The 68982-nt window shown below is 42.2% G+C and overlaps 2 protein-coding genes across 2 annotated transcripts in view; one reads left to right on the forward strand and one right to left on the reverse strand.

Moving 5' to 3' along the window:
- The first annotated feature begins 16966 nt into the window (after positions 1 to 16966).
- On the forward strand, positions 16967 to 27978 carry KCNK12 (potassium two pore domain channel subfamily K member 12). Its single transcript, XM_017730116.1, has one exon. It carries the CDS (start codon positions 16982 to 16984, stop codon positions 17903 to 17905), a length of 924 nt encoding a protein of 307 aa, XP_017585605.1. The 5' UTR covers positions 16967 to 16981; the 3' UTR covers positions 17906 to 27978.
- An 18127-nt stretch (positions 27979 to 46105) lies between these two features.
- Positions 46106 to 68982, reverse strand: part of MSH2 (mutS homolog 2) — a 43375-nt gene continuing 20498 nt past the window's right edge. The window contains exons 6-15 of the mRNA XM_017730117.1: positions 67312 to 67511; positions 62220 to 62329; positions 60071 to 60194; positions 58909 to 59059; positions 55915 to 56012; positions 54636 to 54881; positions 52912 to 53116; positions 52283 to 52530; positions 48724 to 48896; positions 46106 to 46515 (exon numbers count right to left, since the gene is read on the reverse strand). Coding sequence (XP_017585606.1) covers positions 46345 to 46515; positions 48724 to 48896; positions 52283 to 52530; positions 52912 to 53116; positions 54636 to 54881; positions 55915 to 56012; positions 58909 to 59059; positions 60071 to 60194; positions 62220 to 62329; positions 67312 to 67511 — 1726 coding nt within the window. The 3' untranslated portion in view covers positions 46106 to 46344. The remainder of the gene's footprint in view (positions 46516 to 48723; positions 48897 to 52282; positions 52531 to 52911; positions 53117 to 54635; positions 54882 to 55914; positions 56013 to 58908; positions 59060 to 60070; positions 60195 to 62219; positions 62330 to 67311; positions 67512 to 68982) is intronic.

Consider the following 68982-nt stretch of genomic DNA (forward strand, 5'->3'; position numbering starts at 1 on the left):
ACACCTGCTGTGGGAAACAGAGAAATCTTCAGGTGATGTGTAAACACACTGCTTCCCTGCCAACCCTGGCTTCTCCTCTCTGAGGTTATTGAAATGTAAAATGTTTCCTCTTCATTTGCATTTGTTTCCATCTCCACTTCATTGCCCCATCTGCAGTCATTTGTACCCGGGCAGAGGGAATGAGGAACTCAGCAGGGGGTTTTGCCAGTCTTGACAGGTGTAAATGGCAGAACCAAGAGTTGTGTTTCTCATATTCCTGTAGCAGCACTGAGAGGCAGTGCTCTCTCCTTGGAGTCAGTAATGTCACATCTCACGTGCGAGGTGGAGGCTGAAGACTGTTTTTCATGATCTGCAACAAAGGCCGGATTCTGGCAAGTGTTCCCCAAGTCGTACCTTCTCTTGGAATGCTACCTGCCTGCTACCTCCTGGATTGCTTACAGTACTTGGTGTGAGTTCAGAGAGCCTGCTGCAGAGCGAGGCTTTGCTCTGAGTGAGGAGATGCAGCAGAAGGTGGCTGGAAGTGAGGCCACGTTGTGCCTGTGGGCACAGCAAAGGCCATGGCAGAGCTGCTGGGGGTGCCAAGCTGCACAGCCTGGCAGGAGCAGTGTCTGCCGGAGTACCGGCATCCCGAGGCTGCTGCGCTCCATCCTGGCATGGCTTCTACCAGCTACGTGTACAGCTCCTGCAGATGAAGAGCAGCTGCCCCCACCTCAGTGCTTCCCTTCGTGTGCCTCTTCAAGCTGCTGCAGCTCGTAGAGAGGCAAAGCCTACGGTGAGCTCAGCTGCAGCAGGGTTTCTTCCACCACACGGTTGTATTCGGTTATTTTTGGCAGTTCCACCCAGCAAAGGCAAAAAACCCCAATGAATTAACTAGTTGTTCTGCTAAAACATGATGCTGTGCTCTTAGTCAAACGTGCACAAAGCTGTCTGGCTCGTGGTCGCAGCGTGGGAGGAACCAAATGGCAGGGCACTGAGGTGTCACCTGGGTGAGCAGTTCCACAGCCATTCTTCCAAGGTCCATTTTTTCCCTCCCAGCCAGCTCATTTATGTACGTACCCTCCTGGAGTACCTTTGATGCCACTGTCAGCTCACACACCACATTATCCTGGCTCAGAGCAATTTGATTTGCTTTCGTGTCGTGCTTAATTGACAAGAATGCTGTTTCTACCCAACCTTGCCAAGAACTACCAGACGTGCAGAGTCAAAACAGTTTGCCTTCCTCAACAGCTTCATCAGTTACGTGTGTCAAAGCAGCTTTATTACTCCAGCTAAACACACCACTATCCTAGCGACGTGTTGGAAAGCTTCCTTACTGCTTAACAAATAGCAAGTATACTCAATGTCTCTCAAGGGTAAATCACCCACAGGTTACTCAGCTTCTTACTTGTAGAGGATTCGAGCTTGCAGGAATCACGCTATGTCTTTTCAAGCCCTCACTCTGTTCTCAACAGTTTTAATAAGACTACTAAATCTTTCAGATGTAGGCACTGAAATACAGTCACCGAGGGACAGGACTGCAAGTTTTCCTGGAGTTTGTGTAAGCTGAACAGAGGGACGGAAGAGTCCAGGTTTCATCCTTCTGTGAACACAAGGATTAGGCATAGCCAGGCTGGCAGAGAACTGTTCCGTCCATGCTCCTTGAGAGCTTTGCAGAGCCAAGCAGCTCCCCGCTGTTAGGTGCCTCCTTGGCTGCAGTTCTGCACTTCCCCAATTCCTCAGGGACACAATCAAACAGTCTGGGTGAGAAACATGTTAATGGGGTCTTTAAGAAGTGAGAGTTGAAATTCTAATTTTAAAGCATTTTCCTGAATAGCCCACAAAGTGTGTGGCTTACAGTCCATAAAACACCCTCTTGATAGCACTCTGGGCATTCATTTTTTATTACTGTATTGTTTGTGCTTGAATAATGAAATGTTGAGTTTATTTTCATTAGACACATCTGGATTTTCAGAACTATGTAAGAAAACACTTCATTCTAATTTCTGTTTGCTTGCTGTCGGACCACACCATCTCTTCAGTCATTATTTTGCACTCCAAAAGGTACTGGGTTTCTAGGCAATTATTATTCTGATTTCTTTAAGGAGCAGCTAGGTGAAATTTATTCTTGATTCTTTGGTTTAACTGACAGTAGGCTTTGGTTTGCAGTTGAGTTTTTTCCTTCCCTCCCCAAGTGCAGACCACCTATAGCTCCCAGCACTTCGTTAAAGACTGACAGCAAAAGTATAACTCAGATCAGATTTCTTCCTGGTAAAATGTGACAGATACAGGCATAATCAGTCCTAGCTTTTCCCATATTCTGGTAGCAGAGACTCATTCTGCCTAGCACATCAGGCAACTCTGGAATGCCTGAAGATCTGGATTTCTGACTCAGTTCGTGAGTCTAGACTTTGTACCCAGATTTTTTTCCTATCTTAAGTGTTAGAATAAACCTTAGGTGCCTGTATAGTAAAACATTTTGAAAAATCAACCCATTAAAACTGGATTCTAAGCTTCTTATGTGTAACTACGTGTTTCAAAAATCAAGTGATAGAATTGATTTATAGAAATCCATACCAGGCATTAAAAAATGAAGTCAAGTGAAGTACTCTGATGTGTAAAAGTGATTTTTGGATATAATTTTTTTTTTATAGCAGCCTTACTGTGGGCAGATGGTTTTGGGATGGAACATATCTGGGTTATGTGTGCCTGAGAAGCACCCCTGGGAAGAAAAGATGCAGGGATCTTCTCTCTGTACAGCTGTGATAAGGTTACAGGTGTTGGGGGTACAGTGTGTAGGAGTGAGCAGGACTGTTCATACGTGCCCTGAGGAATCCTGTTAAATGACCCAATATTCCTGTGGACTGACAGCTCTACCCAAATGGATCGGGCATGCTCTGCTCTTATCTTAAGTAAGGGACACAACATTCTGGGTTTTCTGCCATCTCACAGGTTTTGGCAGCTCTTCTCTCCTTGCTTAGGATGCTTAGCTGGGTTAGACCTTCTTCTCTCTGGGTCCTCTGTAGGGACCCAGCATACCCAGCACATCATTTCTGCTTGTGCTCCACAACCTGAGCACCATAACCACTCACTTCTAAAATATCCTCTGTCTCTGTGTCATAGTCTTGTGAGAATATCTGGTGGTCCAGATGTTCTGGAGGTGATAATTTAATGGAAGTGATGTGCAAAACACACTTGGACAGCTCAGCAAGCACAGGTCAGATGCTGTACTGAGCTGCCAGGAGCCAGGGGGTGAACCTGTGAGAGCAGGCAACTACAGAGGATAATTTGGCAAGAAATCCCACAGATAACCAACATGGTCCGAAGGTTTTAAGGGGAAAAGATATTTGCCCTGTCTTCTTCATTGTTGTATTCCAGGATGTGAATTAGAACTGCAGCCATGGGAGGTTGTGGCTCTCTGCTCTCCGTGAATGCAGCCTCATTCTATGTCTATAGGGCCAACCCAACCAAAAGGTGGCAGCCAAACCGGGGTGTGCGCCTGATCAGCAGCAGTGTTGTCTCCTCAGGGCTCTGCAATTCTCTGAGGTTTGTGCAGGCAGCTTTTGCTGAGGGTTCAGATGAGGGGGGAGTTGCCTCCAGAGTTGACCTTCTTAAGAAATAATCAAACAAAACCAAATGAGAAAGCAGCTGGAAGAGCAAGCAGTATTATTAAGGTGCAGTGTCAGGTTATTTGTCTTTGCCATCCTATACACAATCTGCAGCCAGCATGAGAGTGTGTTTCAGGCAGATCTGATTCCTTTGGTGCGTGTCGTGTTTTGATCAATGTGCCAGTGGATTTCTGAGAGTCTTTTCCTCGCTCGGGTAATCTCGATAAAGAACAGAGAGCAAGAGGCTCAGAGGGCAGCAGGTCAATGGTCAGCATATTTCTGTGGAGAGTCCTGATCCTGCACTGATTTTCCTCACATGAAGAACTGTCACCATAACAATGTTTTCTGCTTGCTGTAGGTGCATGGGAGTATTAACTTCTTTGGGTGCCACTGATAGGAATTTCCTAAGTGTGTGGGCATAGGTTGAGTGCTCTGAGCAGAAAAGTAATCTAAATCACAGCTTGCTTTCTTGTGGTTGAGAGAAACAACACGAAGATTTACTTGGATTACATCCATGTAATTACACAGGTGACTTGAGGAGTCCCCCCTGAAGGGTCTCAATGAAATAATTTTGATCCTAAATTTGTTGGGATTTTATTCTAGAAAGCAGGAGGAAGGAACCCCAGTACTTAAAATAAAGCCCTTTTTTAAATTAAAAAAAATTCTGAAAAACATTATCTTAATCTCAGTACTTCTTAGGCTTTGCCTGCCCTTGTAGGGTTATGCCTGCCACAGAAAATAAAGCTTTCACTGTGCTTTGGTCATCTAAAATGAATTATTTCTACAGAGCACTTCAGCTCAGATTACTTAATCTAAGCATTTCAGAGGTTTCTTTAATATTAAACCCTAGCTAAATGTTTCAAAACACTGACATCAGTAACTGATGGAGAAGTCAAGGACAATCAAATTGGACTTCTTTTTGCCATGGCTGTGGAGTTTGAGGTGCTCAGCTGAAGCACTGAAATGTGGGGTCTCCAAATTAAATGTCAAGCACCACAGCTTCATAGAGCAGTCTTCCAAAAACCAAACTTTGCCCAGCATTACATGAGATATGGTCCAGCATCTCAGAAGTTAGGGGAAATTTTATACTGACTTACTAAGTGCTGGTTCAGGTTCAAAACAAAGACCAACTGGAGTTTGTAATCAGGGATTCTCTGTTGTAGCAGCCTTCAGGGTCCTTCTAGCTTGGGTAATTGAAGGAGCAATGTCTACTTAGTGAGCATGTACCTCCTGCTTAGGAGAACATTCCTTTTGGTCTTTGGTGATTGTCCTGCTGGACAAATACCTCCGTTTTGGTTCCCTGTGCATTTACAAGAGCTTGGAGATGTGATTGCATACCAGACACTGGTGTGCCAAAGCACCCCTTTGACACCTCTCCATCCATGTGTGGCTCCAGCCAGTCCGTCTCTATTACCAAGCAACCTCCCTGTAAACCAGCTATCGAGCCTGTGATAGCTGTGAGGGATCATAATTACTGGGCTTATCAGCTGCCCTGTTTGCTGCAGGCTCATAAAGCCAAATCCTGCTTGAAACCCTGTGGCCTGTGTTCCCATGGAGCCCTGCCAGTCCCTGGAGTCTTCCCCCCACTTGGCTCTCCTGGGGATATTCCCTCTTTCCTTCTCATACAGCTGATCCAATGCTGCCTGCTCACCTGTGTTTCCCAGGCAGTCTAAACTTCTCCAGCTTCTTCTGCCTTCCCCCAATTAGTGTGCCTTTCTCTACTGGTGATTTGCGTGCTTGATTAACTTTTGGATATTTGTTTGATGTCTTTACAGCCTTTCATGTTAATAACTACTAAAGAAGGCAGAAGTAAAGCTTTACAGTTTCTCTCTGTTCCTCATCATACTTGTCCCCTTTCCCTGTTGTTAATCCTGCTATTGACCCGCATTTCTTTTTCAGTTTAACTATTTCTTCTTTCTCCAATTGTCTTCGGTTTGACACAGATCATACACATGTCATCATTTTTTCTCACTTGTACCACAGGGTCATCTTTGCCAGCACACTGTCTTGTTTTTATGCAAGCTTTAATTGCTCTTCATTGTGGAGAGAGGAGGAAAACAATTATAGGGTAGTTCTGTTGACAATTAACTTCATGTAACATTACCTACTCCTGGTGGTGTGCTGAAAAATACAATGTCATTTCTTTCTTTAATGAATGCGGTATTACCTTATCTTTGAAGCTGTTAAGTCAAAGAGAATTTTGCCTCTTGCTGTAGTAGCATCAGGGTTAGAGCAACACAAAAACAGGTCTGAACATTTCATCTGCAACTTTTAGACTGAAACAGCTTGACATTACTGAGAACATAAGCTGTGGCCATGATCTGAATAAATCTTGCTTACCTATATCAAAAGAGACAGTTTTTGTAGTGTGTCAGCACCAAGTGCATACCTGAGGGCATTTTGGGAGAAGATGTTTAAGCACAAAAATTAGGGTTCATGCTGGTGAACATTTGAAATGTGAAAGCCCTCCTGAGCACAATAAATGTTTGAAGTGACAATAAAAACCTTTTGCGAATAGAAACACTCTAGTAACAAACAAAATTAGAATCCAAGGGGCAATTGCATTGCAATCCAGACAAATATCTCCTCAATAGCCTACTTCTGCTGAAGTCAATAGCAGACCAGCCTGCAGAGCTTTAGGAAATCCTACCTTAGGTACTTTATTGGCATGCCAGGTTTATAAAACAAATGCACTTGTTATTACCGTGTAAAATACATCCCCCCTGAGCTCAGTGGGTCTGTTGATGGCACTGGCTGCTACATCTAGACATGGGAAGGTTTCAGTGCAATCTTTCTTGAATCAAACAAGAAGTAGAATGAAAATTAAATCTAATTGCATTACACAAGGCAAAGCATTAGCAGCCTTTACAAGTGATTAAAGCTTTGGAGTGGAAGAAGATAAGAAATTGAATGGTTTGATGTTAAGATATGGGATTACTTATTGTGGGTGAGGCACTGCTATTTCTCCTGTTTAAAAATCCATAATAAGTGCATGAAAGAAGCAGTAATATCTTGATAACAGTTCTAGCCCCGCAGCAATTCCTCCCTGGGTTTTAACCTTTCTGAGCTTGTTCCACTGCAGCTTCTTCCCTTTTAGAAATTATTGGCCAAATGTTTCCCAATCATTCCCAAGTCTTACACAGGCAAATTTAATCACGGCAGAAACCACAGCTAGAAGAAATTTGCCCATGCGAGAACCGAGCGAGAAACTAATTCAGTAAATTTCAGTTAAAGCCAGATAAAATGCCTTTGGTTATTCATCATTATATATTCTGTGATCTCTTTGCTCAGCCTGAGCATTGTGCAAGCAATATATCTGTCTCCTGAGGTCAGACAAAAAGCACAGTGTCACTCATGCTCAATGTGTATGCAGTCAAGTCTACTTTAAGCCCGATGGAAATAGGAGGGAGTGATGGCAGTGTACAGATCTTAAATCCAAGTTGTGATTTTCATAAGAGAGGCAGAAAGAGGAAGAATTTGATAAGATGATTTGTTCATTTACAAAAACTGCTACTGGCGGAGCTGGGAGGACCAGGAAAATCTCAGATAAAATCAAAAGCTCAAAATTGTCTTGGTAATGTGGCAAAGTTGTTCAGTATCATTAAATTTAAAAGTAGTCAAGGGAAATGCATGCTAAGGAAGGAAGAGTTAAATGGAGAAGTAGAAAATGGGAAATAACTGGTTAGTCAGCAGTCCTGTCACCCTTTATTTATATTACAGTAACTTAAAATTGGGTCTTTGTGCCTTCATGAATGAATTGGAAGAGCTGCCCAAGCAAACAGGTACTTGAGAATTTGTTTCTTTGCTTTCAGATGGAACTTTTTAAAATAAGGGACTTGTGAAGGTATATTTAAACCATAGAGAAGTCCAGGTAGATTTATCTGAGTTTTTTCATTAAATTGTAACTGTAGGAGTTTGTACAGAGATTTGGGGGGGGAAACAAAAAAAGGCCTAACAGTAGAAAGGATGTTTTCATGTTTAGGGCCTTTTTATCCCTTGCATCCATCTTTGTAAAGCAGAATTGCTGAGACAACTATCAAGAAACAGATGTTCTCTGAACACCTACCTACACAAAACACCAGTGGCAGAAGAAAAATCTGCCACAAGTCTGTTGTTTAATCCAGTCAAAAGATAAGCCAACAATATAACCATTGAACAGCTTTTCCCATCTGTAAGGCTCAGAAAGCCCACAAGTGACATCTTCTTTTGTCAGACTTCTTATGTGGAGAAATATGACATAGACCCAAGATCACTTGTGAAATTCAGATAATGCAGTTTTAATGCTGTTTCTTAGCCTGAAAGGAGAAGTACTGTGAGATGTACTGGCACTGAAGTGACAGTACTTGTGCAAGTATTCTTTCGAAGCCAATAATGTCTCACAAAAACATAAGAAAATTTGGATACCATTATTCTTTTTAACTTGCAGTTCAGAAAAAAAAAAAAGGCTCAACCTTGGGTGTACACAGACATCTGAAATGCAAGTTTCAATAAACAGCAAAAGCAGCTAATGTTTGAAATGACAGGGCATAAGATTTTTTCTGTTAGGGTGTTGCTTAGATACACAATTATCCACACAAAAAACATTCTCAAAAAGACATAGGAAAATAAGAATGGGAGCAGCTTTAAAGGATGAAAAATTATGATTGCAACAGAAATCTACTTTTGAAACAATGTTCACCTGGAATCATCAGCTGCATGAAGACTGTAGGAAGGTCAGAGGAGGTGGCAGTATATGGCTTCAGATATTTGACACAAAAGAGAGAAGGAATTGGTGATTCTTGGGGCCCATGAGCACTACCATCATGTATACCCATGGTTACTGAGACATACTTCGTATATTTCTTGGTTATCATGCTTTTGTTTCCTGTGTATTTTTAAAACAGTTACTCTTAATGCAGGTGTGTTTCCTCTGTCTGATGGTGTTTCAGAAACCCCTGTGTTCTAGGTGATATTTGGCAGTGCAGTGAGCCAAGGCAGATGCTTCTTCATGCAACCTGGAATATGAGCAGGGGTTTAAACCCCCCCAACAGCTGTTAATGTGAGAGTGTGAAGACCCTAAGCCTGTAGTGCAAAGGGGAGGCTTTTTCACAGTATATAAATTTGTCAAACAACTGTGGAGCGTGTGGGATATATTTTTCCATTATTAACACCACCACCATTTCAGAGAAGATTGTAGCAAAATGGTTTTCCCCAGCTGTTAGGATAAGAAAAGAAGACAAGCCAGAGACAGGACCCTGCAACCATCAGGTGTGGAGGCAGCCACAGAAAGCAGCTGTGGGCTAGTTTAGATCAATGTACAAGGAGACAGGCTGCAACCAAAAGAAGGAACATTCTGTTCTCATCTCCTTTTTCTGGAAATCCTCCTTTGTGAGGTGGTTTAGGACTAATTTAGGCAACACTAACCCATATTCTTTCTGTTTTAACAAGCCATCAGAGTACCTCAGCTGTGCCAAGGGGCAGGATAACAGGAGGGCATTTACTAGCATCTTGCTGAAGATTTGTCCAAGAAAGGCAGCATAAAATGAAGAAAATAATTTCAGTCTTGATTTTTATGACTGTAAACCAGAGACTGGCCCCAAGAGTTTAGCAGAGAAGAAGATGATATTATTTAAAAGAACAATAAAACCTTAAGTATTGAAAGAAGTTTGTGAACATTATGTTAGTGGAAAAGGGAGGTTGTCATGCCACAGGACACTTCCATCCCTTTACAGCCAATTCAGCAAGAATAGTGCCAGTTTGTAGGTCCTGACTTTCATTGTCTCTATGTATTTGAATTCCTTTGAATTCAAATAGAGTTTGAATTCCTACTCCTGATTTTCATCCTTCTCTGAACTTCATTCTCCACCATCTCCTTTTAGGAGAGGCTCCCTCTCCCTCATTTGAAACCATGTTCTGTTGCAGTAGGATTAGCCAGAAAACTAAACATAAGCTTGCCAAAGATTTTGAGCCTCAAGCCTGTGACTCTCCCCACATGTTCCCTCTTCAGGGGGGGCTGCTTAGCAAGAGCTTGGGCCAGAGCTGCTGCTCAGCTGGCAACACTGATGGCCTGGCACAAGTCAGTCCCCATTTGCTTGTACAAGGTGTATGAAGAGCAGCTGGCCCCAGCCAGGGAATCATAAAAGTGATTTAGAGACACTTCTACTTCTTCCGTGGCTTGGTTCTGTGCCAAAGCAACGTCACCAGACCTCCTTCTGTATTTATTGGGTTTTGTCTTTAGGACAACGGCATGTAGTAGTGAGCAGGGGTGGACTTGTTTAATTAGTCTTTGCAGGCTGTACACAGAAAGGGCAGCATGCAGTACAGCTGAGGAAAAAAGCTTTCCTGCTTCCGCTAAGTGAAAAGAGCAAGAATACTGCTGCTGCTGGTGGTGAAGCTGAAGCCCCAGCGTTTATCTTTTTAAGGGCCATGTATCACTCAAATACACAAAAGTTAGGCCACTTGAGCTGATAAATGTGCCTGCTGAGTACCCTCTAGAGACTAAAGATCTTTCTTGGAAAGCTCAGCTAGAAGGTGTCAGCTTAGAAAAACACACTTGGGAAACCTGCTGCGAGGAGGAGAAGTTAAACATTCACGAGCAGCCGGGTTTTGAGGAGGTTATTCCTCTCTCCTTCTCTGAGGTTTCTTTGGGGTCACCCCCAGTGCCTTAGAGATGCTAACAGCTGGGGTTTCTGAGATAAAACCTCACCTTACTCCTCTCAGTCTGGCATATCCTTCACCCTAAATATACTGCCCTGGCTGTGTCATACATGATAACCTCTCCTTAGGTCATGGGGTCCCCTCCTCTCCTGCCTGACGTGGCCAGGTATCAGCCCCACATGGCAGCGCCTCTCCATGTAAGCACTCTGCGTCTGGGATTGGTCTTCACATTCCCATCTCAGGGGATTTCATGAGAAATTTCATGAGGTTTTCTTGCAGCTTCTTATCCCTCTAGTGCTAGTCCTCTGTACAGCACAAGAGGTCCTTCATCACTACCTCCCCTACAAAATTTCCTGTCTAGAGCACATGAGTACTTTGTTTAATCCCGGCATCACAGCCACCAGCACCTCTCCATCACACCACTCTCTTGCAGGAGCCTCTTGCATCATTCCCATGAGGCAGACCCTTGTGACATCCTACTGGTCGCCAGGGATGCCTGTGGGAGTTGCAAGCCCCTTGCCCACATGCAGAAATCACCAGCTACCAGAGAAGCAGGGGAGTCCCAGCACCCCTGCCCTGATGGAACTGCCCTGCTGCTTCCCAGCCCTATCTCCTGTCCTCACCTGAGTCACGGCTGGGAATAATTTTGGCTTCATCTTTGTGATTCACTTCTACAGAAATTGTTTCCTCTCAGTCTTTTATACCTTTCACATGCACCTGGTAACTTAGTAACTATTTATTAATTCACCTTTTAGTTATTTAATGTAATTGTGACAAATATAATCTTTTTTTCCTAAGGAAGCTTGGCTTATTTTAGGCTTGTATTTCTATTAATTCTTTTTAAAACCAACATACATTAAAGAGGAATGGATATGTGGCCATGACCTCTTAGCCCGTGGTTTAAAGCATGGCCAGCAGAGAAATGCCAAGGGTGATCGATTCTGGTGTTCACTGATGTTAGGCATCACAGGGCTATGGATAACCAATAACCTGATCACCATTGTGTGTAAATAGAATAAAATTGGTACTGTATAAATCCTGTAAAAATTGCCTGCAGCTCTTTGAAACTCTCTTAAAATTCAATTATTCATCTCCTGGCTCTGTTCTGCCAGCATGGCTCCTTTTGAGTAACAGTTGTCTCAAACACCTGACTAATATTTCACAGGTGGAAATGAAACAAGGAGCACCAGCAGAGACATGGATGGTTTTTAACTACATTCATTAAGCTTATTATGGTGCACTTTTCAGTCACTGAATAGAGTGGGCATCTTTTCCCAAAGTCTCTGGGTGCAGGTGTGCACTTTTTTATATATGGAACTCTCAGGGAAAACAAAAAAAAAAGAAACTGGTTTAGCTCACCTTGGTTTGCAAAGCAAATTTGCAGGAATTCTGACCATCTCTTTACTCTAGTCTCTGTTAAAGGAATGTATTTAAAAATATTTTTAGAAAGTTAGGAAATGCCAGAAATTGAAGTGGTGTGTGTATATATCTATAGATATAGATTTAGATATAGATATATTTTACCAAGGATGGATGGATGAATGGGTAGATAGAATGATTATGGAAGTCACTCCTTATCTGCATAGTCACTCAGTATTTTCTCCATGGAGTATCTGTCCCAGTACATGGGTCACCAAGGACTGCAGGTTTGTGTAGGATACAGGTTTGGCCAGCCCTAAACACTGCAGTTGTATCTCATTTATTCAGACATAGCATGGGTCCAGCTTAAAGGGTCTTAATTCACACAGTGCTGGACAGACCACTGCTGTCCAGGAGGTGTTTGCAGATAGTAATCTAAATAAGATCAAATGGGATTTTACAGCAACTTGGATATTAAAGGCTTTGCAATAGAAAAGTTCTAAAAAAATGTACTGTTTGAGCCCAAAGGGGGGTATTTTAGTAAATCAGGCTGAGAAAGATGTTAAAGTAAGTCTTTCGTTTATAGTCAGCACATGCGAGGCTGGGTGGAAGAACTGACTCGTAGTATTCCCCCTTTGGGGTAAAAGCTCTGGATGCAGCAGTTTTGTCGGCTCTGAGCTGTGACCCTGTATCCAAGGCAACCGTTTCTGGATGTTAGGTGGTAAGGAGCTAGAGAATAAATGAGAGGCAGTTGTGAAATATACAGGTATGACTCTCAGGGGAAATAATAATGAAATGCTGACAGGTGGGAAAGGGTGGGAGGAAGCACCAGAACCCAAACATGGGGTTCAGAGTAGGATGTTTTGTTCCTATGTACTTGTATAGTATGGTATGTGTGTTAGTCAATAAAGACCAGCCAGGACTATTGGAAAGCTGTGAAGTAATGCAAGTGTGGAACAGACAGGAAACAGGAAAACATGAAAATTGGTAGCTCTTTGTTTCTCTGTGTTCTGTAACCCCCATCTCTTACCCTTTATGTTGCAAGAACTTCTTTCCCTCTGGAAACAGCATTCTGCTTATAGTTGTCTCTGTTGTTGTTTATTTCTGAGGAACCATTTGTTTAAAAAGTTGCTTTCAACCATTTTAGTTGATTTTGATTTCTTTAAATATAACCACATGATGGTTATATAGTGGCATAGAGGTGATGCTGCTCTGATGATCTAAGGGCTATTTCACTCTGGGATTTCAAATGATTGCGAGTCAGGGTGCTGATCTGCTGTGTGAGTGAAGTCCTGTGAGAGGACACCTGCATAAGAAGAACTGGGGTGGCTGAAAGAGGCAGGGACACTTTCTTGTGTTCAGTTTTTGTGACTTTCTTGTGTTTTAAAGTTTTTGAAGTGACCAAAACTTTATTACATCTCTCAGTAAATACGTCTTTACTGCAAAACTGTCACCCCCTTTAATCTCAAAATATAGTAAGACAAGGTAATTGCCAAAGTAATTTGACTGAGAGGAGAGCTCACAAGTACTAAAGCTGCTGTATTTCTTTCTGTCTTCTGGCATCAACCATCTCTTACTCATAAGAAAGTGGGTAAAAGAAAAGAAAGCAAGAGCAACAGGAAGCATATGTCACAAGTTTGTCCATCTGTTCTACCTCTTGAATCCATCCCTAGCTTAAGTAATTTAAAACTCCAGATGAGCAGAATTGTAACCACAAACCTGTTATGCAAGCCAGGATGAGGGTTTCATTAAATGCCAGCATTTAACCATGAGAGGCTGCTGAAGAGGGTTTTTGTCAGCTCATCTCTACTAATTCTCTTTGTTTGGGGAGGAGAAATATCAACCAGCTGAAATTAATGCTGCCATAGAGCTTGTATCTGAAGTGATGAGGCAAAATTGGCATGAGGGAGGTTCAAATATTGCAAAGTCAACCCCAAGGCACCTGTAAAATACGTCTCAGGGCCATGAAAAATGTAAAGCCCTGTTGCGCTTTTTCCCTTGTAGCGTGTTGGAAGCGTAGGCAGTTCTGGATGAATTTGCTTCATCCAGGCATCACGATGTTCTTAGCCTTGGGTGAGGGCTGAACTCAGAGATGAGGTACAGAACATACCAGGACCAACCCCTCGTGGTCAGGGTGACACAAAGGGACAAACCCAGCTGGCAGAGGAAGACCCTGCATGGGCAGTCCACGAGTGCTCCCCTCAGCCAGCTGGTGACCTAAGAGATGTGTTTTAGTGGTGGCTTGGCAGTGCTGGGGTAATGGTTGGACTCAATGGTCTTAAAGGTCTTTGCCAACCTTCTCTGTTTGCCTGGCCTCACTTTTTGCCTGTTTTATATATTTCTTAGCACTCTCATTGCTGTGATGGGCCCTTTCACCTTGCATAGCTGCATACTGAATTTTGGTAACATTTTGCTTCAGAAGATTTTGATGAAACAAAGAGCAACAAAAATATAAAACTTCACTCTCTCTCTTGAATGATCACTAGAAAATACTGAAAAGCTCAGCACATTTACAGCTCTATCCAAACTGTCGCTATCTCTTTTTTTTTTCCTAATTAATAAATGTGTCTAGCCATATGTGTGACAATAAACCCATTTATTTTGATGGTGATGTTCACATGCTTGCTGTGAAGCACATGTTTAAGTGCTTTGCTGACAAGGCACAGGCGAACAGATGCCTTCTCCATAACAAGTTGGCTGTGTATCCCTAGCTGCCAACCACAACAGGCTCCCCAGCTCCTTCTGAGGACCAGGCTCTTATGGATATTCATCATTAAATGAGAGACTCCTGCTAGCAGCCAGCCCAATCCAGAGAACAGGTCCACCCCACAGAGAAGAAGGAACTGAGAACTTCTCAGAGCCCAAGGCAGGGTTTATGAGGTCTGCTCAAGGGTGGTCTTGTTAACGCTGCAAAATGGAGAGACGGTGGGTCCAGAAAGCAAAATGTAATTACCTCTTTGGTAATATTTTCTGGCAATACTGTGCAAGTTTTTCACTGACTTTTACACAGAATACTCTTTTAACAATGAAGATTATGATCATTAAATCCTAGAATGGTTTGGGTTGAAAGGGACTTGAAAGGTCATCTATTCACGTGGGCAGGTGTTGGAGTGAAAGCTTCTCTGGACTCAGGTCCAGAGGAAAAGGCCCAAAGCACAGGGGTTGAATTAAAACCTTTGGACAAGCAGAGATACATGAAGCCACACCAAAGTGAAATAGAAATATAGATTTTTAACTATTAGTAAAAATATATGCTAAGTGCCTTAAAAAGTGCCTGAAACACTGAAGATCTGCAGCAGAGACCTTAAACACAGTTCTTACTGCAGCAGTGTTGCCTTTTCACAGAATTTCTTTACTTTAGACAAAATATAGCTAGAACTGTACTGTTCACATTTTTTAGATAGAGTGTTCACATGAACAATAAGAGCTGATAGAAACTGTATATGCAAATCTGTGTAATACCTGTGTAACACTTGTGTAAGGCTTATGACTGTTAGAATTGGACCAGGATAGGTTAAGAAAAGGAAAACTAGAATCGTGTGTTAATCTTACTGGTCAATTAACAAATGTAATCCACACTTCTGTAAGAAAAGAAGAGCACATAGAATTAGAAGAAGCAGCTGTTTTCTGCCTGCTGTTTGCTGTTGCTGCTTGGCTTTATCATGTAACCCCTTTGAACTCTGCCTTCAAGAAAGCTATGAGACTATGAAATGAAGAACTTAGCAGAACAGCAGCCTCCTCTGCTCTCTTACCCTGGTCTGAGAAGGAAGGGTCTCCCATCAAAAGCTCAACAGGCAGGGACACCTTTCACTAGATGAGGTTACTCAAATTATGAAATATAGTCTGAATTGGTGGCACACAGCTGTTTCTGAGCCTGCCAAATGTGCTGTGAAAGTAGGACCACCTCTTTTCTCATGCATTTTCATGTCACTGAAAAGATACACCTGAGTTTGCTTGTCGTGAGCATTTACATTCTTTTATCAACCATTGGGAAATTCTCTATCAACAAAGTAGGAAGGGAGCACAGATAAACTACCCAGAAAAATTCAGCCATTGCAAAAATAAACCAGTAGGTTTCAAGCAGCAATCTCAATTCTTGCTGTTTATAAAGGTGTGTCATGGTAATAAACTGGATTTAATGATTTCATTATGCTCTGTAATGATTTCATTATGCTCTGTGCTTTGTCTTCACAAACTTCTATTTATATAGTCTGGTGTTGATATTTACTGCCTTGAATATGTTATTTGCTCAGTATTTTGGTGGAGCAATACAGCAATGACATTTCAGAATGTGGATTTTTCACAAACCTTTAATTCAAATTAGATGTGGTTATTTTTTCCCGGGACATAAGCAGTCACCTCAGTCCTGTCAATAAGCACTTTGCCTGAGCCACCAAGTGTTTTTACCGAGAAGAATAGCAGAATAAGGGCAATACCTGCAGAACTGAGTTTCAGAAGAATCTTCCTGAGACAGGATGTGAAATATGTGTAATCTTTTCCATAAAATAACTGGTATCAGCAAATAACAAGGAGTAAACTTACTGTATTTATTTGCATGCAAATTTAAGTTCACCTTTGCTGTTATTTAACCATCTGTTAGCTACAGGGCATTACTGCTTACTTATAAAACTGTGTGTATGAGTAACATCATAATAAGTAATAGTACAATAAGTAATTCATATCAAGAAGAGGTGAATTAATATTGTTGCTGTATCTTCCCAGAGTTTGTATACTCTGATTTTTCTGTTGAACTGTGCAGCAGTGTTTTTCCCTGCTGTAATTATCCATCTGCAAGTTCCCAATGCCCCCAGTCTTCCAGGCAGCTCTGCAGCATGATGGTTTTTCCCTCCCTCTGTGATGATACCCGGTGGGCTAGTCACAGCTGGGATTTGGAAAAGACTTTGAAGTGCTGTTATTTTTAAAACAATATTCAATATTTGGGAGGTGCATTTTTTTCCTGTTATACAACCTGAAAACTTCCATCTTCTCAGTGGGAATGGTATAATCAGACCCCTGTAACAAAAATGTTACACTGGGTTACAGCTTGTGAACAGAGAACTTAAACTTTTCATCAGGTCCTGATGGCTGACACATGTGGGAGCAGGGAAATGGCCTCTTTACCTCATCCCACCTTGAAAAGGTTTGGGTTCAGTGAGTCTTCCACCTGCCTTTACAGAGTGGTGTTGCTCTGCTAATACACTGCCTTTTGTCTTGCAAGGATTTTTTGCTCACTTTTGAGTTTTAGTCATCTCATTGAACTTTCTGGTGCTTTCCTTCTTTACCAAACTTGGTTTCATGTTGGCCTGAGCTGACTTAGAGATAGCACTCCTTTTGTCCAGTGAGATGGGAGCCATGTTAAGGTACATATATCCTGAGCTTATACATGAAAACCCGTGTCATTAATGTTGCCCATTTATCTCCACACCGTAGGTTTTGGAATGACCACACCAGCAACCGTGGCTGGAAAAGTATTCCTCATCGTTTATGGCCTTTTTGGGTGTGCCGGGACCATCCTCTTCTTCAACCTCTTCTTGGAGCGCATCATCTCCCTGCTGGCGTTTATCATGAAGGCGTGCTACGAGAGACAGCTGCGAAGAAGTGGTCTCCTACCTCCCAACTTCCGAAGGGGGCCAGCTGTGTCCGGGGTGGGCAGCCTCGTGGGCTGGAAGCCGTCCGTTTACCACGTGATGCTGATCCTGGGATTTTTTGCTATTACCCTTTCCTGCTGCGCCTCAGCCATGTACACAGCAGTGGAAGGATGGAACTACATTGACTCCTTGTATTATTGCTTTGTCACCTTCAGCACCATCGGCTTTGGAGATTTGGTAAGCAGCCAAAACGCTGCGTACCAACATCAGGGATTATACAGAGTCGGGAACTTCATATTTATATTAATGGGGGTATGTTGCATATACTCCCTTTTTAATGTCATCTCAATCGTAATCAAACAAATTTTGAACTGGGTGTTGAAAAAATTGGAATGCAGATGTTGCCCAAAGTGCCATAAATCCAGTACCCGCCTCAGCCGTCGCAATGCCATCACCCCAGGAGCCCGCCTGCGCCGCCACAATGTCGCCGTGGACGCTGACGGACAGTACGACAGTGACACCGAGGGCAGGAGGCTCTCTGGAGAGATGATCTCCATGAGGGAGCTCACAGCGTCCAATAAAGTCTCCCTGGCCATTTTGCAGAAGCAGTTGTCCGAGACGGCCAACGGCTACCCGAGGAATGTCTGTATCAATACGAGACAGAACGGTTTCTCTGCGGGGGTGGGGGCTCTGGCCATCATGAACAACCGCTTGGCAGAAACAAGTGATTCTAGGTAGAGTTTTTGGAATTCCTTTTGTTTCTTAAATAAAAATAAAACGGCGGTTAGGGTGGAATTACCACTGTAAGCTACTGGAAAGTTTTGAATTTCAGAGACAGCCTTGGTATTCATTGGGTGTTCAGCGTTTTACTTTCTGGGGGTTTTATAAGTTTTCTCTAATATGCAGTGAGATCTTTACCATTATGTTACAATTTTCCCCTAAGGGGGTTTTAAATGAGACTTGGATGTCTTTGATGCAGAATCTGGTGCAATTATAGAAGGATGGTGTGCATAGTTAGGATGGTGTCAAAACCAACATGTTCTTCTTCAGAACAGAGCCTGAACCCAAACTCTGTGTTAAAAGGCATAAAGCAGGCAAGCTGGGCTCCAGATTCAAGCCTGGGGTCGGTAAGTTTTGGCTAAACCGGTATCTCACAGTTTGTTGAAGTCTGGTTCTGACCCTGAGCCTTGTACTCAATGCTCTTCAGCAATTCCTCGTAGCAGGCCTTTGTATGACATACACGTGGGTGACTGTTGTCACACCAGCTTTAGGGTGACTGTGTTTAACTTCAATAATCCCACTGACTTCAGTGGCAGAGGATGGAATGGGCTGAACTCCCCTCGTACAAATGGTGGGATTTAGCCAGTCTTGTCCGAAAGACCACCTGCCACCTAACTCTTAAAAGTCAGGTGGTTATCAAGGACCGTGTTAAGGTGTGCAAAACTGTTCCTACCTACTGATAACAGAAAACAGGCAATTGTCATCTTCAGAACTGACGTTATTTAATGCAAGAGAAGCTGGTATGCACCTCTGGTGTCAAATGTTTGCATCATCACAAAAATGCTTATTTCATTACTTTCTCATGAAATAAGTCACTAAAATGAATGTAGGCTCTCTGTTGTCCTAAATTTGCTCTTTTACTTCTGCAGTATTGTTGCAGAGATTCGTCCAAAGTATTTCTTTGAGGACCCCAACCCTGTACTTGTTTCCCACAAATCTGACTGTGCAGGCTGTACAAAAGAGCACTGCTTTGAAGTTCCCCCAGGAACTGGCTTCCCCAAAATGTTGATACCAAGTCATAAATTAGCCTTTGGCTGTTGCTGCTACCATCTTAAGCCATATTTAACCTGTGCTAGCCCAAACCACTGAAGAACCAAACACAAACCTGGTCTAGAGTGTAGTTTAGCATGACAAATGGATGCAGAGGAGTTACTGCAAACCTCTTTCAAAAATACATGCAACAGCTCTGGATCATTTCTCTAAATTCTCTCTACTACACTGTGAAGATAATAAAAAGGCTTCTACTGATTCCGGGCAAGAAACAAAACTTAAGCTTATATTCTAAGGAGCCTTCTCTTGGAAACTTACTGGAAAATTGTAGGCAAGACCATGAGTAGTAGGTTGGTTACTGAATAAATTGACCGAGATGATGAACACAAACTAGGAATATTAGAAATGTTTGAGAATATTTCCATGAAAATATTTTACTCTATTTACTGACTTTGTTTTGCATGGGTTTGGAGTAGCCATCATTTTTGCTTTCTTTTAAATTTGTAGCAGTGCAAAATGTTTTGGAATGTACCCTTGGAAAACTTAACTTTAAATCTGAGGTTTTGCACACCTGAGCCTGCCAGCTGAATTATGGCATTGAATGTATCTTTTTCCTAACGAAAAGAATCAGAGCTGCAGATAAACCATCACACATGGGTCTGTATCACACTGTAAATGTCACAGCTTTTATCAAGATGTGTTTGGCCAGAAACAAGCAGTGATGATTGTAATGTGTTTCCAGCTGGTGCAGACTCACACTTAAGATTCTGTGGTATGGTAGGGGCTGCATTCAAGAGGCAGGAGCTTTCTTGGTGGTAGAGAGACTCCTCAAGGTCCATCTGTCAGAATGCCTTCCTGTCTGTGCACTCATCCTCTTTAAGGAGGCAGGAAGAGGTGTTTGGTGCTGCTTTTGATGCCCACTGAAGGATAAATTTAAGCAGGGTGTACAGGGGCGGGTCATGGTCTGGAAAAGACTCTGACTGCTGGAAGACCCAGTTCAGGAAGGGTCCCTTCCCTTCCAGACGTGCAAGGGAAACAGCACAGGCAGGGAACCAAAAGAATGGAAATTTGTTATTTCCCCTTGGGATTACCCCCACGGGTAAATCTCTAACTATGATGATTTATATGTTTGTTTATTAAAAGTGTGAATGGGACCCTGCTCTTTTTTTGCAGCCAAAACTCTCTTAGGATTGTATCTTGGTGCATTTGTCATCATAGGGATTATTACTCATTAGGACTATAACATAAATCAGGGCCGACAGGCTCTGTCCCAAAGGACTTAGGAGTTTGAACAGATAGGGCCCCAAGCCACAGCAGAATTACGTGTTTATTATTTCTCTCGTAAAAACATGTTCAAATGTATCAATATTCTGTGAGCTCAAGAACTCTTATTTTTATGGTAACAAGTTTGCAAATTAAAGGTTTTTTTTCAGTGAATTGTTTTTAAAGGGTAAATATTATAACTAATATTAGGATCCTGTTTAAACTGTAAATTTGTGAATTGTTTTCAAACCACTTATTCCAGCCTGGGAAATACAGTGAAGTAATATGAAATTGTACGTACCTCCTCTGTACTTTTTCTGAGTCCAGGCAAAGGCAGACACACAGTCTGCTGTAGCATAATTTAAATGTTTCCAAGTCTTTCTGGTACCATCAGTCACAAGGGTGCCTTTGCAGGACCCTTTGCAGTTCCTATTGACTCCAGGGGAAGTTGGACCAGCTCCTGGAGCTGGGCATCTCAAGGGATTTGAGCATCAGGTTGCTGCTCAGTTCACTTAGATCTAATGTTTACTTACACCCAAGGTCCTTGATAATCTCCATTCTGCTTCTCCTTAGCTTCAGAGGCATATAAAGTGCATGCCCAGTTATTTACCAGTGCCCCTATTTCTTGCAGGTCACATATCTCCAAAAGCTGACATAAGTCAACCACAGGGACCCCCAGGTCATATCTAAGTCCCAAACCCATCTGGCACAGCAAAGCCAGTTTATGAGAGGGTCAGAGCATGGTTACTGAGCTGGGTCTCACTGGGGAGCATCTGCTGAAGGGTGGCCTTACAGTTCCCTCATATTCAGTAGCAGAAGTATTTTTCCAGGATGCATGGAATCCAAGCTCCAAATCTCTACTCTTCAGCCTGCCAGCCCTTCCTGGGCACCCATCACCCTTGTGCATGACCACACGAGCCAAGAGGACATAGGAGGTTTGAGGTCAGTCTTTCCTAGTCCCTTGTGCTGTTCCTTTGGCTTTTTTTTCATGACCACTCCTCTTCAAACTTGCTAGGCTTCAGCACCTAACTCCTCTTTTATTGTGCGTGGTCCAACTCGGATTCCCCAGCGCAGCCTGCTCCCCTTGTGAATTGACCCCTAAACATGCACCAGTTGCACCAAGTGCAATTCCTCCTGGTATTTCATTTTCACAGACAAAGCAGATACCAGCAATACCTGGACACAGGCTGAAGCACAAGAAATCAGAAGGAAACAGAAGGAACAGAGTGGGAAAGTGAAAGCACACTGCACTAGATTGCACTTTCTTTTCAGGTAACTTGGGAGTTGTATTACATTCTAGAAATGGGGCTCTTTTTCAAATTTTATTATGGATAGCCTTGAAAGAATGCAGTTGGCTTAGGTTTTAAAAGTTCATCTTCCCTGATACAACCCCCTCTGTATCACCCTGTAGAACAGCAGCAGTAACTCCTGGCTGGCACAGACCAAGACATCCCAGCTGCCTGCTGAGTCTACAGGCAGCACAGACCTGAGCTCAGACCGTGTCCCCCACACTGGTCTTTTGCTGCCTGAGCCCAGGGAAGAGCATTCAGGAGCAGAAGAAAGCTACAGGAATTAGCACTTCTCTGTGAGCTGGCCCTGAGTGAGAACAGTGATGGCAGAGGTGTGAGCTGCTCAGAAAAAGGAGATACACATTCGCCTGGCACCTGCACTAGTACCTTGCAGACAAAAACCAAAACATAGGGGAAAATTAATGAGCAACAATGACCAAATTCAAGTGATATCTTCTCTTAACCCTGGAGCTCAGGACAGAACAGTCAGAAGGAATAATTTTGTGTGAAATCTGTAGCATTTGGCAAGTCACTACGTTGACCTCTCGGGGTCTGTCTTCCCTGTGTGTGTTCTTGGACAAAGTTTGGAGTTACACCAAGATGTCATCTGGTTCTCATTGGTTTCTTTCCATCTGCAAACACAGTACTCATTTTGAAAAAATTCAGATGGCTCTTTATTTCCTTGCAATGCAAAGGACATCCTTCAGACCACATAGATGTTCAGATCAATCTCACTGACCTCGGCAACAGGTGGCAGTGTCTGAGGGACGGGGCTGCCTCCCTGCAGAAGCAGCATTGCACAGCAATGCATACCAAGGTTCTTTAGGCAGCTACCAGTTCTGATTGCAACCAGGATTACTGCTGGAAGACAGGAATCCCACTAGAGCTCTCTGGGACTGCCCTGTGCCGTGCTCAGGTTACCCAGAAATGCCCCCGTTGGTGTAGTGCTGCTGTCCCAGCACGGCTGCAACCCTGGCCTTCAGCCTTTTCTCCTCCCCAGCTTTCTGTGGGTGAAAATTTGGGTGTAGGATGACCATTTACCCATTTTTCAGTCATGCCTTGCTTCTGAAAGAAAGACTTCAGCAGCAGTGGAGGTCACGTAGCCAGGCATGTGGGCTTGGTATAACCCTGATTGCCTGTGTGGGATGAATTTACAACTGTATGGAAATCAGCTGTAGCAATGAGACCGTTCTCACATTTTAGTATTTTTCTAGCCTTTAACTTGAAAAATACTCAGTGGCAAATCATTGCAATGAATGTTCAGAGCTAATCTCAACAAAATCACACTTTGCTGATTGCTAGCCTGGCAAATCTGTGGGTATGGCTTCTGCTCTAATTGTATTACTAATGTGCCTTTCCAAACCAACACACATTTGCAGTGTTACATTTAAATAATACAATAAATGCTGTGTTACATAATAAATTCAATTAGGAAAAAGTTAGCACTTGACTCACACAAAATAACTAATGAAGTGTGCATTGCACATTGTACAACCAATATGCAATTTTTTTTAAAAGAATATGTCCATATTTGAGCTCAAATTATGCCTTCATGAATGCTAGGAAAAGAAGAGTGCTACATTGTGGAAAATAAAGGAAAGCATGGACAATTCCACTGAGATTTGACACAAAGGCTATGCATGTTAGCACATGCACAGTAAGTGGTTCATTATGCATTATAAATATGTTGTGTAGCAATGGCACTGAGGAAGGACTACTTTAGTTTACATGGCCACAGTCTGAATGCAGCTACCAATAAAGACACATGCCTTTTTTCTTTCTCTCTTCATTTGCTAAATGGGTAACATCCACCCTTTAATTACTATATCTCTTTAAACCATCAAAAAGAAAATGCAACTGCCCTAAATTTTGCACAGGCAAAAAGAGGTCTAAGGTCAAATCCAAACTTTCAACTCTAAGGATCCAGAGTGGTGTAGTTTAGCTTTGAAGTGGGGCTGCAGACCTGCAGCCTTCAAATGCATCATGTTTAGTCCTTCCCAGGAAAAAAAAGAGGGAGTAAATACGGATATTTACCCAACAGTCTGGAGATTTAGCATGAGAAAAAAAAACACAGCAAGTGTGCTGTTATTGAGGAATGAAAAGTGTGGGGAAAGGGAGAAGCTTAGAAGTGTTCTCCAGCAAATCCAGCAGAAAACCAAAGACTTGCATTTATTCCTCACCACACAACTCTGTGACACTGTCACCCCCCCAAGGGGCTCCTGTGGCGTCGTGAGCTCAGCTACCTCGCGTGGAACGTGAAGAGAGGTATTTTGTGAGACACAGGGGGAAGAGGGACCACACACTTGCAGTCACCATCTTCATTCAGGGCTGGTTTCAGGAAGACAGTTGCCCAGCTTTTACTGGGAAAGCAGCCATACTGGTCCCTTACAGTGATGATCAGTATTTTGGGTGTATCAGAGGTGCAGATTCCCATACCTCTAAGTCCTCCTAGTCCCAGGGCCCTGTCGTGCCCAGGTGTGTCCCAGCCAGCTCCCAAGCCCACACTTGGCATGAGGATGTAGGTGGGTTTGAAAGGGTGTTACATCATCGTCCCAAGAGTTTTCAGGATCAGACCTTCAGCAGGTGATGCTTTTTCAAACCTACAGAATACAAAGATGTTCCCATATTCCTTTTGTACTTTGCAGACTGTAAGAGTACTTTTTAAAGCCAGTGAGTCAATGCAAAATTAATGCTTTTATAACAACATACAATAAACAACGTGAAAAAAATTACTAGTATTTCTGACAATGTGCAAATCAAACACCCGGTTTTCTCAATGGGTATAATTTCCTATTCCATGCAAGTAAAATTATGTCCAGGAAATTTTTGCTCATAGTAACATCCATGGGCTGCACAGGCAGTGCAAGAATTCAGTTCCAGTTTTATTGTAAAACCTCAGTATCTGAAAGCACAACGTCTAAAATACTGTTTGGGGATTGTTTGTGGGTATTTTTTTGTGTGTGTAAACATTGTTTATTTACAAAAATAAAAATGCTATAATTATACATATACAAACCTATTTTTAGCTCACTGGAATACTACTTTGTTGGATACTCTCAGCAAAAATATTAGTTCCAAATTTCTAGCCAATTTAAATTACTCAAGTTTCAAGATAACCTGTTGAAAAGTATTCCTGTTTGTTTTGTTTCTTTTTGAAAGGGCACAGCTTGGTAGACATCTTTGAGCTGGCATTGCTATCTCCTACTACAAACCTCAAAAATTTTACTCCTGGAGCGAATTCCTCTGGTTTTGGTATTTGCTCACTTCTGCATTGAATTCTAGAAGGAATAACCAGTTCTGTGCTGTTTTCTGGTTGGTATCACTTTCCTTTTTGCATTGATTGAAAATAGCTGAAATATTAACAAGAGCAAATGTTCCCAGACACACCAAAATTAGTCACTTTTCTGAACATTTTTCTTTTAAAATTTGGTTTTGTAAAATCTAAATTCTGATTGTAAATTACATTCATGGTTGGAATTAGCAGACTGAATATTTTTTCTACCAACGGAATTGCTTGACATGAATTCTTGAAGGATGCTAATGATTCGGTTTTGTGTAAAAAGACCTGCCTATTTCATTTGCCCATTTTATCTAATCTGTTTTGAATTCTTAAAGTCAGAAGTATGTAAGTCCCATTTGGAAAATGCCCTATGCTGTACATTTGCTCCTATGAACAGAGCTTCTAGAGGGATTAAAACTGAGCCTGCCTAATTGCTGCAAACAGGATTGCAAGTATAAACCTTCGAAATCTGAGTATTTGTACCTGTTTGGCCATTGCAAACCAAGGGCATGCTAATGTAATTCCAATTCAAGTGAAGAAACATAAATCACAGGGCTTGACTGGCTGCTAACCACTTTCATCAAAAAGGCCACACAGCTACAGGGCCATGGGTGATGGACAGATGCATCTTGATGCACAAAGATGTTATTTTGGAGGTTGGTTTAGTGGCTGGGAGTTGGCAGTGGGGTGGTTAAAGCAGCTTGGCTGTTCCCTGAGGGAAAGGGAAAGGGCAGTTCCCTTTGCTGAGCCTCAGGAGATGTTTGCCAGTAGTAAAAAAGTTTAAAAGGAGATGGACATTGCATTGAGCCTCTCTTGAGAAGCACAGCAAAGTGCTGTAGGTGTTTCTGGCCACCTGTGAACCCTGGGTTGTTCCTGAAACTGGAGTGTTTGGAACACGGGTGCAGCTGTTGACTCATTTTGCTCTTTGCAGTGCCTCTGCGCTGGCAAAGCAGTAATCCTGCTGTGATCCTTCTCTCCTCATAAAATGCATAGAGAGATTTGTTTAGACTTTCCATATGATGACAGCATATATAAATATTACAAGATGAATCAATTACCAAGTCTGGCTATATTTGCTAAGAGATCTTTATCAGTAAAAACAAGAAAAACTGTCTTACCAGTACAGTGAGTCAACAAAAGTAAGTGGTGTTCTGAACAGAAAGTAAGGTGCTAAAATATACAATTGGACCCCAGAGCTCAGGCATGTGTCACAAAATTATCATTCTCTTCCAATGCTCAATGCACCTGTGTCTTTTGGGAAAAAGCCTTGGTTTCTGCCAGCACCAGGACATGCAAAGCTTCTGTTTTCTTTATCTGTATGAAAGCAAAATGTATTGAGGACATGCCTTGGTCTGCACAGCACTCGGGTGGACTTGCCTTCATCCCCAAATTTAAGCGTGCCCATCATCCAGAGACCATGAATACTGGTCCAGTCTCCAGCAGAAAATGGACAAAATGGCCCCGCCTCGGGGTGTCTGTGGTTTTTGGAGAGCAGCTGAATGTCATGGCAAACCACAGCTGCCTCCTCCAGCCAAACCCCCACTGGGGTGGGATCCATCCCACTGCCAGCCCCTGGTCTGCCAGGAATTGTACTGCCAGGAGAGTGGTACAAATCATCAGCAATGTGCTCTTTTCCCTGCCTTCTTAATGGGCTAAAAACAGTGGAAAACAGAGAGATAATTTTCTATTTTAACGATCAAAAGGGTGTTGCCCATTATTCACAGCCTACAGACAAGATGTTATGATTTTCAATTTTCCTGCACTGATCATTCAATTTGGCAGCTGACCTTCAAGTAGTCATGGTTTTTCAAAAAAAGGAGGAAAAAAACCCAAACAGAAAACTCAAACACCCATTATCAGCATATCAGAAAAGCAAAATAATCATAAATGAGGTGGTAAGGATCCACATGCAAAAGTTGAGAGCAGAGCCGCCTCTGTCTGCAGCAGCCAGATGTTTTCTTGGCAGTGGGAGAAGTTTGGGTTCAGGAGAGCATCAGCTGGATGTTTGGACATTGCCCTGCAAACAGCTGCAGCACCAAAATGGCACTTTCTGAACATGTTTCTGCAGCTGTTTCTACACTGTTAGGGACATTTCACATCCCTGCTACTGAAACCAGAGGATGGCAGCAAGCATTACACAAGCAATTTACTGTCACTGGTGTCTATGGGTATTAGCCAGGGACATTTTTCACAACCAAGAGGAATTTCTGCTGAGTGTTGGTCAGAAAAAAAGGACATTTTGCCATCCAGAAACAGCTGCAGCAGTTTCTGCAGTGCCTGACATCACTCAACATACTCCCAAAGAGTTGAACCACACAGACATTACCCCAACAAGCCAAAAGAGATGGTAGGGTCTGAGAAGCAAGTGTTCCTATGGCTTGAATCTGGAGTAACTTGGTTGAATTGCAGGTAGTAAATAGCCTAATTAAACAGATGTAATGACTTAAATGCCTGCTAGAAGGCATTTAAGTCAAAAGGAGATGCATGTACTTTTTCATCACAATTTTGGTACTGTTTACCAAGTTAAGAGGTGAAATGAAGAAACATAAGTTCTTGTAAATCATTGATTGGAAAACATCGATTTTTACTCTTTCAGATGATGCTTCTTGGCAAAACATTAAACTGGAATAAATTTCAAGATTGAAATCTGTTTAAACAAGTGGCAGTTTAAAAAATGCTTTAATCCTGGGTTGACAGGAACTTAGCCTCCAACTCATACCATAATTGTGAGTGCTCTTAACGAATCCGTCCCATTTTTGGTGTCAGCTCAGGATTTTTCCACTGTAAGATCTTTGAATGAAGAGGTCTAAAAGCCATATACAAAGCCAATCAAACACGGATCACGTTTCTACATATGTTATATAGAGTTTGCAAACAAAAATGGGTATTTTGGGCTTGGCACCCCCCTTCATTCACAGAAACATGGTCATGGATCCAGGAGGCAGTGTCAGCTGATGTGCAGCTGCTTTGCAGAGCCGTGCAGAGGCGTTGGCAGAGGATGTGTAGAGCTGGTGGTTAATGAGACTGTGGAAGAGCCCACTGATGGTGTCTGGGGAACGTTCCTGTGTGTTTTTAATGCCGTGAAACATGATGGAGTATGAATCCTGTACATCTGGGAGGATGTAAAATTCCGGGTGACGTTTGGAATGTTGCAATTAAGCTATTACAAAGACTTTTGAAATAAACAGGAGAAGAAAAGTTGCCTGGGATGTGTATGCGAGTACTCTTGTTTTTTCTTCTGAGCATGGAGAGAGGAAGGCAAGGCAGGAGCACCTCCTGGGTGAGAGACCCCCTTGGAAATGTATGGCTTGGAGACCTCAGAGCCATATGGGGAGACCCAGATGCTGGGTACACTGTGTATGGTCAAGCAGAGGCAGGTGGGATAACAACTGGTGTGATGTGCTTCCAGTGTACCCCATGGTCACCTGTTAAATCCTGCACCTGAGTGATCACTAGCTTTGCAATAAAATAGAAAGCAGATGGAAACTGTTTGCTCTGTAAACAGTTAAAAGGAACTTCCTATATATCCCCTCTCCACAACTGCCATTCAAATCAATAGAAGCCATCTGTCCAAGGTATTAAGATAAATCTTGGGAGTGTTGATATTGACTAGAAAGGCCCTTAAAAGATCAATCACACTGCGAACAGAGAAATGTCACTGCACCAAACATGGAGACTTGCTAATCTTGCTAGATAACATGGACCTAAAGTGCAAACCTTTCTGGTTTATAAACCCAGGCAAAGCCCCTACTGCTGCCCCCATCTCCTCAGCATCATAAAACAAGCCCCAGCAAGAGCTGGTGCTGGGCACAGGCTGTGGATGGCACCTGCTGCTGCAGTGTCCAGCCAGACACAAAACCTGCAAGGGCTGGTGTGACAGCCCCTGTCAGCCAAAACACACACAACTTATTTTACTGGCAGAAAGGATAAGGGCTGAAAAGTTGCAGCCACAAAAAGTTATGCTGGGCCCAGCAGTGAAGGGGAGAGGGAAATTTTTGGCTGTTTAGCACTTACTTCACTGATGTTGGGTGTCTCCAGAATTGCTATGCTAGGAGTCCAATTCCCCTGGGATTTATTCAGAGTCTCCCATGCTTCAAAGAAGTTGAGATTTTCAGAGTGTTTCAGATTCTTCACAATTCCAGCCATAAAGTCCTCCATCATAGAGTGTGGTGGGAAAATCTTACTAATCTGCTAGATATATTTACAGAAAATGAGAAAATACCTTTTTTTGTTTTTAATAATTACCCTTTTCACACCACTGTATTTCCATGTTACTATTCGACTGCCTTCCTGGTTTGCAAATATATCCCTGAGGAGCCACCAGCTACCTCAGCTCATTCCTAATGGGGAAAAAAAAAAAAATCACTGAGCTCTGCTCTCCAAGAAAGCAGCAAAGCAAATGAGTGGAAGAGAAAACTCACCAGGAAGAGCAGCACCAGCAGCTCCCACAGCTGCTCTGAGGTCTCTCAAGTGGCTTGTCCTGGTGTAGGCAGAAGGCCACTGTGAAAGCATCCAGCCTTGGTGCATATCAGGGGGTAGAAGAAGGCAGCAAGCTCACTGGGAGATGATTTCTCTTGTTTCTGCTGCTGGTGGGAAGCTCATCCATGCTGCCCTCAGGTGACTCCTCTAGGAGTGGATATGGGGCAGCCAGTACCCAACCAGGACATGCATCTGTCTCCAGGCCTCCAAAACCCTCTCCAGAGGCAAGAATGTAAAAATAGCCTTTTGTCCAATTTATTGCAGCAGGATCCAGCCCTCACATAAGGGCTGCATTTACATTTACAGTACCGGGATGATGGGGCTGCCCCGAGTTCCCAAATGTGCCACTGGGATTTAATCCCATGCTCATACCAGTATCGGCTCGGTGTCCAGACTGGCTGCTGGCATGTCCCCGCTGTGCCATGCTGGCTTCCCTCCTTTCCAGCATCCCCCACAATGGGCACATGTGCATTTCTGACACTCCCACCCTGCTCCAGCTCACTGAGACACAGCAGAAGATGCAGCCTTAATTTCGAGAGAAGCGAATGTGCCGGACAGAGCCCTGCACGGGATGAGGCAATTACAAGTGATTCATTAGACCTTGTGCACTGAGATTTGGGGTTTAATCATGTATTGGGGCTTTCAGTGGTTCCAGACACCGAGCTGCAAACTTCATTGGGTTGAGACAACTGCTGCTGGATTTTCCTGGGACTGAGTTTCATTGTCCTTCCCTCTCCAGCGGGCACCTGATCACACACCCAGAAACACACTGACACCTTCAGGGTGCTGGAGTGAGTCCAGAGAATGAAGCTGGTGAAAGTCTAGAGGGTAAATCCCATGAGGCATGACTGGAGGAGCCGGGGGTGTTTAGCCTGGAAGAATGGAAGCTCAGAGGGGACCTTATCACTCTCTACAACTCCCTGAAAGGAGGCTGTGGCCAGGTGTGGGTTGGTCTCTTCTCCCAGGCAACCAGCAACAGGAGTGGAGGACATATCCTCAAGTTGTGCCAGGGGAGGTTCATGTTGGACATCAGGAAGAATTTCTTCATGGAAGGGGTTGTCAGGCATCGGAATGGGCTGCCCAAGGAGGTGGTGGAGTTGCCATCCCTGGAGGTGTCCAAGAAACAACTGGACATGGCACTCAGTGCCACGGCCAAGTTGACGTGGTGGTGTTCGGTCAAAGGTTGGACTGGATGATCTCAGAGGTCTTTACCAACCTAACTGGACCTGTGATTCTGTGATTCTCTCTACAGCGCATCCAGAAAGTACATTTTGTGCAACTGTTGCATTTATATAGGAAGATTATATAAAGGTTAAAATCCACCTCACCCTAGTCACGTAACCAGTTATTTTGGTGGAAATGACGCTGTTTGAATGAGTGTTCCAAAAAATGTTTCACCTGAAATACCCTCGAAATGTGCTGTACAAGTCATTAAAGCCCTCACCATGCCCACTGTTTCTTTCTTTGCTTTTATCCACTTTAATTGGTCTCTTACCCCATTTATTCCTCTGCCTGCTTCTAAGTCCTCTGTTTCCTTCCCACTGCTTAATTCTCCCAAACTAATACAAGAGCTGTGTGTGACCTTGTGACCTGCTGAAATCAGTGCCAAAACCTCCATGGCTGAGCTGATCACCACACCAGCTCTAAAAAAGAATCACACCCTCACATTTGCACTCAATGTCCTTGTTCCCCTTCACACCCCGAGTGGCTCTTTCAAAGGACAAAATTCTGTCACTGGGGGTAATTAAAAACAGTTCATATCCTGCTAGGATTACAGGTTTAAAAATCTGAGTGCCAGGGAAACAAGGCGTTTGCTGTTTTTGGAGGAAACGAACTCCCACAAGAAACATATAACTTAATTTTGCTGTCAGATGTTCCCACAGACTCCCCTTGAAAGTCAACTGAAGCTGTATATATGTGCCTGAAGTGAGTTTTAAAAAAGAAATTACATTTATATTTAGATTGTCACCCTCCAGTCATTCAAAATGGTTCATGTGGGAAGTTTATAATGCTGTGATCAAACCCTTTATTTTGGAATTTATTGATATTTGAGTCAATCCCAATGTTGATCTTCTGCATAAAAAGTTCTGATTGCCTTTAACACACGCATCATGTTGACACTGAGAGAGATGGTCCTGGGTGATCCAGCCCTGGAGCAGCAGCAAAGAATTGGGGACACTTTCCCTTGGGGCATATTGGCAGAATTAGGAGAGGGAGCCCCCTTCCCTCACCCCAACAGCTGCAAGTGCCTGTTGGGCAAAGCTTTATGTCCACATGTCCATCACCACCTAAATGTCACTCAGTTGGCAAAATACTGCATGTACGGCTCTCTTGGCCAAGGAAATTATTCTGACCTTCTTATGTTCTTGATGAACCAGAGAAAGGAGTAACAGAATAGTTGGTGGTGAGGATCTCGTGCAGCCATAGCTGATGTGCCTGGGTTTGCTGTGCTAAGAGTGGCCATCTAACAGCACCTCTCTGCTTTCAGCATGGTTTGGTCTCCTGCCATACATTACACCGAGGGCAGGTCTGTGCACTAGAGGCACGTTGGTACTGATAGATGAGTTCTGTGCTATTCCTCAGATCTCCTGTCTCCCAAAAGAGACAAATCCTCCCTCCTCGCTGAGCTGCAGACCAGTAGCCGTCCCTACCCCTTCCTGGGGAAATTATATGGGACAAGTGACTCCAAGTCTCTGCTCTTTTAGTAGAAAACATGGGAATTTGAGAGAGTCTTTCAAATAAAGGGTTTCTGCTAACCTGTGGTGTCCAGGGAAGAAAAACTATTTAGCCTAACACATTGCTGCAGCTTAATGTCATGGAAAAATAAGTGGTGAAATCAATGGAGGGACCAAACCAGAAGGACTCCTCTTGGGTAAGATGAAGGGGTACCTTTGCTTTATCCATGTGCTTCAGGCTCTCTCCAGCTCACTCCTGCCTGGTCAGACAGGGTCAGAATTCTTCTCCTGCACTCCTGGCCAGAGCCATGTCTGCACCAGGAGCTGCAAAAGTCCGTGTCTCATTACATCAACTACATTTGCAATGCAAAATCAAACCAATTCATCTGAATTGTACAGGGAGAGAAACATTCATCCCTGAAATCTCTGCAAATCAGAAAGGAAAAAGCCAGTATGGACAAGATTATTCACACCCATATAATCATGTTGATTTTTACTAATATTTTTTTTTGTTTCTCATCTTCCAAAATGTAGGTATAATTAAGCAACCTCTCATGAGCATCATCTGTGCTAGTACTGAAGAAGTGAAATACTCCTATGTAGATCTAATAGTTGGTGGTAAGTGTTAGCATATCCTTGAGAACTGCGAGATCATTAAAGCAGAAATTACCTCATATTAAAAATGGTTATAGGCAGTTACAGGCTGTATCCACAGCCCTTTAGAGAAAAAAAAATGAACCACCAAGGATCATTTTTTAGTCACTGTTTCCATCTGAAGTGCAATTACCTTTTTTCTAGCCCCTCAGAGCATTATCAATAATGAGAAGCCTGTGGATGAATCAGATACTCCATCTTGGCTCCCTTCTGTCGCTGGTGATTTCCAAGCATCTCATGACCAGCTGTAAGCTTCTCCACAAGCCTCTGAATGAGACATTTTTGGCACCTTCATTTCATATACGTTATTTGATGGTCTCGTGAGTCTTTTCCAACATGAATGATTCAGTGAGTCTATACACAGAAAGATACCAGAGAGATGAGGACTTGTCCACCACAACATGGGAGACCTGTGCAGGAATTTACAGCAGATCCTTGAGCCCCAGACCAACGCTGTAGGCAGCACATTTTTCTGTGTGGTAGCTCCTGCAGATAATCAGAGTCCTGACCTTACAAATCTTGAGCATCTTGGCTCCAGCAGAAACATAGAATATTCAGCAGTTTCTGAACTTTTCACCAAACCAACTTGTGCACATAAAGTTGGTAAAAGTGGACATCAGGGCACTGAGAGTTTTGTTATTAAAGGCAGTTGAAAGAGCTGAAAGCAGATGTTGCCATGTAAAAAGCTGTTGGGGACAAATCCTCCATCGTGCAGGTATCAGAACTAGGAGGCAGGAATCAGAAAGCAGCTCAGTTCAGTGGAATTGTAACAAAACATCCATTTATCAAAGTACTCTAAAAAAAGCATAGCTCTAGGTTTTGAAGCTGCCAGTGAAAAGACAGCTGCATCTCTCAGCAATTTTAAAAGCCATCCTAAAAATTACTTTATTTTTCCTTTGTACCTAGGCACTGAAAAGTCAATGAGCTAACTTTTTAGAAGTTTTTTTATGGTATCACATCCCAACCTAAATGCATTTTGATCTACACAGCAATGCTGTAAAAAAATTACTTCAAAAGTGCACGTGAAAACAATTGGGGGGGATTGTTCACTCTTTTTGATTGGTTTCACCTACAAAGAGCAGAGACTACAGAGAAATCTGGAGCCACAGACAGGCTCTGCTGTAAAATCCCCAGAAATATCACAGCACTTTCTTGCTAGAGCACATCATTTCATTTTCCAAAGCAAATGGAAACATAACCAGTGCAAAATCCTGCCTCATGTCACGGGTGCTCTTGTTTGCTTTTCCACAGAGGTGCTGCAGATGGGTGCAGCCAGCACATACCATCAGAGAGGGCTCAAACACCCTCTGTGCATCTCCACAGTAAGAAAATACAACTTAACACAGGCAGAGGCAGCAGCCAATGCAGGTGGGGGATAACTCCCTGTGCACTGCCAGGCACGGGGTCAGCTGCCCAAAGCCCTAAAGCCAAATGTGGGGAGACCTGGGTGCCTTTGGGGGAATTTGGGCTGCACTTGGGGGCTGACCAGCATCCATCTCAGCAGACTCTTCTCCCAGAGCTATTCCTGCACAAATTGACTGGGAGGGATGGGAACACCAAAGGGGTCTCAGCACTTCCACTGGGGGTGTTTTACCCATCTCCCAGCTTCCTGCCTCTCACTTTGGTCACACCTGCAGGACACCTCAGGATCCAAACTCTGAGCAGGAGAATGGGTGCCACCACAGTGCCCAGGTCTCCCTGGCAAGGTGGCTCCTGCATCACCTGCAGTGCCACAGGGCCCCAGGCGTGGCAGCAGTTGTGCAGACACAATGACACTCAGCTCGCTTGTCAGCCCGAGGCAGCACCCAGAGCACTGCCAACATCCATCCCATTTGCAAGGAGAAGGTAGTTTGGCACTGGTGCACAAAGAAGTGCTCCTGGATGCCCTTCAAGCGAATAAATACAAAATAACTCCAGCAGAGGAGACTCAAAAGCTGTTTTATTAAGAACATAATTTTATTAAAGGGTTTTTAAGAAATTGTCTTTGCCCAACAGAATGAAAGGAGGGCTGGTGGGCTGGCAGGAGCCTGGCATTCAGGGTGACACTTCTCTTTCAGAGAATCATAGAATTACAGAATCATTAAAGTTGGGAAAGAACCTTAGGATCACTAAGTCCAGTCATTAACCCAGCACTGCCAAGCCCACCACTAAACCGTGTCCCATCTACATCACTTTTAAATACCTCCAGGGATGGTGACTCCACCACTTCCCTGGGCAGCCTGTTACAATAGTTGACAACCTTTTCCATGAAAAATAATTTCCTAATATCCAATCTAACCATTTCCTCTCATCCTGTTTATCTGGTACATTTCCTCTCTGCCCATCAGCCCTTTGGCTCAGCAGTGGCACCATTCCCATATCTCCCACTTCTGATTAGAATGTGGTGCTGACATAGAGGATCTGCACAACCTGCCAGGAGAGAAACAGCCCCCATAAAGAAAATCATTCCAAGACTCTGCTGGTACCCACAGATGCCCAGGGAAGGTTTCTCAGGACAAGAGATGATTTTGATATGCTCAAGTCAGCACCAGTAGCACCCCATATAGTCAGGAGAGGATGCATTCACTGCATCATTCAGCACTGTCAGTCATCTTTTCTCTAAAATCTTTTAAAACTCCAGAAACTGCAGCTGGGTGTTATTAGCATCAGTCCTACACCCTCCAGTATTTTTCTAGTACCCCATTAGTGTTTAACACACCGTGCTGGCAGCTCTGGGAGTCTGGGAGCATCATCTTTCAGAGAGCTTGTCCCTGCTTGGTTCAGTGCTTTCTTGTGCAGGCAGGAAATTTGTTGTGGGCGGTATTAAAGCACCTGCAAGGCGGATGTTGAGATCCTGAGGAGAGCTCTGAGCAGGCAATATTTGCCTTGTGAGGGGTGTGGTATTACTGTCCCTGCCTGGCTCTGTAGGGTCCCGTGCGCCCCCACAGACGCACGGGTGGGTTCAGTATTATTGTCAGTAGCAAAGAGTCGAGAAGGGCATTTGTGTGCGTTCCGGCAGGAGCATTTATTGCTGCTACACTGTCAAAGGGTGCAGGGGCAAAAACCAACATGATCCCGAAACTCAGAGTTTTATCTGGGGGCGGGGAAAAGGCAGAACCAGGGAACGGGGACCAATGGGGAAGCTCTGGGGGGGTGATGAGGGGTAGAGGCCAACAGCCAACCGGGGAATCCAAACTGGGATAGATTAACAGGACTGAACAAGCATCCTGCCAATCGGCCACCACAGTGTGGTGTTCAGCTCAAAGTGCCAAGGTTTTCTACTCCGTGGTTAAATGTCATGGGCTGCAGAGACACTCCAGGGAGAGAGAAATCGCATGGATTTTCTTCCCCCACTGCTGAACAAATCTAGTCCTTCCAATCCCAATATATCATCAATGGGCATTTCTATCTGGACAGGCTATAGAGTTGCAAGCCACTAAAAAGATGGGTTGGAATAAATGCTGCTCTCCCCAGAAAGGGGCTGAGTTGGGGGGTGAGGGTGATACCCGAGTGGTTTTATTTAGGGTCCTGCTTCAGGGGGGAAGCAAAGAGCCCTTTTTCTTTCAGGACAGCAGTGAGGATGCCTGTCCATGTGCTTTTCCACTATGAACTGGATAAAACCCAACATCTTTCTATATAGTTTTTCCAGCAACGATTTTTGGCCACTCAGTCCATTTTAAAATAGGAACTGCTGAATTTCAGGGTACATTGAAGCTGAGAACTTATTTTTGTTAGTCTAGTTTCTAGCTGGTCTCTCTGAAACTGCCACAAGCAGAGCCCAGCCAGGGTTTTTCCACAGCCAAGCTCACACTCTGCCACAGGGACTCACATCCTACTCATCACAGCTCATCTGCTCTCATGGATGTTTTTAACATGGCCTGACAGAGGGTGCAGAACAGTGGGGAAAAGCATTTCTAGAAAGGTGAATTTTCAGCAGGCACAAGACAACCTGATGGCATCAAGCTTTCTGCCATCCAATCCTGGAGCTGTTCTGCCTGCACACATTCAGGAGCATGGATCCTTGCAGCCACTTTCCTCCTCAGCTGGAACTGAAAATGTGTACATTTTTTTCAAAAGAAGAAAGAGGGCTATTTTCTGAGTGCAAACAGCTTCTGCTGGTTTGTTTGTTTGTGTGGCTTTTTTAGAGCAGCATGTGAAGGGCATCCAAAAATTGCAGCCTCTCCCACCTGCCCACAGAGGATTTGCTCCCTGCTTAGCCCTGTCATGTGCTTCCCTCATCACCAAGCTGTGTTCCAGCCAACATCCATGGTGCCCCAGACAGGGGAAGGGAGGATAACAACAGACAGGTAACAAAGAGATGGAGAAGACAGGCAACAGCCACAAAGTCAGGGAGAAACAGAGATGAGAGGACAGTGAATGCAAAGGGGTCTGGTATAGAGCAGCTCTCCTGGTGACTAATTAAAGACTGAGGTGCTTTCAGTGGTGGTTTCTGACTAACCATGCACTGGTCCTCCACACCCAGAGCCTGTGCAGGGGCCCCACACTTCAGCCTTCATGTTCAGAACCCCATTCAGCTTCAAAGGGCTCAGGGCTTGTTTTCACTACCCAAGGAAGTGAGAATTGAAACATCACACACAGACTTACGGTGACCTCGTCCCGCTCTATTCAAATCAGTGCAAGCTTTGTCACTAACTCACATAACAGCAAAGCCAAGCAGACTGTGGTACATGAGGTGAACACCCTGTGGTTCTCCATTTGTACCACTGCAGTTTAAGCACATGCTCCTCATGGCTGGGCTTCTCCTCTCCTCCCTGTTTTCCACAGCCCTAAAACCAGAGGGATTTACATTGAGCATTTGCACTGTGCTGGCTGCAGTGCAAAGCAGGACTGTGTTTGGGGATACACTAAACTGCAGCAGAGGCAGAGACGAGCATCCCTCCTTCAGCAACCAAAGGTGTCCAACACCATCTCAAAAGCAGACAACGCACTTGACACCTACAGCCACGCAAAGGTTTTCCAAAACCCTCCTGACTGATGGTTACGGAGGTTTCTTTGAGCTCCCTGTGAAATGCATTAATGGCTGCCTGCTCTCTATAGACCAGATGCATTGCAATCTATTTTCTAGACTAAATTTCCCCATTTGGATAAAGATCCTACTTAGGCAGGCCTCATAAAGGGACTGGCCCAAAGCAGGCACAGCAGCTCAGGATTTCGTACCAGGCATGCTGCTGTGTCCTCCTGGAAGGGCCAAGGAGCAAGTTTTCAGGCATTATCTGCAAATGTCAGATTACTACACTGGTTACCACACTCCCTCAAAAAACTCCTTGTTCACATTAAACACCTTCAAGCAGCCTGATGCCTTGAATGATGTCCTTTGATAAGGGTAATAGGAAAAGAAAAATCCTAAGAAATGCATGCTTCAGGATGCGTGGGAGGTGCAGCAAAGCCTTGGATGGTTTGATTTCCTCTCGTGCACAGGATAAATAAGCATCTAGTCACTGATGGAGACCAGTCCTCATTCTTAAAAAACCAGTAAAACTGAACTTTGTAATACTAATGGGTAAGATACTCATCAGCTTTCGAAGTTTTCCAGTAAGAAAATTACACTTTTATCTACAAACTACACTCCAGAGAGAAATTAAACCATTGAGAACTACTGAGAGCACAACAGCATTAGCATGGATTCATGGGCCAAATCAACAGCCAGTCTAATCTCAGGGTGAAAAAAAGCATTTACTTCTTGCAGCTCCTCCAATTCACACTGAGTGAGCACATCTCTTACAAGAGAGATTACAGAGTTAATCTTGTGCCTCTCCACGGCAGAAAGATAAACAGCACTGCAGTTTTCTCATAACCAGTGTTTATCATACTAAATCATCCTTGAAATCCAGCCACAGCAGCACAGAAAGAGGGGCTTCTGCAAGGTTTCCCTTTCGGAAATTGATCTCCTTCCCAGAGTCCAAAAACCAAAAAGAAAAAGAGCCATTAAAATGCTACTGTACATGAAATTGTACATCAGATGGCCAGGAATATGGCTCAGGTCTGCTAGAGCCAGGTTAGCTCTTCTCCAGGGCTGTGTTACTGCACTGTGAGGTGGCTCCACTGCAGCTGGACAGGTCCGAGCTGGGGTCCCACAGGACCTTCCCCCTCTGAGGATCAAATATTTTAAGCAAGCCACCCAGCCATGCAAGTGTTTCATAGTGCTGGTGATCCACTGCCTGCTTAGCAAGCACTGCTCATTTTCTGGGGCAACCTCAAACAGGTGGTTTTGGTCTCAGGTGACTTTTTTTAAGTTAAAGGGAATAACTAGAGCAAAACGGCAGTGGGCAAACGAGTGCTGAAACAACACCTTCTAGAACATTTCCAGAGAAAGGCCAGCCTGTGCTGGTGGCCAGGGCTCCTACAGCAACCAGGGTGCTCCCAAACTGGACCGAAGGAGAGACCACGCCGTGGGCTCTGCACTATCAGAGCTACCCCAGGTGGCTGCTCACAGCTGGTGCAGTCACTTGCTATCTCAGGCTTCTGTGCCAGCACAGAGAAGTGCAGCTTTCAGACCCTGGGGGCTGCTTCAGTTTTGCTGGGGATGTACATCCACTCTCACAGAGCTCACATGCACCCCCTGGTTTCCTGCACCTATATCACCAGCCTTGGGCACTACAATACACATCCTTTTACACAGCAGGCACAAAGTAAGCGGGCTTCCTTTTTTACCTTTTAATGTCATTGATTGCCAGCAAGGTGCGAGCGAATTGCTACAGCGCATCCCAGTGCCCCTGCACTGAATGATAAATGCCACAGCAGAATGAAAATATGAAAGATGACTTCCTGCAAGCAGAAAGGGAATGTGAGCTTGAAAAATCTGCCCAAGGTGAAAAGAGTCAGTAGGTACAGAAACCAAAACTACGCTGCCCTCCCAGGTCATGGCGAAAAAAGATGACAGCCAGAGCACCTGAACTAAAATGAGCATCAGAATCATCTTGCTGGTAATTTGGGTGTTGAACATTGATATGAAGCTTGGTTTTTATTTTTCCCTTCTTCATTAGCACTTGAAAGCGTAAGGAAACTACTTGCCATTATGTTGAGACCCTGAAAACCAAGGAAGGGACATTCATGTCAGCAACAACCTACAGCAGAAAGACGCAAGGAAGAATTACCGCAAATATCCAGGCAGAAGATAATTGCTTCTCAACAGCATTTCCCCAATCACCTAAAACCCACAAGGCTTGCACCATGGTAACACATGCTGTCATTCCTTGCAAGGCTTGGGACCACATTCTGACAGCTACATTTCTGATCCTTTGTAGAGTGTTTTTTGTTGAACCACAGGCCTTGGGGAGGAGGTGCAGCACGTGGCACGGTTTGCTGGCTCTGTCTCCCTACAGTGCCACTCTGGCTGCACCTGCACAGGGAGAGCAGGTCCCCAGGCAGCTCTGGATGGGGTCAGGTGGGTGCAGAGAGGTTTAAAAGCTTGGACTGTCTGCTGTCTGAGGCATCTAGGAACAGCCACACAAGGGAAACCAGCAGGCATGCTGAAAATACTGACAATCTCTGGTCTGAAGTCCACAGCAGTGGACGCTTTCCGGAAGTTTTGTGCACAAATAGAAAGGTGCAGGACAGAAGATATTTCAAAATCTCAGTATGGAAAAAAAATCATGTTCCTCAGGGTATAAAGCAGCATCTTCAGGCAGGCACAGACACTTTAGGAATGCTGCCCATCTTCCTGCTTCCCTCACCGCATGGTCCAGCAGCAGACTGGAGATGGGACCAGACTGCCAGAGTGACCTGCAGCAGCCCTCCAGTGCAGATCTGCTCTTTGCCATGGCAGCTGGGCCCATTGCCAGAGTCCACAGCAACACACAGGGGAACAGTTGCCTAATTTTTGGAGAAAGAGCATATTGAAGCCACCCCCTGTGGCACAAGCGCATCGCCCTGACAAGCAATAACTTTTCAGTGTGCAGCAGGACGGGGTGGATCAGCAGGGGAAATGTTCTCGTAGGAACAGGCTATCTATTCTCAGCTTTTCCCTCAGCTCTCCTTGTTTAGCACAGCTGTTGTAAGTTTTCCAACTGTCCCCACAAAGACAGAACGATTACATCCTTAAGGACACTGCCACAGGCATCCAGCAGCTCAAACCAGCTGCCAAGGCACCTTTTTTCCCACAAAGGCAAAAATGCAAACACATTTTCTCACCTTTAGGAAAGCACTACTCTGCAGCTGCAGGAGCAAACACAACCTGTCATGTGCTTTACACGATTGTTTCCCTCAGCTACAGGCACTGCTGCTGGGTCAGGTGACAGGGGGACAGCATGTCAGGAGGGTAAGTCCCAGCTGCCACTACATATGATCAGAAATTGCCACTCCCCTCTTTAACAGCAGAGGTTCGTCCCCGCACTTTGACTGGCAAAGCAGCACATGCAGGGCCCTGTCCCACCCCGTGCAAATAAAAAGCATTGCTGGCAGCTGAGGGAGACACACATACGTAAAAGTAGCACTGCAAAGTGCTCCCTGTGCACAGGAACAGCGCAGGAGCTTGGCAGGAGTAGAGAGAGGAAAGGCAACAGGCTGGGAAAGGCAGCTGCAAGGCTGGGAGAGGACCAGGAATATCTGAGAGACAACTGCTAACAAGGCTGTTTCAGCAAACAGCATCCAGAGCCAAGTTCTACCTGCAAGGGTTGCAGCCATCTCAGAAAGATGACAGCACCTCTCCCCTATATTCTAAGGCTTCAGTCTCCTGAGGCTGTGTTTTCCTTCTTCCCAGGTCAGCAAGAGGCAAAGAACTCGATTCATAACCTCACACTACTTCAGATGCAGAGCAGCAATTGCTCTCCCCCTTGATTTTTCAAATAAATCTGCCCCACTGCAGCATAGCAAGACCAGTTATCTCACTGCTTTGTAGCCAGAAAAATTGCTCAGCCTGTGTAGTGAGTGGTTGGATGTTCGAAAACTCTTTAAATTAATGCCATGAAAACCAGCTTAAATCGTCATCGTAATCTCACACCAAACCGGATGAAACTGCTCACACAACCCCAGACCTCAGCAATGAGGTCTTGTATCCGGAAAAGTTAGACCACAAGCAGTCCCAGTCACTTACAGGGTGGCTGTCAGCCCAGAACAGCTCCATCCACCAAGAACTAATGCAAAGTTGTTATGTTCCACAAAGCCAGGCCACCAGCATGCCGGTTCTCACCAGCAGAGAGCCCAAGCTCTCCAAGGATTCAAAGTCTCCTCCAGCCACTGTCAGTGGGCAAGGACTCACCTCAGTACCTTTCCTGCCATTTCTGATTCCAGAACCACCTCAGCTCCAGTGGTGAAAAGAGACACAGAGCCACTTGGCGACTGCATTATTATTTGAGATGCACAGGCACAGCTGCAAGCTGCAACACACAGAGCTGAGTCCCGAGCTGACAGGCAGCATTCCCCAATTTGTCGGCTTGATCCCTGGAGTCATCCAACCCTGACTGGAGCCTCTGACCACAACCCAAGAGGTAAACCCAACACTTTCTCATCAGGCTGGCTACCAGGTGCTCCTGCACACAAAGAGGTAGATCCTGATCACTAAAAGGGCAGTGGAATCATAAAAGGAAAATTAATTCCATCAGTGTTCACTCATGTCCCCTCTTTCGTTTTACCCCATGTAATCCAGTTTTCTTCATAAAAGCCTTCTAGATGGAGAGAAACAGCAGAGACCAAAAAGACCACGTGCCTGCAGCAAGCATTCAGTGCCAAGCTTTCCCAGGTGAATGAGCAAAGAGAACTTTGCATCTTTATTCCGGGCTAACAGTACATGGCCTCACTGCTCCTCAACAGCCTTGTTACTTTCTTTTGAAACTCTGATAATCTTTGCATCCCTGGCACAGCTCTGTGATAAGCAGACAAGTTCTGGAATTGCTCCTGTCCCATAGGTACATTTCTGAACAAAAAGCTAAATTGGAAGTAGCAAAAATAGCCACCCCGCCTGCTCACATGAAATCACACTACCTGTAACCCAGTTTGCAAGCAGCACTGACATATGGAGACTTAACCCTGCCTGATCTTCTCTTGCCTATATCCAGCAGCAGAGGGAGGGGGAAGCGTAGTGGAGAAAACAGTTCAAAAGATTAGTTTTAAAATCTTGTTATCTTGCACACCTCTTCCTTTTGAGTGTTGAAGGGCATGAGAAAAACTGAATCTTCTTTGCTGCAGATACACAAGACCCTTTCTGAAGCACACAGAAGGTGCTGCCCAGAGCTGGTCCATCACTCCTGAATAACACACAAGCACCTTTCACTCTCAGACAGGCAAATCCGGTCACACAGAACAGCTCTATCAGCCTCCAACTGCAATACAAAAATAAAAGCAGCCTGTCCTCAGCACGTTGCGGACACACAGAACTGATGCACCACATCCAGAAAGAAAAGAGTGGACACAAAGAACATAAACAAAGGGGACTGAGGGAAACTGGGAATCAGGGTCAAAGCAGAGAAGTGGCTCCTCTTGCTGATGGCAGCTTAATGAGGAAATCCTCGGCTAAGTAGACACTTCAAGTGCACACAGGGCCAAAGGGAAAATGGAGAAGTTCCTGGAAGAGATGACCTCTGGTGGTTTTATGCCACATGACAGAAAGGGGCATCTCTGCTCAGACTCCAGGGATCTCAGCATACACAGGAACAGGCTGTCAGTAGCAGCCATTCCAGTCCCTCACAGGAACTGCCCATTTCTAGCAACACCCGAAGCAGTTTGATGCAGCATTTTTGGATACCTTGGTGCTTGAAACAATATACTGCAAAACCAGATATATTTTTCATTACTTTATGCAACAGTCGTTTTTCATTTACGTGCTTTTCCAGACCATGCATCAACTGTGCTGCTTGTACATGCAAATCTGTTTTTGTCTTTTTAAGTAGAATGCATTTTAATTTAAAGGCCAAAAAGGTGTTAGGCAGCACTCCAACCTCTCAAACAAGCCTTTAGCGCTTCTGTTAAGAAGTAGATCTAGTATGTCCCAGTTCTGGTCTAAGTACAAGCATTATCCAACAGCAAGTTGAACATCACACCTCTTTTATGACTACTTAAATGCTTAAAGGCAGACCACTGCAACACATTAATCCCTGACACAGGGCTATAGCACACCTTTAACAGCAGCACTGCTGTCCCCAGCACACACCCACTGATGCAATCTCGGAACACAGCAAGAGTTTGCCTAACATCTTCAGCATGACTTTATTCCTATCCTCTCCTGCGACAAACACCTTTTCCCATTAGTCTTTCAACACTGACAGTTTTAAATATAGGTAGTATTCTTCAGCTACAATTTAAAATGCTAAATTTCAAGGAGAAAATAAACTTGTACCAGCATGCTTTCAAACTGCCTCAATGAGAGAAGCACATCAGATAAAAATCAATGTATTCTTACTTTGTAGACAGACCTCACTAATCACGACCAGCTCAGACGTTCCAGTTAAAATGTAACTTCACCCCAACCTCTGCTTACATTACAAAACCCCCAAAATAAGCACATTATCACAACTCAGGCAGGAAGAGCAGGCCTATAGTATATTTCACGGAAGCATTACCATTCACACAGCAAACAAAAAAAATCCCTCCCACCCCCCCACCTCACCCCTCCCCAGCTCTGTGCAGGTACACATGCAAAAAATTTCTGGCAAACCACAGAAGCATCTGGTTGGTAAAGACCAAAGATTATGGAGTCCAACTGTTAACCCAGCACTGCCAAGGCCACCACTGAACCATGTCCCTGAGTGCCACATCTACATATACTGTCAATACCTCCAGGGTGGTGATTCTGACACTTCTCCAGGTGGCCTGCTCCCTGGTGTTGACAAGCCTTTTGGTGAAGACATTTTTCCTAATACCCAATCTAAAACTCCTCTGGTGCAATTTGAGGCTGTTTCTTCTTGTCCTATCACTTGTTATTTGGGAGAAGAGACTGTTGCCCACCCTGCTACAACCTCCTTCCAGGGAGTTGTAGAGAGAGATCAGGCTTCCCCCGAGCCTCCTTTTCTTCTAGGCTGAACACTGCTAGCTCCTCAGCTGCTCCTCAGACTTGTGCTCCAGACCCTTCCCCAGCTCCATTGCCCTTCTCTGGAGTCTCTCCACCCCCTCCATGTGTTTCCTGTAGTGAGGGGCCCCGAACTGGACACAGCACTTGAGGTGTGGCCTCACCAGTGCCCAGGGGGACAATCACTGCCCCAGTCCTGTTGGCCACAATGGCTGATACAGGTCAGGATGTCATTGGCCTTCCTGGCTACCTGGACACACTTAGATGTTTTTCTTCTAATGGAGCACTAACATGGCATTACTAAATCTTTAGTGAATTAATTAATATAATCGCATCATACGAAAAAGAATCATGGTCTAGGACCAGGATTTTGTGTACGCACTGCTGCTTTCCAAGGCTCTGGCAATTGTTTGACACCTCAACTGTTAAGACTTTCTAGCCCACTTCTGGTAAAATATTACACATTTTGTTTGTGCAGTCAATAGTTCTTGATAGGAAAAAAACATTTTATTGTAAACTTCTAAAAGGACAAAATGATCCCAACTAAAGCAGGAATCTGGCACGTAATATGCTCAGAATTTTTTACAAAATAATTACAATCCAAGAAAAAATGCCTACATAAATCAGTACAAGTATCATGAAGTATAAAAGCTACAAGACAAGAAAATTATAGTTCTTTCAATACAAAATACACTTCAAGAGCTGTATCCTGTTCTCACACATTTCATGATATAACTTTCGTTCGAGAAATTATTTCATTCACAAAACTGTTGTTCTTTGCCAGCACATCATTTCTCAGCTGTTTCAACTTGACTTTGATGTCTTCTTCTGACATATCTGTCAGGGGCAATGCTTTCACTTGACAAAGAAAATCCTCAATTATCTTTTCACCTTCCTGAAATGGAGAGAAGAGAAGGAAAAGAAAACAGCAAGGATGTTTAGATTGCAAGCAGGAATTTTCCGAATTCCCTACAGATACAAAGTATTGTTCATCAGCAGAAACTCAGTGCAGGCAAAAATCATGGTTATCTTTGTCCTTGCTATCAAGTTCTAAACACCAGAACAAACCACTTATGCTGGTACCGGGAGTTCTTTTTCAGTCCATGAGCAAAAAGCACGAGTTGATCAGCACAAACACAATATTGAACATTATGATCTCCTATACTTCCCCAGCTCCATTGCCCTTCTCTGGAGTCTCTCCACCCCCTCCATGTGTTTCCTGTAGTGAGGGGCCCCGAACTGGACACAGCACTTGAGGTGTGGCCTCACCAGTGCCCAGGGGGACAATCACTGCCCCAGTCCTGTTGGCCACAATGGCTGATACAGGTCAGGATGTCATTGGCCTTCCTGGCTACCTGGACACACTTAGATGTTTTTCTTCTAATGGAGCACTAACATGGCATTACTAAATCTTTAGTGAATTAATTAATATAATCGCATCATACGAAAAAGAATCATGGTCTAGGACCAGGATTTTGTGTACGCACTGCTGCTTTCCAAGGCTCTGGCAATTGTTTGACACCTCAACTGTTAAGACTTTCTAGCCCACTTCTGGTAAAATATTACACATTTTGTTTGTGCAGTCAATAGTTCTTGATAGGAAAAAAACATTTTATTGTAAACTTCTAAAAGGACAAAATGATCCCAACTAAAGCAGGAATCTGGCACGTAATATGCTCAGAATTTTTTACAAAATAATTACAATCCAAGAAAAAATGCCTACATAAATCAGTACAAGTATCATGAAGTATAAAAGCTACAAGACAAGAAAATTATAGTTCTTTCAATACAAAATACACTTCAAGAGCTGTATCCTGTTCTCACACATTTCATGATATAACTTTCGTTCGAGAAATTATTTCATTCACAAAACTGTTGTTCTTTGCCAGCACATCATTTCTCAGCTGTTTCAACTTGACTTTGATGTCTTCTTCTGACATATCTGTCAGGGGCAATGCTTTCACTTGACAAAGAAAATCCTCAATTATCTTTTCACCTTCCTGAAATGGAGAGAAGAGAAGGAAAAGAAAACAGCAAGGATGTTTAGATTGCAAGCAGGAATTTTCCGAATTCCCTACAGATACAAAGTATTGTTCATCAGCAGAAACTCAGTGCAGGCAAAAATCATGGTTATCTTTGTCCTTGCTATCAAGTTCTAAACACCAGAACAAACCACTTATGCTGGTACCGGGAGTTCTTTTTCAGTCCATGAGCAAAAAGCACGAGTTGATCAGCACAAACACAATATTGAACATTATGATCTCCTATAAATGTTCCACATTTAATTCCAGTGTGCAGCCACATGAGGTGGGGACTGCCAGCAATAATAGCACCAGAATGGTCATATTACCCAAACTAGTTACTTTTAGAAGGGACTGTCAATCAAAAGCAATGTTTCAATATGCAAAAGGAAAGAACAAATTGTAACCAAGCAACTGGAGAGTGGCCGTCACCAAGGAGAACAGATGATAATTAAGCTTTATGCATATGCTTTTACACAAACAGGCAAAGTGGAACTTCTAAACAATCTGACTTGAATAGCAAGAACGAACATTGCAATGAACAGTATTCAGAATCCCTGTATTGGAAACAATTGGTCCAGAATGCAGAAGTTTGTCCTCTGCATTTTAGAATTCTACTGAAAAGTTTACTTAGTTTTCCTCTTATCATTTAAGACTGATGCAGAAGTTTCCAAAAAGTAATAGCACCCTTTTCCCTCTACACATGATGTTAACCAAGGCAGACAAATTCTCTGGGTGAGACATCTAAAGCTCTGCCATTCTATTGCCTAGAGAGTTTATGGAATATTATGTATTACTGAAACACTAAAGAATAAAACATGATGCTGTATTTGTCACAAGTGTTTGCAATGTCAATTTCATTTACACCAACTTAGGACCATGCAGCCAGGTCCAACTAATCTGAAAATTCCTTCACCATGACACCTGACAGAGGAAAGGTAATAGTGGAGCAACTGAGGTAGTTGGAGGGAAAGCCTTCTGGCAGTAAAAAGTAGAACAAACCAGAGATTGTTCACCTAAAGCATCAGATCCACTTACTGAGCTAGAACAACAAATGCAGTTGACCTCTGAAAGTGAAAATAAAGTAACAGGGAACAGCCTCTGTCTAGAGCAAAGGCTTTTTAAATGTAGGAAGTGTACTGGATATGGACTAACACTTCAAGACTTCCATACACTGCTGTATTACCAAGGCTGCCAGAAGGAGATAAATGTGGTACAATGCTGTGAAGGTTCAGGCTGACTGCTGGGACACAGAACTGTGCTCTGGAAGCAGGTTTGTATGCACACAGCAAGGAGGACCCAACTGCTGACAAAAACCAATGAAAGCCACAAAGCAGAAGCATGTGGATTTCCCAGGAGGCTGCCACAGATGTCGCTGTGGACTCTTTACTCCAGCAACAAGACGACACAGGATATTCTGAAAAAGCTTCCTGCAGCCTTTGCTGTCCTTTACACTACCTGCTAACAAAGCTTCTTTAAAGAAACTTCATTTTGTGACACCTGTACATCAGACATTCCAGGTACTGATTGCCATGTTCTTTGATATGATCAGCTTCTGAGATGTGACAGTTCCGATGGGACATGGAAGGCCACAGAGGAGAAGGCTGGGTGGGTATTCAGCTTTTCTCTGGTGTGAACAGATCTGATCACACTGGGCTCTAAGAACTCGGCACTAATGAACACTCAAATAAGGGGAAGCAAAACCAGGTGTGACCCAACTGCAGAGCCAAGAATATTCTACACAATGGTAACAGAAGCTGTTATCTTAAGTCCCAAGAAACTTTGCATACAAATTAAATAGTCAACAAAAGTGATGAACACAAAGTTCCTGTTTGGTTCACAGCATAAATAAAACTCCACTGGACAGGCACACACATATAACTCAAGTATAACTCAAGCTGTACTGCTGGGCATTATTCTTTGAGGAAAAAAGAATAGTTTCCATCTCATGACTATATTTTTAGATAAAATTCTTGCCTATGTTAACTTGAAATTAATCTAAATCAAAACCCACTATCCCTGAACATCTCTTCAACTCCTAATGAACATCATAGCCAAGATATTTTGTTACAGAAAAATGCATTATAGGTAATTATTCTCAAGCTTTGGGGGAATCGGAATCCTTAAACGATTTTGCTTCAGCTATTCCAGCAAAACAAATTTTAAAAATTATTTCTGATACCACACCTCTCTTTCTCTATATAACTTCTTGGCTGGTGGTTCTCCTTCAGATTCCTTGGACTTCCCAATGTTTTGGAACTCCTCCAGCTCCAATGCTTTCTCTCTTGCACTTTCTATCACGTGTTTTGGGAAAGCTGCCAACTCTGCTACATGTATTCCAAAACTCTGGTCACAGACACCTGGAAGCAGAGAAAAAAACCCCAACAGTTAAGAATTCACAGAAGCTAATATGGCTGCTCAGAGATTATATGGACATGGTTGTAATAGTTCTCTGTTCTGAAGAATTAAGTGCGTGACTTGATTTGGTTCTCCCCAACACTTTCTGATTTATTTTTTCTACTAAAAATGGTAACACAGAATAAAGAATACACTCTTACTTAATTAAGCTCTATTAGAGAAGTAATTGCAGCTCCAAAGTGCTTCAGGAAGAAATGGAAAACTCTTCAGACAGAAAATTTCCCTCTCATACTTGAAATTGAACAATGATTTTTATTAAAGCAGCACAGTCTGTAGAATATAATAATTTGCGTGCTTTTTAATAGATATTTCTCACATCTACTCTATACCTATATAAATACATGTATGTATGTGTATAGACAAACATTAAAAATGCTGCGTTCTCAATCATCCCTCTCCTCCTTTGCATCTGTACCAAATAACTCCTCAGTCTCCAGGAGTCATCATCTTTAATTATATCAAAATCTTTCAACTGCAACTTCACACTTACTCCAATTAATACACTGTTTATAACACGTGTTTGAGAAAAGTCCTCATAATTGCTCAAAATACGTAAATTATACACAGTTACATAAAACAATTTTCACTTCAGTATTAAAAGCCCTCTGATAAAATCTATCAACTCTTATTTGCTTACATTATCATAATTCCATTTGTTCTCCCACATATATTACTACATCCTTTTAATTCTGGTTTCCATCAAGGAGCTAAGAATAAATTAATTACACTTGCAAAATGACAGTTGTTTTTGGGTTTTTCAACTAATCATCTATTCAATACTGAGTAACTGAAGAATAGGTGAAGGAAGATTTAGCATTTTGACTTTTTCTGTTTTATTAACCTTGTAATCTCTCAGGTTTCTTAAAGGAAATTAACACATTTAAGCAGAAATCAGTCTTCTTGATTTTGTATAAAAAAGACACCTCCCCAGACTCAAATCTAACTCAGTTCTCAGCTCAGAGAATCCTGAGCAGAGGCCTGAAGAACAGTACTTCATGTGTTTCCTCTTCCAGTGATTCTGTCACTCTTGAAGCATGAGGACAGGGTTGAAAACACTGTATAAAAGTCCCTTGTCATGCTTTTCAGATTTAGTTATACGTTTCAAATGACATCAAACCTGTTATTTGTTTCAAAACACAGCTGTATCTGAGCTGCCTATACACACATGCTTGATGGAGCAACATAACAATTCCAAAAGGGAAACACTAAATGCAAAAAACTTTGGTGCAAGATGGATATCTAATTAGAGTCCAGATATTTAAAGATGAAGATTTCATAGTGTTGTATCTCCTCTGACAGAGGTTTAAGTAGATAGATAAAAAATATTGTGTCTCCATGCTCAATAGCACTTCCAGGAAAATGGATGGAATGAAAAGACATTGCATGTACAAAAAGATGTGTATGACTGAAAATGGCACAACTGATTGAAGAAAAAAATTAAACTGGGATTCTACAGTTTTTATCAGGACCAGAATGGCTGAATTAGTACAGGTTTTAAAAACAAAAGGAGTGGGTTGAAGAAAGAGAACTCACCCAACTGTCTGGGGAATATTAGGGGGTTTTATTGTACGAGTTGCTGTTCCAAAAGATTTAGAAGGTAGAAGGTTTTGATATAGTGTATATTGATTCCCTCCTCAACCAACATGCTCAAAATAAGGCATCTAAATAAAGATGGCTTGTTTGAAGATTCTGTACATCACCATCTCTTGCTGCACCAAAACCACTCACAGTTTCAATGTACACTTGCAGCAGTTTATGACTGTTTTTCTTCAGTTCCAATGCCACACTAAATCACTTTTAAGCACCAGTTTGCGCAAGGCTTTCAGAGGGCTCTGAACCTTCACTTGGTGGAAGGAGCTCAACATGTGCTGGAGAAGATGGGAAACAACAAACTAGGAAAGAACCACAGACACCTCCTCTCCACTGGGACAGGCTGGGGACCAGAGCCACAGTGCTCTGGACTAATATTCAAGCAAAGTGCACCAACAGTGCCCATCTCAAAGGAATAAAGATCCCAAAAGACAAGGACACAGAGTTAAAAGATACAGGGCTGTGGCAGACAGAGGTAACCCACCCAGCTTTGAGCAGACTCTCAGCAAAGCCAGAGGAGAGCAGTACTTCTGCTGTGATTCCCCTTGCTCAGAGCAGTCTCCCAAGCTTTACAGAAAAGTACCCAAAACCTAACTGCAAGATTATAGCCAGAGGGGAATACAAAATTAGAAGTGGTCATACATGTAATCTAAGGGCAAGAAATGAAGTCATTTAATAGATTTAAAACCAGAAGAAATGAGTAAGAAATAGTCAATCAGTAATGCCATAGGAGTAAAACCAGCAAGGTAACAGATCCAGGATAGCCAGAGTGTTCTACAGTAACCCTGTTCTACCCACCCAAGTGTCATCTAACTCATTCCTTTGTTGTGGAACTCAGAGGAGGAAAATTAAGAGGTACACAGAGTAAGAAGGAGTACTCTGCCCACATTTTAAATCAAAATCTCAGCCCCAAGGTTGCCAACCGGACTGAAACGCTCTAGTGAGAACAATCCAAAATCACTGTACAGTTCACAGCTAAATTAGAATGCCATAAATGGGCACACCTTGCAAGCCACAGTTACAGCTCTGCTTAATTAAAAAACCTGCTGAAGGGAGAAAAAACAAGTGATGGGGGATATAGAGAAGCAGAAGGAATAGATGAAATTTATGCCTAATTAAAAATTGTTTAATTTAATACTGAAAGGAATAACTGGATCCACTAAAAGGTTTTAATTAAATACATCTAACTGATCTTACACTAACAAAACAGGCTACTTGTTGTTTCACTATGATGCCATTTGCTAAAAATTAACCATATGATTTTTCCTACATCAAATTACTGCATAAATTGGGCAACATAAGACTAAGTCTTATTATAATGATATAGACATTATTAAAAACTATCAGCACATAAAAGGTGCACTCATTTCTTTTAAAAGAACGGTTTAACAAGTTTAAGTCTCTTACATCAGCAGGTTGAAATGGCTGATTTAGGAAAACAGAAAATAACATTCTGGAACCCTTCTCTCCATCTTTCAAAAAGAAATGGGAAGCAACTCAGTAACATCAACTTGAATGGCAGAAATAGCCTAGAAATCATCACAAATAATCATCAACATCACCACCAACTGTGTTCACACATGGACAGAGCTCCTGTCATACACACTGTCTACGGACAGAGAAGAACATATGTATTATAAACCCTAAGCCTCAAGTATGACATGAGTTTTTGGGGGGGATTTTTTTCCATTAAGATTTTTCTTCCCCAGGGCAAAATGAAGTTTAGACACAGTCTTACCTTCCTTGACACGATAAAGCATCGTCAGTGTGTCATCGCTGGTCAGAGCAGTGACATGGAGGTTATTTACTGTTGGCACCTGGTCAGCAAGAGCTGTCAGTTCATGGAAGTGTGTAGCAAACATGGCAAACCCACAGATTTTGCTGGCAATGTATTCTGAGATAGCCCACGCTAAGCCAAAGCCATCATAGGTAGAAGTTCCTCTTCCCAGCTCATCGATGATTATCAGGGAGTTTTCAGTTGCTGTCCTAAAACCACAAGAGCATTTTGTAACGTTTGATAGCAGCATGAACTCTGGATATTGGAGTACCACAAGTTATGCTGTGGATGCAGAGCATGGAACAGGCAAAAGACCCTTCTTAGTTACATATATAGTGCAGACACAGCACCACACAGATTATCCCAAATTAGGTCCTTTGTCCCATTTGAACTTTGGCCTCTTGGTAGCAGCTCTGTATTGACCACTGGAATAAACAGAAGGCTACTTCAGGAACTTATGAACAAGCTAAAAAGAACTTGAGATCCTCCACTAAGATTCCCCACAAAAGAAAAATCCTAAATGCACCTTAAATGCGCCTCCTTTCCCGTCAACCCCAACCAACGCAATCGAACAAAAGCTCAAGACTTGCCTAAGGATTGAAGCAGTTTCCAGCATTTCAGCCATGAAAGTGGACACTCCTTTCAGCTGGCTGTCTCCTGCTCCCACCCGAGCCAGGATACAATCCACAATGGTTACCTCTGCGGACTCACACGGCACAAAACACCCTATTTGGGCCATAAGAACAATCACCCCTGTCTGTCGGATGTATGTTGATTTTCCCCCCATGTTAGGGCCTAAAGAAGAGATTTTCCAAGAATTATTTTAAAAAGCATCATCTTTTTACAATTCAACAGCTCTTTTAAATGAGAACAGGCTCTAAATTAAAACAAAGAGTGTTTAAACTTATTACTGTCTCGCCAGAAAAGAGCAGCAAACTTGTCTAACAGGTGCAACAAGTGGCTCCAGGACTAACAAGGCTTGTTTGTCTTACTGAATGCTCCTTTTTTCAAAAGAAAGGTGATCAGAGAACATTACGGGCCTTCATAAGTTTTGGGACTTTTCAAAAGTATAAGCAGTCATCTAAAACATGCATTCATGCCTAAAACTAATAAGCTTTAAATTAAAAGCCATCAGTATTTATTTCTGCTTAAGAATTATAATAATTTGTTTTCACCTCAAACAACTATTAAAATTTCTCTATAAAAATGAAACAGCTTAGTTACAGCCTGGGTACCAGCTAATGGGTGACTTAGAATCAGCAAACCCAGATATTAATTAGTTATTTGTAACTGAAGTACAAATGAAATAAAAAGTATTATCCAGGAAACTGATCATTAAAACCAATTTTACACTTTTGCTAACCAGAAAAAGAAGCGTGTTGCCATGCATTTATTCAGGGTTTCAGTTTTTCTTTTTGATTATGTTAGAAGTACTCATTAATCATTCTCTAATTTCAGATCTTTGCTACTCAGAACGTATGTCAAGGACATCTGGATGGAAATTAAGATCCAATTAAATCTATAAACACTAAAAATGTTTTGGTGTGTAGTAAAATTATCTTAATTACACCAGAGAAAAGGGTAAAAAATGGTACAGTCATTGAAACATGCTTTGCATTTAAAATCAACTTTAATACTTCACAAAGAAAACACTAACAAAGAGGATGCTTAAAATCTTGCCTCCAAAAAGTGCCTACATGGCTACAGTACAATTGATGCCTAGTGGAATTTTCCACATCAATTTAGCAGGGTCATGCTTTCCAGCTCCTGAGGTTGCCTAGCTTGTGGAGTTACATTCACTAAGGCCTTACTTTAAGGAAGGACAATTTTTTTATTTTCTACTGTCCTAGCAGCTTCTTTTTTCTTCACAAATGACTCTCTGTAAATTAGTGATCAACTTCTCCAAACAGCGTACTACAACGAAAGTCACAGTAACCAATTCCATCACTATTAGCTTGGATGATGAGAAATATGCTTGTATGTACAGAAACATGTAGAATATCCACAGTCAAAGGTAACATTTCACATTAACATTGTGAACACTTTAAAAAAAAAAAAAATATAATCAATAATAGCAATAAATAATAGCTTACAAATACCCTCCTTTCTTTTCCAGAGCTAACTCTTATTCCCCATGCAGAAAGATAAGTAATTCAGTAGCTGCTCACCCTTGATGTTAGAAATTGTTTTGACAGAATTTTATAAGGTTGCTGATTTGTTTTGGTTGTTGTTGGTTTGGTTTTTTTTAAAAAGACATCATTATTGGAAATACTCAAGACATTTATAAAACAAAAAAGGGAACAGAAGTATTTACCAGTAATAATGTGGAACATCTGCTTGCCCTTCTCAAATGTAATGTCATTGGGGATGAAGGCCACCTCATCCTGCACTTCGATGCAGGGATGCCTGGCACCCTTCAGCACAATCCTGCCTTGTCCCTTCTCCAGAATGACGGGACGGACGTAGGGCACCGGGGCCCCGTTTGACACGTGAGCAAAGCTGACAATGGCATCCAGCTGAGCTATCACATCATTCATCGTCTGGATGGGCTCTGCATAACCTGGTTTGCATTGAGGAGATACAAATTCAGTGCCATTAGCCATTCTTTTGCTTCAGCTGAGAAGGTACCTTGAAGCCTATACTGAGTCCATCAAGCTAATTCACCTGCAGTAACAATTTTGCTCAAGATGGAAGTCACCTCCTGTGAGTCTAGGATGTATTCCTAAAGTTTCCGTGCCTTGAATACCAAGGAGACTTCTTCAGACTAAGGAAAAGAAGAGGTGAGGCCATGTTGATTATTTTCCCTCATCTGGAAATCCAGTATGTTTCCTTCCTGAATAATACACTGGATTCTGATGCTCATGCAAGCAAACACACCAGAGAGACAGCACAGACAGTTCAGACACAGCAGCCATCTATGTTTATGTGACTGATGGGAGGGAGAGGTCTGTCAGATACAGTGCCTGTGACACCAGACTAAATGGCTTCCCCCAGTACCAACCTTAAAGCTTTGGTGTTTGGTTTTTTTTCAGTGAAAGCGATAAGGGACTGGTCTAGAGCCCAAACTCCCCAGTGTCTCTTCTGCTTTTGGTGAAGGATAATAAAGAATGCCCTGTAAGTAGGCAAACTTGGGGCAAAATATATGGAAATAACTTAGGAAACCAATAATTTGTATTGCCATATGAGCAATGATTAACTTCATCTTATATTGCATATCAATGTTCTTACAGACCTCAGGTCCCACTCCTTCAGTTCTCTGTTGTCCTTCACCTCTTCTGCTGTTAGGGTGAAGGTGCCCAGAGTCAGGGAGGTCAGTGGAGGATAGATGTGGCCTTTATAGCCTTATTTTTGTTCCTATTACAGGATTAGCATTTGCACACACCTCATCACTGCACATTTGCAGAAATGCCAGGAAAGGGTCTGGCAACAGAAGACAATTCATATTTCAAACTTGCAACAGCTGTCTGAAAGCCACAGCTCACTTTTCACACCAATTCTCTGGACAATGTTACAGTTTGTAGAAGACCCTCAAAGGAACTGCAGGTCCTCCCAGCACTCCGGACTGTGACACACACCAAGAGTGGCACACTCACCTGAAGCAATGTTAATGATTTCCTTAACAATTGCATCCTGAGCCTCTTCATACTCTTCCCTGTTCCTTATGTACTCATCATTGATGGCGCTCAGTTTGCTGTGAACAAAACAAGAGTATTTAGAAGCTGTGGTGTCCTGCCTTCACCTACAATGCCAAACTTTTGGCTTCCTCATCTGTGAGTCAATACCAGGTGTCCCCACCTGTTTTAACAGCAAAGACCACAAAGCAACTGACCTACTATTATTCATCCACACCAAGACAGCCTCCAGATTAATTCCAAGTTTAAGATCACCCATAATGGCCAAACCAGAAATTCTAGCATCAACACATGACTCTTAAAAACATCCATGTTATAGAGATGCTATGTGATAAGGACTAGCTCTTAAAACTGAATTTCTGGCTATTTTGCTACATTTTGCTGCTAAGCAACTGCCTAATTAGCCCAGAGCCCTACAACAGGCTTATCAGATCTGAAGACATTGACTTCTTTCATTTAGAAAAAACCTCAGTTAACTACAGTCACTATGAACAGATTCTGGACTGCAAACTAAGGTAAGCTGAAATAAAGAAAAGAGTTTAAACAAGTTTTTATACTTCTTGTCTCCTAAACAAAGAACAAAAGTCTGCAAGACTGAATAAGAAACACACCCAAGTGGTGTGCCCACACTATAGGCAGAAGTCAGTCTTGTACTTCTAGTACCACCTACAGAAGCAACTATAACTTAACTAAGCACAGAGAATTCTTTTTTATTAGTGATGCATGGGCTGCTTCACTAAGGGAAAGTAACAGATGACACAGTACAGGTTCTAAGTACATCTTCTCAGTTACAGAAAAGCCTAATTTCATCATACATTTAGATTCACAACATATTTAGAACCAGAAAAAGCTGTTTTACATTTCAGGGATGTTTTTAAAAAATACCCTCTGAGTAAATGTTAAAACAAAATGCAATTAAGGTTTACACTTTGTTCATTTAAGCAAATTGGTGTGAAATACACCAACATATTGGTTGGTGTGAACCAATATGTTTGCCCTCCTTTTCGAAGATAAGGATTTATAACTATGAAAGTGAGTGATTAACAGAAGCCAGTCACTATTAGTGATAGCCCTGGCTTTAAACCAGCCTTGCCCTGTAGGCAGTGCTCCTCACACTTGTGTGTCAGTCAAGATCTGACTCTTGCTGAACTCACACACAGAGCACGAGCAGCAGGGCTTGTCTGAAACGGACTGCACCATATATTAATCTCTGCAGCTTTCACCCTTCCATGGAACACAAGCAGGAGGCTTAAAAGCTAGTTTTCTCCTGGATCTGCCACTGACAGACAAGGAAGAACTTGTCAGGAGGCTGAAGTCCAGTTAGAGGCTGATTATTTGCAGCATTTCCTATGGTTGATACTGGGGCTGATCCTATTTATGCCTTGATTAACAACCTGAACAATGAAACTGAATGCACTCTCAAATGCACTCTCAGCAAGGTATAACAATGCCACAGGAAGGAGAGCTGGCAGTGTGCTGGAGGACAGAGCTGCCATTCACTGGGGTAACTCCAGGCTGGAGAAATAGGTGAACAAGAATTTCAGCACACATCAATACAAAGTCCTGCACCTGGGATGAAATAACTCTGTCCACCAATACAAACTGTGGTCCACATGGCTATAAAACAGTAAAAAACAAAACAAAACAAAAAAATCATAAAATTCTTCTCCACTGGGTCCCTCAAGAAGCTGAACACAAGCCAGCAGTGTGCCCCTGAGGCAGAGAAGGCCAAGCCCATGCTGGCTGCAGTAGCTAGGGTGGAACCAGCATCCTGAAGGAAGTCATTCTTCCCTTCTATTCAGCACTCCTGAGATGACACCTCTGGTTTTAGGTTTTGTCTTCCCAACATTGAACCTGGAGCAGATGGTCACCACAAAGGTGGTACAGAGCTGAAGCACACGGCACACAAGGACAGGCTGAGAGAGATGCCTGCCCAGGCTGAGAGAATCTGAAGCCTGGAGGGAAGAGGCAATAGACTCTCCTTGGAGGTGCAGAGCAAAAGAATGAGATACTAAGATCCCAAGTTTCTGCAAGGAAAATTCTCATTAGACCTGATTAGGAAAGTTCTCATAAATAGTAATTCAGCACTGGACCTTGTGCCCCACGAGACTGTGAAGGATACTTAAGAAGATGGGCACGTGGGCAAAGCCTTGGGCTACACCATTTAATCTTGAGATAGGATCTAATTTCCAAGGTGCATCTGCTTTGAGTGAGGGATAAGAAGTAGCCTTCAACCTAAGTTATTGCCCAATTCTGCACATGCAACTTTCTACTTCGTTTGCTCTGTGTAAAAACACTGAAGAACAGAGAAACATCTGATGGCTGATGCAGCCCTTGCCCCTGCTAAAATGCTCTAAACCAGCTAAAATTCAACAAAAAAAAATACAGACTTTTCAGCTGATCTGTGTCAGAACTGCTGTCCAGACAAGGACACACTGAAACAGCCTCAATGCAATTAGCCTGAAGACTTAAATTTTTCAACAGTTCAATCAAAAGAGCCACAGAAGTGAAGTTCAATACACAGGACCAATAGAAATTAGGGAAGATTTGGAACAAAGGGAAGAAAAAGGTAATCACCAACAAAATTGCTGCATGTCACATTTGGTGATAAACATAAATAGCTCGTTCCCTACTGCAGCTTGTGTCTGTATAAACACTCACAGTAAAAGCAATTATGATACTTGCTGCAGCTAAAACAGAGAAATTAGCCCAAGTCAAAGGACCAAAAATAGATAACAGTTGGCAATGTAAACGGGGAATGCAGCTTTTAAGATAAACTCTATTACTGTTCTTCCCTCATGCCAGTCCTGCTCAATATTTCAATCTGTGAGCCAATTAAAAAGGTGAAAATTTGCCATTCAAGATGTAGGGAATCCAGTTTATCACCACAATTATAAAGGAACAATTCTTTTCCTTTCAGAACAGGCTTTAAAAACTACCAATATAATCTCATACCTGTTAGTAAATTTCACACCATTCTTCTGTGTATCAATGATTCCGTATTTCGAATTGTTACGGAGAGCTTTCTCCTCCTTGCAAGTTACTCTAAAGTGATGTCCAAACTGTGAATTTGTCTCCAGTTTGATACTTTTGCCAGCTTCCAAACCTTTCAGATGAAAAGAAAGAAAAAGAAACCAGCTGTATTACCACCAATCCTGCAGCCTTGTGCTATTCTTGCTCACTAACCCTCAGTTCCCATGATTTAGCCTCTCTTACATGACCTAATTCAATAGACTTGCTTTGGTTCTGTACAGGTATGAGAAATACCCAGACCAAACACAAATATATGGATTCCTTCCCTCCTCCTACTTTAAAATGCTCTCAAGCTGCATATTCAAATCAGCAATTATTGTACTGCTGTGAATTCTCCAGGAAAATTTCAAGGACACTCTGTACTGCTGCTGTAAGCATAGCACCTGTACTATCATGATCCTTCTACTAACACATGGTTCTGTTACAAGATTTCTCATTCCATCCCTACACAATCTTGGCTTTCCTTCTTTTCATCCAGGTATCATCTTTACACTAAAAACATCTGCAAGCTCTTAAAGGTGTAACCCAAAATAAGTACAGTGTTGCCAATTTTCCTTGCCATATTTGCATTAAAAGTTGGTGGCTTTTTCTTTTTCTTAAAATTGCTCTTTCAGTGCCCAGTTCATCAGCTGCCCATGGAATTTTTTGTATAGAATAACCAATTCTTTAAATGTCTCATTTGCTTACACATTACATTTTGCAAGGAACATCAAAAGAAAACTGAATGGACACCCAGGGGAAAAAGAAAAGTCTCAATGCAGGTCCTCAAAAAATCTAAAAAAGAACTAGACTTAGCCAAGAGTTTGATGAGTTACAGTTCTACAAAACTGATTCTGCAACATACATGATAATTTCTGAAATATTTTGGAATGCCATTAAAAAAAAAAAAAAAAAAGGCCATGTTATAAACCAAAAAGCACTCTGTTTTCAACAGCTTGCACTCGACAACCAAAGTCACCCCAACTCAATAATATAATCATGCAAACATCCTTTAACCCTTTAACTCCTTTACACCAGTTTTCATCACCTGATTGCAATACATTTTACAAAAGAGACAAGAATCAAAGGCACTTCCAAACCCTACCTAGTTCTTTGGCTGCAGTCTTTAACAAGGACTGCATTTTTTCTTCCAGTTCATTCATCTTCTCTCTTAATTCTGTTAAATTAGGATCAAAAGAAGCCTTGACAAGAAATTCGTGATTCTCCACCTAGAGAAAAATAACAAGAAAAAATTCATATGAATCTAGGCAATAAAAAATAAAGAAGCATCCCCCTGATCATACACAGTGAAATGAATTTACTTAATAATTTACTCAATTTTTTAATATATATATTGTTGTCATGCAATGTTGTTTGTGATAGTTGGTGTCTGGTTCAACTGCAAAGCAAATACATCTCAAATACTTGTTTTCTCAAATAATAGACTTTATGCAAGCAAAATATACCAATTTAACAGACTCCTTTCTGCTGAAATGGAGTTGTCTGCACATTTATTTGCAAACAAATAACTGAGCAGTAGGCAGGGCAAAAAGGGAAGTCAGAGGGAATGACATTGTTATGTACATAATCTGTCTGCTACCCTGGATTTAGGCAGCTAATCAAGACAAGAGTGTAAAAGGATGGGGTGTTTCAAAACAAGAAACTTTGGAACTTGAAGTTTCTGAAACAATAATATCTGCCCCAAAAGAGACTCTAGAGGTTTAGGAAGGAACCTGCAAGTATCACCAAAAATCCTACCAATTTCAACCCAGCTCTTGAGTTGAAAAGCAGACACGGTTCCTTCTAAGCTTAACATTTTCAGAGGCAAGGATGAAGCATGCTGCATTTCATCTTTTTTTTCTCTCTCTTCCACGTGCTTCCACTGCCAGGTGGCTATGTACCAAAAGCACCACCAAACTTTGAAGTTGCCCTGACTTGAGGAGGAGGTTGGAGTAGATGGTTTTTCAAAGGCACCTTATGATTCTGTGATAAATAGGAATGGAAGTGACAGTTTCTCAACTTTTATTACAGCTAGGTAAATGAATAACCACATCCCACACTTTTTGAACTTAGATGTTTCTTTTTATATTAGAATGGATTATTGACATAATTTAGTTGCTATGACAACCTATCCTTCAATTGCACTCAGAATAGAACTGCGTATTTTATTTGAACTCCCTCAAAATCCAAGAGGAATTTCAAGTCAAAGTTCAAATTCTAATATTCAGAGGGACAAGGTTTATTCTTCTGGCAAAACCAGTGTTGGCTTATCTATAGACATTTTCCAGTACCTTGAAGAGGGGGAAAAACCAAATCCAACATGCCAGATTCTATGGGATTTGATTAAAAATAACTGACTTGTTATTCCGTTTAGAAGGACAACAAAACATTTTTAAAGTAGAACCTGAAATGAAATTTGAAGAGCTGGACTATGAAGGGTGAAGGCTTAAACAGCTGTTAGCTTTAAAGAAAACAGAGTCCCAGGGCACACAAACTGCATCAACAGATGGTCTGTAACTGGTATAAAGCTATAAATTTCTTCATTACCATACATCACAAATTACAGCAACATGTCAATCAACCAGTCTTTCCATAAACAGTAAAATGCAGTTGATGGATGCACAACACAATACAAAGAGAGAAAATGCAGTGCTCCTGCCTTTGGAGAAAAGTATGCACGTTCAAAATTTTAAAGCCACTGCATTTTTCACAAGTTCAACAAACTGCCCTTACTACCATGTCTGGCACATGTTTAGGTAGTTCTCTTATTTCTACAGTCAGCTGAGACATACACTTAGGATAATCCTAATCCTTGGTCAATCAAAAAAAAAGAAAACCCTAAAAGACTCCCCAAGTAATAAACATACCCTGGGCTACGCTCTAGATTTGAGACATATCACTGTAACTTTAAAAATACAAAGAAGCAGAGAAATGACAAAATTACTTCTCCACTTTAATACTCAATTTTAAAAAATGATGAGATTTTTTAAAAATAGTTTCAGGTCCACAGCATCCATGCACCCAAAGCATTTTTTCACTGGCTAGATAATTTCCGATAGTAGGTGAATATCCTGTTGAGTATCCTGAATATTCACCTGATATACTAATAACTGTCTTCATATATTCCACAGCTAAATTATCGCTAGCTACTTAATATAGATGATCAATTAAATTTAGTGAGCATAGAGCAGATTGCAAGGTTCAGTAAGAAACTTTAATTGCTAAGTAAACTCTACCCACACAACATTCCATACCTTATCCATGTCCAATGTTGTCTCTATCATCTCCAGAAACTTTGAGAAGTCAGAGCAGATATCAATAAGAGGTGTTATAAATACCGCTAACAACAACATCTGGTGAGCTCCTGTTATGAACAAACAGGAAAAATTATCATTCACAAACCCCCACAAATTTACTGGAATTCACTTATCCAAGATACACAACTGCTTAGCTGGTTAATTTTTACAAAGGTGGGCTCTATGATTATTTCACTGAAACACATGTACCTTTTTCTAAAATTGGAATTATCCCATCTATATTTTGATTAAGCTTGTACCTACTCTATCATCTTTGTTCATACCTGGGGGTATTAATTCCCTTCTATTATGAGTAAGGCTACAAACAGCAGTATGAAAGCAAACCTGCTGTCTGAATATCACCAATTCTTGCACATAAACAGCTGACATCCCTTTAGCAAAAAGCATAGGTCTTATCATCCACACTCACAGTTTTTAATTTTTTTTAATAAAAGTTACCAAATACTGGGAATATTTGGTAATTACAGTATGGACACAGAAACTGAAGTGTATGTTACCTGGTTTGGTTTTCCACAAAAAAAGACCACATATTATAACCAAATCTTTACAGTCACTGCTTTCCACTAGATAGGAAGTCATCAAAATTCACAGAGATACTCTGTAGCACTGCATAGAACAAGTCAAACTGCATGGAACACATATTGGCTGGAAGTCCATGGAACACCAAAAGCATTGAACACCACAGGCAGTTCACAGTTAACCTAACATGCACAGATATTGCCAAATTTGTGAAAGAAGTCTTTTCTTCAGGTAGCCATAAACTACAAATAAGCACCTACATCCAGCAGCCAGCTGTGGAAACGTTCTGTCAGTAAATGCATGTTTACATCTTTGCAGCCACTTCAAGTTAGGATTCAATCATAGAAAGATTAGCATTACTGACTATATGATTTAGAAAAAATGCCTCAAAATGAATCTAGTACTATGAACTTACAGTCACTGAATTATGTACAGAATTGTGTGGCCTGCCTCTAATGTTTATAGGCACAGCTTTGCACATCAAGAGAGAAATACAGAATTAAGCTCTGGCTAATTCCAGAGTCGCTCAATTTCTTACCAGACTTAGAAAAAAGTCCTAGCCTTTCCTAAGAAAAATTGCCACAGAAATTTATAGAAGTCACACAGTGAGGACACGATTACCCAAGTGAATCTCCTCTCTCAGCTGAAGTAGAAAGAAAAGGTTTTGTTTGATTCCTTTTTCTACCATGCCTTTTTGCTTCCCCACTCCCTCAACCTTGAAAAGTTAAAGCTCTAAACTAATATCTATTAATAGAGGAAAAAAAAAATCACATACTGTTGAGAGATTATTGAACTTGTAAGAATGGAGTTTTCTGCTGACTAAAAATCTTCAAAACTATGAGATATGAAATAAAGATTTTTTTCTGTTTCAAATTTCTTGCTTGCTCTCACAATATCTTGGTTCCTTCCCTCCTGCAAGAAGACACATCTAAACCAACCTAGAAAATAAAAGGAGTCAACGAACAAGGAAGAGACTGAAGAGCAGAAAAAGTTTCATGTCCATTCTTCAGAGTGGACTTAGCAGTTCCCAGTGCTCCAGCTGACAGAATACATGGCACCCACAATGAAATGATCTTCAGTATTCTTGAATCAATGAAAAACGACTGTACTTGGACTTTAAGTAGCAATTATAATTTCTTTTCTTGAAAGGAGTAAGTAGGGAAGTTTCATGATGCCATTTCATTATTTAAGCTTGAAGGGTGCATCTCAGACACCATAGGAAGATGTCACATTCAAAAGTTACAATACATTGATTAAGTAAATAAAATACTCATGTATTTACATACAGGTCAAACTGATACACTGCAAAATTTATTTACACTTTTAATCCAGCTTCAAACTCAGTAACCCTCACTTGAAGGAAGTAAAATAGTGGAGTCAGCGAATAATGAGGATTTACAAAAAGTTACATGCATATGCTTTTCTTAAAACACCTGACATTAAGAGAATATGAGCAAGAAACACCACTGAAAAATCCTAAATTAAACTCCAACATGTCTTGCACCTGTATTCATAAACTCATAGGAAAGATGCACAGTAAAAAAAAAAAATCCTCTTTTGCACCTCTCAACATTATTAGCATGGAAACTAACCACTGAGAGAAAGACTAACAGACCTATGTACCATCAAAAGCAGAGGTGCATACTGATCACAAAGCCTACCTGTGCCCAGGTGCAGTTTTTCATTTAAACCATAATTTACTTACTCAAGCACAGACAAGCATTTATTACATGTGTTAAAGACTATTAATATGGTTTTAAAATGTTGCCTGGAAATTAAAATAAAACACTAATCTGCAGACCTGGAACACACAGTTTGGCAGCAAACTGACACTACTCTATCCAGGCAAAACAGACATATCCCAATGACTAAGTGCACTAGTCACTTTGATAGTGCAATGGAAAGTGGGATAAAAGGAAAAGAACAATGGAAATTGGGATGAAATATAGTACAGTTTTACCAGAGGCAGATAATATCCATATAGTGCTCCATCTGTCTGAAATACTGAATGCCTAAGACAAAGAGGACTCTGCAGACCTAATTTGAGCTATTCTAAAGCATTCAGCATGGTGTCACAGGAGATGCCAAGGTGCAAGATCTGTGATTTATGCAATGACCAGAGTGCAGATAAGCAGGACATCACCCACTTGCAAAAGATGAACGAGCTGAAAGGACATCTGTTCCCCCAGGGCTCACAGAAGCATTTATCTTTTTAAGATGTCTGAATTCATATTAACACACAAAACAAGGCTGCTTACAAAAGTAAGTCACTAAAATACACAATATGGAAGGTATCAGTAGATTATACTGGAATAAGATAAATCAGAAATAGATCAACACTAAGTGACCTTGAAAACTGGGCTAATAGAAATCAAGTAAAATTTAACACTGAGTAAGATGACACATTGACAGATAAATGAGTTTCCACTATGAGTAAGGGAATAATCAGTTGGATATGACAAAGGATGGGAAAGAGCCAAGTTTGATCACAACACGGCTATAACACATCAGTGCAACAGTCTGGGGAAGCACAGCACTGAAACAAGCAGTAAGAAGCATTTCCAAAAGCAGTGAGGGGTATTCCAACCCCAGCATACAATTCCTGTATCCTGCATATTTAAAGAGTGTTTGTTTGAGATGGGAAGGAAGATGCTCCAGCAGCTTCTTGAAGACAGGAATCTTTTAAGTACTCAAATTTCATGCCCCAGCAATTTGAGTAATGAACAACTGCTCCCTCTTGCCAGCTAGAGCAAAATGATTTGATGACTCAGAGTCCTTCCCCATCCTATGCAGACTTCTTATGTCTAAACCAGAAAGAGGTTGTCTTCACTCATCACCCCCCTCCTCAGGTTTCATCATCCATAAAAGCAAGGATTTCAACAAAACAATGCTTCATACTGAGGGAAAGACAGTCACAGCTGATGACTTCATGGTTGTTCTATATCCCCATAGCCATTCATAGGTAAGGGAGTTCTGAAACTGGCACATACTCAGAATTGTCAACAATCTTTTTGACTTTCCATCCCTTGATGAGTTAAAACATTCTGTACAGTCAGAAACAGAAAAATTATCAGATTCAGTCTGAATCACTCATGTACATTGAAAATTACCAGACCATTCATGTACTTTGAACAGGTGGTACAAGTACAAAGAAAAATAAAAATAACATGCCACCTATTTTAAACTATCTTTAATATACTGCTGCTGATTGCCCTGCTAAGTCCAGCTGATTCATGTGTAGAACAGGAAGAACCTTTTGCAGTCTATTAACTTTTCCATATGGTGAGCTTAGCAGCTTGCCTTACACAGCTTGCTCCTCAAAACTCTAAAAATGGAATTGTTTTCCTACCCCAATGTTATGACAGAGGAACTCTGTTGATCCAAACGGCAGCTAATATAAAAAGTAGTAAAGACAGGAAGCCAGCATTCTGAACAAACACCTCAGTGTAAGATGGGAACCCAAGAGCTCCATGTCAAGGCTAAAACAAGCAGAGTCTTTTTGGAAAAGCCAAATGGACACGACTGAGGCAGCTAAAGAGTGGCACAGCTCTTTAAGAACAAAAACAAAAGAGTTATATCTGTCAGTTCCTTCAGTTTCAGATCTTAACTACTCTTTGGCTGCAGCCAGCAATCAAAAATTGATTTAAGATTAATATTGTAGAAGATAAGTTTCATTACTTGAAGTCATAAAACTGTAGTACAGAAAAGTGTAAGACACTGGGTAGCTTTATTTTCTACTCAAATAGAGGAAAGAAATTTTTGTAACCATACCATTTCAAACAACATTTGCTTTTAAGGCTTTGATTCTTGCTTTATGCAAAGTGAATTTCTAACAAATTAATGGGCTTCTACAAAAATGAGTTTTCTGGTAGGTTAGAACTGCTGTTGCTAAATTGAATCACTCCCTTGTTATGCTGATCCTATTCTGCATTTTCTTGGTAACACACAGAAAAGGGAAAAATGATCAGCTTTTGTATTTTCTGGACTTGCTTGTCACAGCATTGTGCTTCCTACTAATGAAGATTGGAAGAAACCCTGGCATGTCACCTGTATCAAATACAGGAGCATTGTGATTTTAAAAACAAGCCACTGAAGTTATACCAATAATATTGAAATTGGGGGGGGTTTGTGCTTAATTACAATTGGAAGTGGATGACAATGCTATTGTATGAATGGTATCTTGTTTGTCAGATCACAATACACACGCAATTGGTCAGGAATTCTTAGAGACAAGTCCGTGTCAAAGATTACCACACCATCACCTAACAGCTCAAGCATCCCAGCTACACACTAATTAGAACATATTTTCCTGCAAAGATTTGGCTATGTGTATTTTAAAGTAGCTGACAGGCATTTCAGAATTTCAGCTCATTTCAAATTCAAATGTATTTAAGCTTTATTCCTGCAACAAAAGCACACAGGAAAAAAGTAATCCTTGGAAATCTACGCTCTACTTCTTTGCATCATCAGTATACTAAAAAACATTGAAAATAGATGGGGGTAGCATTACCTTCATGTTTTTCTAGTGCTTGCACAACATTAGGCAGTTGATTGATAGCCTGGTACATTCGGTAGCAGTCTTGTAAGTTTGCTGCTTGTCTCTGAAATTTCTTTGCCAGCCGGTTGAGGTCTGGAAAGCGACGTAACAGATCTTCTTGAAGGCACTGACGTAGTTCTGGATCCATCACAAAAGCTTCAACCAAATTCAACCTACATAAGAAATTCATAACAGTGATTAGCATGGCATGATCTATAACTCTTTAATGTCACCAGTGAGAATGAAAACACTTATCTCAGAGTTTCTATCTATACTTTCTTATACCTATGGCCTTATCCACTGGTCAACTTTCCTGGTAAAAAAAAAAACCAAATGAAAATAAGACAACACATGAGCTGAGAAAGCAAGGATATTTAGCCTGCCATGCTTCGGTAGTTTTGAAATTGGGGTTTTTAATCAACAGCATTGGACAGCAATTGTTTCAAGTGCAAACACCAACATCTATCCTGTACGTAAAGCTGACTCTCAGAATCAACTCTGAGATTAATTCTTTCCCTTCACTATAAACAAAGTCTTCCAGTAGTCTATGGAAGAAGAGGTATTACGCAGGAAAAAAGTCCCCACTGTTGTCAGAGTTTAGCTCCCTGTGGCCAAGGCCAACACTGACACTGTGCAGCTGTGCAACCCTGGACCACAGGATGAGAATCCTCATGGTTGAAGGCACCTCTGTGCACTGACTACTCCAACCTTTGCTCAAAGCAGGGTCACAGCTAAAGCCAGCTGCCCAGGATGGTGTCCAGTCACATTTTGGGCATGCCCAAGGATGGCTCCAGTGTCAACCCTTGGAACGCAGCCCTGGTGACTGACCTCCAGGGCGACTTCATGCTCCTGAGCCTGGCAGCTCAGTGAGTTTTCAGTCCCCCACACTGTACTGATCTAGTCTAGTACTTTGAGATGTAACAGGAGACAGTGACAGCTCAAGTCACAATAAGCAACATTCCCTGCTCTTCCCTTATCCAACCACCTAATCCATTTGTTGCAGAAGGTTATTGGGTTAGACAAGCATAATTTTCCCTTTGTAAATCCATGCCAGCTACTTCCGAAGTACTGTTTGCCTCACTGGGGGACTGCATTCTTATCAATGAGATGGTTGCCAGCCTTGTCACCACTGACTGCCAGCTCGCCTTCCCTTGCTGTTGCTCTGTGACATTTTGGTCTGGTATGTTGTTGGGGGCTTTTTTCTGTATTTTTTTAATTGTAGGTATGGGGGTTTTTAAATAGTGAAATAAATATTCTTTAAGTGCTGAAAGCAAGCATAAATCTCAATAAGAAGTGACAGAGCATTAAAAGGTATTTCTCCACTAGAACACAAGCAAATTTTCATACATTTCTTGGGGGTTTTGCATCAGTTAATATTGCCATCTCTACACAGTTTGCATTTGCAGTTAAAAAAAGAAGTCAGATATTGTTAATTTTGGAATGCCGGGGAGGTCAGTGTTCTTTGATCACACTTTCAGAATACCAAGGAAGAGCTCTGCCTCCTTCAGAGACCTCCATATATTACATACTGTGCTGATTTCTGGTTAATAATATCTATCAATATCTTTGCTTCAGCAGGGAAGTTAATTTTATCTAGAGACATGCAGGCAAAGAAAGGACAGCCTTCACCACATTATTCCTGCT

The sequence above is a fragment of the Corvus brachyrhynchos genome, unplaced genomic scaffold (genome assembly GCF_000691975.1).
Source record: "Corvus brachyrhynchos isolate BGI_N302 unplaced genomic scaffold, ASM69197v1 scaffold101, whole genome shotgun sequence".
NCBI lineage: Eukaryota > Metazoa > Chordata > Aves > Passeriformes > Corvidae > Corvus > Corvus brachyrhynchos.

Coding starts and splice junctions, on each gene's coding strand:
- KCNK12 (XM_017730116.1), top strand. CDS start 16,982: ATGTTGCCCATTTATCTCCACACCGTAGGTTTTGGAATGACCACACCA.